General features: G+C 50.3%; 1 long non-coding RNA gene across 1 annotated transcript; it reads right to left on the minus strand.

The window, feature by feature from the left end:
• Positions 1-6,399: 6,399 nt before the first annotated feature.
• LOC123330415 lies at positions 6,400-12,042 on the minus strand. Its single transcript, XR_006546326.2, has 2 exons — positions 9,070-12,042; positions 6,400-7,522 (listed from the first exon to the last, which is right to left on the minus strand). It is a non-coding gene; the product is annotated as an uncharacterized LOC123330415 (long non-coding RNA).
• Between the last annotated feature and the right edge of the window lie 60,047 nt (positions 12,043-72,089).

Consider the following 72,089-nt stretch of genomic DNA (forward strand, 5'->3'; position numbering starts at 1 on the left):
GTGGAGTGTTCAAAAGTACATGGCTTGCTCTCTGAGACTTCGTGGCCCTGTCCCTCCTCCCACTTTTACCTGGACTTCATCTCCCTGCATCTCTGCTGCCCCTCTCTTGCTCGGTTCTGATCCCACAATCAGCAGTTTCTCATGAGTGTGGGCCCTACCCTGGAAGGGAGGCCTGGATGCTTGGTTTTTAGAGCCCCCATGGGTAGCAATCTGCTCCCTGTTGCTTCCCTTGCACTGTTTCTCTCTGAACAGAGCATCTGTCGATTTCCAAGAGGTTCTCATACTTGCCTGTCAAGCTCTGCAGTAAATACTGGGTGGGAGGTGGGGTGAGGCCCAGAGTCTTCTGAGTTTGGGGCTATGTTTGGTTTTATTTCTCCCTCTTTAACTGCACCCTCTGTACATCTGGTCTCTGATACTGCTCTGAGTCCCCAGATTTGCCTGGCAACTGTACCGAAGGGTCAGGGGTGAGGCTGTGAACTCAACTGAGATTTCCTCACTCACCAGGGAGAACTTCGGAACCACCAGTGTCTGACCAACACCAGGGCCCTTTCCTTAAAGGCATTCCTTGCTAAGGTGTGGATGAGTAATAGAACTTGGTTTGCATATTCTACAGACGTAAGAGTTGGACTGTGAAGAAAGCTGAGCATCGAAGAATTGATGCTTTTGAACTGTGGTGTTGGAGAAGACTCTTGAGAGTCCCTTGGACTGCAAGGAGATCCAACCAGTCCATTCTGAAGGAGATCAGCCCTGGGATTTCTTTGGAAGGAATGATGCTAAAGCTGAAACTCCAGTACTTTGGCCACCTCATGCGAAGAGTTGACTCATTGGAAAAGACTCTGATGCTGGGAGGGATTGGGGGCAGGAGGAGAAGGGGATGACAGAGGATGAGATGGCTGGATGGCATCACTGACTTGATGGACATGAGTTTGGGTGAACTCCGGGAGTTGGTGATGGACAGGGAGGCCTGGGGTGCTGCGATTCATGGGGTAGCAAAGAGTCGGACATGACTGAGCGACTGAACTGAACTGAACTGACTGAACTGAACAGATAGTTGCATTTTAACAGCAGACACCTTACCTTTAACCAAACAAGTAACTTTCTAATGGTGGGGTCTTAGGCACCATGGCAGGTGGATGAAGAAATGTTTGCCAATAACCTTCTGACAGTCATGAACTACAGCCAGGTTTCTAAGCAAGGGGCAGAGGTGATATGATCTGGGCAATGACTTCAGTAGAGAGAGAGCAGAGACTGTGTGCTGGGAGCAGTCAGTGGATGGATGGCTTGGGTGGCAATGAATAGTTACAGGATCCTAAATTACTGAGACCAGCAGACATCACTGACCATTCCAGAACAGGACAAAGATGCCCTGAATATGGAAAAATAGTAAAAAAAAAAAAAAAAAAAAAAAAAGAAAAAAGAAAAAAAAGTCATCAAGAAAAAAACAGAATCCAGTGCAGGTAACTGTCTACACACCATTCTGGTTGCAAATGACACAGAGGCAGGAGACACCAGCAGGGGTAAGACAAAGGTCTTGCCTCCAGGTGCCAATGACCCACAGGGAAATACAAGGCAGCCAGAATCACCTTACTGGTGGGCAGGGGAGTGGGGTGAGAAGGTTGAGAGCAGAGAAACCCTGTGGGGAAGGAGCAGAATAATGTCACAGTGATACACTAAGCACTTTGCATACACCTAGAACTGTGTTAACAGCATACCCAGTATCCCGTTAATGGTGTTATTCTCACTTTTGAGATGAAGAAATTGAGACTCAAAGAGGCCAGGTGACCTGCTGAGGATTACATGATGATGAGCCAGTGGGTGAAAGATTCAAATCCAAGCCACTTTCCTGTTCCAAAGCCTTCACTCTTCAAGACCAGGTTTGAGTCTAACTTACAACTCTGCCACCAATTGGCTGTGTGACCTTTTTTGGACCACTTAGCCTCTCTGAACCTAAATTCTCTCATCTCAAAAATGGAAATAGTTCTCAGAATTATCTCAGAAATGAGATGATTCATCCAAGTCCTGCATGTTTCGTGTCTAGTGTGGTGCTGGTGCGCAGAAAGCCCTTAGCATTTATGTGTCAACTTCCCATCCATCATCAGCTGCCATCCATGCATAATCTTTTAAGCAACCATTAATCTGCTGCCATCCAGCATCCTACCCTGCTCCATTCTCTTCATTAAGTCTATAGAAACTGTCTGGTAGAAAGACTTCTATGACATTCGTGGGAAATACATGGGGAAAGATTACAGTTTTATCAATGAATTCCAACAACTTTCCCCCCACGACATTTCAAAGCAGGCAAGAAATTTGCTTTTCCTAGAGTCAAAAGACATTAGGAGAATTATGTTTTCTGTCTTATTGCAGGGAGATAATCCATATAATCCTTAAACATCCACCTGTCAATAAACCTCAGTAAGAGATCAGTTAAGAGGTTAAACCCTCCAGAACAGCCTCCAAGATCTCGCCTTACAAGTCACAGGTGAGACCTGGGTAGGATGGGGCTGATTGACTCCCAGCCTAGATTTCTTTTTTTTTTTTTTTCCAGCCTAGATTTCAAGAGCCAAACAGGCTTTCAGAAATGTTCTGACCCTATTCTTTTATTTCACAAATAGGGAAACTGAGGCCCAGAGCAGGAAAGTTACTGGTCCAAGTAACGCTATGCCTGAAACTTGAACCCAGGGCTCCTGACTCCTAGGCCCAGGACTGGCCCAGGACAATCAGCACCCTGACCTTTGGAACTGGGATGGGCACATCATCGGAAATAACCCTGGCTCCACCACTTCAGGACGGGGTGCTGGGACCTCAGGGAATTGTCTAGTCTTAGTTTCCTCGTGTGTTAAAACGGGAATGATAAATCCAGCCTCATGGGATTAAAAGAAATGAGGATGTGAACAGCCTGGCACAATTCCCAGCCCACAGTAGGCACTCAAATGGGGTTCCATTCCTCTTCCCGTCTTCACAGAGGTTCCCCCAGAAGCAAATCTTGGCACAGAATATAAACGCAAGTAATTTGTTTGGGAAGCGATCCCAAAAAGTACAGTAAGAGAGCAGGGAAGTGAGACAGGAAGGGGAGCAAGCAAGCCAATACAGGATACATGAATAAGCAAGTTACATTGTGGGTTACTGGGGCTCCACCCACTAATGACCTCTGGGAAAAAGCATAGCACACTCGTTAGGGTCCCTGCCTCCATCCTGGATGAAGGATGAAGAAGCGAGTTTATCTAACCTTCAACTCCTCCTTCACTAGTTCAGGGCCCACCCTGGGGGCATCACTCCCAGCACTTCCTGCCTGTTCTGAACACAAGCAGAGATACCAGAGGAAGCCCTTGGGAGGGTATCACAGGTGCTTGCAGTGGGCAGCCGCCCATGTGCCCGAGAACAGTGAGTGCCCAGGGAATACAGGCAGGGCTCTGAGCGTCCAGTCCACCCCAGGTACTGCTCAGACCCCGTTCTGCTCCATGTCAAGTTCATTCTGTTCTGTCACTGATTTTTTCAAGGTGGTGATGAAACGAGCTTGGACCTGGGACCCTTTCTCAGAGTACTTGCACCTTCCAAACATGAACAACAGAACACAAAGAAACTATAAGGGACTAAAAATAACTTGCACGCATGCACAGTTGGGTCAAGTATGAACAAAAAGATACCAAAAAAGGCCAAAACCCAACTACCATTTCTGAGGCGCTGGGAGCAAAAGCAGGGTACTTCACATGATGCCTGCACACAGCACCACCAACAGAGTGAGCAGACCACCTAAGACACCCCTCCAGCCTGACCCACCAATCTGCCCCTAACCTCAGCCTATTTAAGGAACCGGCTCCAAACCCCTGACCTTGGGGAGCCAGCAAGGGCATCTGCTACTTGTTCTCACTTCCCTGGGCTGCAGCATGAATCTCAGCAGAGCCTTGCCTGAATTTCTCATCTGGCCTCTTTATCAATTTCTATTGATTAAAACGTCCAAGAATCCAGGTTGGTAACAGTGACTGGTCACAGTTTCTTTTATAAATAAACAAACAAACAATAGACGGATGTAGTGGGATAGGTCACAGATCCTACTGGGGCCATTGGTCCTGAGGTTTTGATACTCATCATGAACCTCCTCGTTATGGGATAGATTCTGTCCCCAAATAATTCATGTGATGAAATCCAAACCCCTAGTACCTCAGAATGTGACTGTTTGTAGCAGCAGAGCCTTTAAAAGGGTAAGTAAGGTAAAATGAAGTCATTAGAGAGAACCCCAATCCAATCCAGGGTCCTTAAAGGAAAAGGAAATTTGGACATAGACGGATACAGAAGAAAGACCATGTGAAGATAGAAGAAGGCCATCCACAAGCTCTCAAAAGAAATTAACCCAGCTGATACCTTCATCTGGAACTTTTATGTTTCAGAACTGTGAGACAATACATTTCTATTGCGTAAGCTACTCAGTCTATGGTAATTTGTTATGGCCTAGGAAGCTACTTGGAGAAGGCGATGGCACCCCACTCCAGTACTCTTGCCTGGAAAATCCCATGGACTGAGGAGCCTGGTAGGTTGCAGTCCATGGGGTCACGAAGAGTCGGGCACAACTGAGCGACTTCACTTTCACTTTTCACTTTCATCCATTGGAAAAGGAAATGGCAACCCACTCCAGTATTCTTGCCTGGAGAATCCCAGTGACAGAGGAGCCTAGTGGGCTGCCATCTATAGGGTCACACAGAGTCAGACACGACTGAAGCAATTTAGCAGCAGCAGGAAGCTACTATAGGGCTTCCCAGGTGGCGCAGTGGTAAGGAATCCACCTGCCAATGTAGGGGACACAAGAGATGTGGGTTTGATCCCTGGGTCATAAAGATCTCCTAGAGTAGGAAATGGCAACCCACTCTAGTTTTCTTGCCTGGAAAATTTCCATGAACAGAGGAGCCTGGTGGGCTACCAGTCCATGGGGTTGCAGAGTCAGACGTGACTGAGCAGCTGAGCACACAGGAAGCTAACATACTCCCCTAGCTCTTTTCTCACACACCCTTGGCCAGCTCTTCTACTGGTCTAGGCTCCTGCCACTCCTTCATTTCAAAGGGTATGAGACTTCTGGGTACCATGCCCTCCCTGGGTACCACACCTATTATTACTTGTTCACTTGGTACCCCAGTGTGCCTGCTGCATCCCAGATATACCTCTCCCGCACCCATCATGGAGCAGCAACACGCCCTCCCTGTTATTCTCCTACCAGCATTACAACTCCTCTTGAGTTGCTAGTGTACCCGCATGAGAGGCTGAACATGACCAGGCCTTCACAGGATCCCTTCCTGTGCCCATGGGAACCAGGACCTGAGCTCCAGAAGAGCCTTAAGCTGCAGTGATGGAAAACCCAGATTCCCCCAGTGGGGGTCACTGGGGTGATACAGAAAGGACCCATTGCTCCTTCCACCTCTTGTTCCTACTCTAAGGCACCAGGTCATCCCATGCTAGGACCCAACCCTCTTCTGCTTATCGAAGGGTCTCACAGGCTTCATATCAGTAGCTGAGAGCACTTCTAGGATCCATCAGCCTCCACCTTCTTCTGCTGGCATGTCACGGATTGGGTTCAAGGAAAGAGCCAATAGCCTGAGCTGCCATTTGATCCAGAGCACTGTTGGCTCCTTAAGTAAAATATAAACTAAAAATACAATGGGGTGGAGGGCCAGGTGCCAGATGATGGACTCATGCACTTTATAGAGAACAGCCCCCATCCTCACTCACTAGGTAACTCTGACCCACCATCCTGACCTAGCTCGGCTGACCACCCCTTCCCTGAAGGCTCTCCTGCATTGGAAACTACAGATTGACAGCTATGAACTGATTGCAAGCATATCACATACTGAGTCAGGACTCACTCTTCTGTCCAAAGTGATCTGCGCACAGCTGCATGAGCCCCGTGCAGATGAGGAGACAACCAGTGGGGGAGAGGAGGGAACGTGCTCAGGTCACTTAGCACGCAGGGGCAGACCTGAGATTTAAAGGAAAGTCATTTCCTCCTGGAGCCCCTGCTCCTCACTTAAAAGAAGGTGACCAAGAAGTGAAACTCCAGGAGGTGGTGAAAGACAGAGGAGCCTGGCATGCTGCAGTCCATGGGGTCGCAAAGAGTCTGACATGACTGAGCAACTGAACAACAATAAGAAGTGACCCTCAGACAGAGAGGGGAGCGAGCGACACTTCTGTGCAGTGTGGTTCTTTGTAAGACAGACTTTGGAGATTTGGGGGTTCAGTTTCAAACCACCGCAGTAAAGCAAATATTGAAAAAAATAATAAGTCACACAAATGCTTTGGTTTCCCAGTGCCCATAAAAGTTATGCTTATACTATAGTCTATTAAGTGTGCAACAGCATCAAGTCTAAAAAAACAATATACATACCTTAATTTTAAAATACTATATGGCTAAAAAACGCTAACCATCATCTGAACCTTCAGCGAGTCATCATTTTTTTTGAATAGCCACACAAAGATCACTGACCAACAGATCACCACGGCAAATATTAATAACAATGAAAAAGTTTGAAAATTGCAAGAATTTCCAAAACGTGACAGTGAAGTGAACAAACACTTTGGGAAAATGGTGCTGACAGACCTGCTCTACGCAGGGTTGCCACAAACTTTCAATTTGTAAGAAAAAAAACCCCGCCCTATCTTCAAAGCACATTAAAATGAGGCAATAAACTGAGGTCTGCCTGGGTAAGGAGGCCGGGGCACCCAGGCCTCCTCCCACCTCTCGTTAGTACCCTGGCCCCCTTCCCCTCCCACTGCTGCACCCACTTGCAGTCATATTTATTATTTCCACCAAAATACTTGTTCATTTTTTGAGAAGCATTAACTCCACAACGCCCCCTACCCTGCGGAAGGACCCCAGCCGGAGAAGCCGGCTTTAAGACATCTTGCACTGAAGTCTGGCTGGGAGGGGCAGCCAGGCACCACACAAACGCTTTGCTTTTCAGGGTCCGAGGTTAAAATGAGCTTTTAGGAAATGGGCGTGCTTCCTCCAAACCAGAAAGTAAATATTTGTCCCTTTTCTTTGCATCTTGGAGGCAGTCGCAGTTATGAAGGCAGCTGGGGTGGTGTTTACCATTACAAGCAGGTCGATGCCGTTTCATCTGCCCTGAGTATCTCATCAGGGAACAGAATGAGCTGTTTCGGGGTGACAGGATGTCACGCAGCCCGTGCCGCCTCCCAGCCGTTGGGTGGCAGGGCTGAGGGAGCCCTTTGAGAACACAACACCTGACCTCCGCTCTGCCTCCGCGTGGATGAAAGGACAGAAGAGCTTTCCATTGATCCCGACATTCTGCCGTATTTAATGGCTCCGGAGAACCCGCTGCTTAACTGTCTTATGGCCAAAATAAGAGAAAAATGGAGCCCTGAGAGGTGCTTCATGTCAAGTGGAGGACTGGAATCCTGGGGCTGGCGCTGCAATTAGATCTTGGTGCATTTTCACGGCACAAAGGGTTCCAAGTCTGGAGGCTTGACTGAGAAGGGGGAGCAGGGGTGGCCTGTAACTGCTCCCAACTGGTTTCCGAACCTGAACACAATGAAGCAAAACGCTGGGCATGACCAAGGGGGCTGAGCATCAGGGGGAGAATTGCCTGACGAATGGTGTGGGGAGAGGAGAGTGGGCCTAGATGTCCGGCAGACCTGAATGGAGGCCCCTCTCTGCCCCTCACTGGCTGCAGGACCTTGTACCAGTGACTTGTCTTCTCAGGATTTCAGTTTTCTGATCTGCAAACTGGTGATGGCATTACCCACCTCATGAATTCATGAATGTCGTAGGACAAGTTCTAAGCAGACTCTAAGATGAGGATTTGGAACAAAGTGATTTTGTAGGAAATGTTCCCAGGAAAGCCAGTAAGACAACAGCAGGAACTGGGGATCGAAAGGAAGGATCCAGCAGGAATTCCACACCTGAAATGTAGTCTCCAGACCCACAGCAACACCACCACCTGGGGTTTGGTGCCAATGAAGAATTTTGAGGTCTCTTCTTGACCTACAAAGACAGACTCCGCTTTCTAACAAGATCCCCGGGGGATGTGAAAGGCACTGGTGGAAGACACCCGTCTGGGAAGATCAAGCAGCACTTGATCACTAAGGCTGCCTACAGCTGGGGGTGGGCAGTGATGCGAATCACCACTCACACGCCCCACCATCTCTCTACAGCTCTCACTCCCCATCCTGGTCAGAGCTTCCTTCCATAGAACTGACCCTGTGGAGGTGGTCTGAAATATCCTGCAGCTCGCTCCCACACCCACTCAACCCTCCTCCTTGGGCAGGACCTGGTCAAGGGTTCCTCCCAGGAATGAGCTTACTGCTAGGGTGCTTCCCCAGTCTCAACCCCATCTGGACGTGCTCTCTCTCCCTCCTAAGTCCTGAGGGCCTATGAAACTCTAGAGTAATAGGCAGGACCAGCTTCACGGGTGTGGGGCCGACCTGTGCCATCTCACAGGGCCCCACACTTTGTTTATGCTCTGCAATCACCATCTTGCTGTTTAGTCACTCAGTCATGTCCATGTCTTCTGCAACCCCATGGACTACAGCCCCCCAGCTCCTCTCTGCCCATGGGATTCTCCAGGCAAGAATACTGGAGTGGGTAGCCATTCCCTTCTCCAGGGGATCTTACCGATTCAGGGATCAAACCCATGTCTCCTGCATTAGCAGGTGGATTGTCTACCACTGAACCACCTGGGAAGCCCCATCTTGTGGTTCGGAAGATCCCTTGGAGGAGGGCACGGCAACCCACTCCAGTAGTCTTGCCTGAGAAACCCAGGCAAAGAGGAGCCTGGCGGGCTAAAGTTCATGGGGTCGCTAAAGAGTCAGATGACTTAGAGACTAAACAACAAATCACCATCTTGTGATTCTCTGTAATTTTTTATACATGTTCTCCCATTTCCTTTGTACTGGGCCCCACACATTATGTGGACACTTGCCTCTGCGACCAAATGGAAATGCCAACACTGCCTGGAGCACCAGGGAGGGTGAGCACTGTGACCCCTCCCTCCACACTCTCTCACCACCCCCATGCCACCTCACCTCTTCACTGTCCTGCCCCCAAGAGCCTAACTGAGGTCCCCTTACCTAGGACGCCAAGGTTGTCACAGGTCAAGACTGGCCCACATTGATAGATGAAGACATTCTGGTCCCTTTAACCTCTATCTAGAATCTCATGTGTCAGAACAGCTCTTGGAGACGTGGGTTTTTATTTTCATCCTACAGTTTTCCCCTTTACTCCCTGCATTCAGATGGGTGGTACTGGCTCTTAATTCCAAAGCCAAAGACTAGGGTTTCAGAGAGTTAAAAAGAGGTCCTCAGAGATTTGGGAACAGGGCCAAGGAGGCCTGCGTTCTGCCTCCAGCCAGCTCCCCACATCTGAGATTTCTCCACGCTACGCCCGTGCACCACAGATCAAGTTAAGATGCAGGGACTCTGTCAGCCACCCAGACAGCAAATCCTGAGCAACAGGAGATTCTCAGCCAACATTCACAGCTGCATGACTGCAGCCCAGAAACAGAACTCCCAGCCCCAGTTGCACCAAAGAATCACCTGGGAGCCTTTAAACATCGACCTCCACCAGATACTCAGGTTCTGATATGTAGCCAAGGCATGAGGGACTTAAAAGCTCCTTGGGTGGCACTCATGCATAGACAAAGTTGAGCAGTGCCGATCCAAGTGCTGAGCTGGGGGGGCACCCTGAGGTTATGCACCCCCACCACCGCACCCCAACACAACTAGATCCCCTTAGCTGCACACAGCAGCCAGGCCCCACCCAGCCTGGCTCAGACAGAGGTCATCCAAGTCCCTCCAAGGTCAACAGACCAGGAAGCAACCAGGGTTCTGGGTGTTCTCAGGCCAGCTCCTTTTTCTGGTCTGTTGGGATGCTGAGTCTCAGCCCCTATGCTGCCCCCAGCTCTGATCACTGGACCCCCACACTGTCAGCTTCCATCTGGAGTGGCCACTGAAAGCAGATGGAAGGAGCCAGAGGGTGGGGTCAGAAGGTCTGGATTCACCTTCTGGCTCTGCCCCTTGCCACAGACACTCAGTAACAGATAAGGAAACGCTGCAGGCAGCTGTTGCTTTCCCCTCACCTACCACACACCATCTTGGTGGGACTAGAGGTCAACAAGCCCCCTCCTCCAGGCGGGAGGTGGACACCTGGCCCAAATGAGGCCAACCTGACTCACCCTCCCACACACGTATATCATGAGCAGAGTGATTTAAACAAACTGTTTAACAATGATTTAAAACAAACTGTTCTGTCCATTCATCTCAGCAAAGGCAGCCTGAAATCTGCTGACTAAGTCCCCAAGGGTGCCATGATTTCTATTCTTTCAGCGAAGTTTCTTCAGTTTTTCCTTTGTTTTTCTAAATTCCCCACCCATATCCTCCCAACAAAGTCCTTTCTAGCTCAAGTTAGCTACATTCAGAATCTGCTGCTTATAGCCAAAGAATCCTAACTGACACACAAAATGTCTTATCATCCCCACTTTACAGATGACAGAGCTGAGACCCAAGAAGATGTATGGTTATCTATCCACTTAGTAACCGAATCAGAATGCTAATCAGGTCTCCTTTCTCCTCGATACATCGTACTACTCTCAACAACAGACACTTGGGAGTGGAGTGTTGGGGAATTAATTTCTCCAGGGAAAAATAAACATATGAAGGGACCCAGAAAGCACCATCCTCATTTGTTTGAGTTCAATACAGAGCCCTAAGAAGTCATTACAAAGGCACTGCCGGTGATTTTGAGCCTGAGACCTGCTGTATTCAGAGCTGAATCTTCAGGCAACCTGGCCTAGGGACCCACAGAGAGAACTGCAAGATACCAACAACATGGCTGAATAAGATGTCCTTCATTCATATCCCCCAAGAGCAATAATTCGGTGCCCACTGATGGACAAAAGTGCCTGTGTGGGAGCTGTGGGATCCAGCACCATACACCATAGCATGGAAAGAGTCTGCCCACCTGTGTGCTAGGTAATGGGCAGACAAACCTAGGCCCTGCCTGCTGACTCTGCAGTGGACCACAAACTGGCTCCAGCCCCTGTTGGCTGCAGCCCAGGAGCCCCTAGAGAACACCGTTTAGGAACAATCTCTCACAGAGGACAGATCCATCGTGGAAGTTCAGGTTTCCAGCAGAGAAGTTCTAGCCCACTGTCACAGCAGAAAAAAATACAAGTCTGGATGCAGTGGAGAGGGTTCCCCCAAGGTGACACAGCTCAGTGCCAAGAGAGATCCTTCTGGCCCGTGATTTGTCCCACAGGGGAAAATGAGAATGTGTGAGTGAGTGAGTGGGGAAATCAAACGATTTCCCCCACTGTGCAGGACATCGCCAAAGAAGCCCATTTCTCTCGCTCCCTGCAGAGTACAGAGTCATGAGCTGTGCGATGGGAGGACAAGAAGAGCATGGTGAAACAGCAGATCAAACCTCAGAAGGTATTAAAGGAGCAAGGACTCTGGACTCCATCAAGGAGCCTCTCCACGAGCCACTGGGACCACCTGGGATGAGGATCCACCCACCTGGTCCAGGGGCACACCCAGTACTCCACCTGCCTCACCCACACGCAACCCCAACCTAGGGCCGGCGCTCTGTGTGCACCCCCGATGGCCGCGAAAATGAGCTCTGGCAGACGGTCGTGAGCTCACACAGAAGGCCAGCCAAATCTGCAGTCCACAGGGACACCGCAAACTAGAAAGTCAGCTCTACCTCTGGGAAAATAAAAGGGAGGATGCCAGCACCCTGCCTGATGTGTTGCAGGATCAAGAGAAGGCACACAAGGGTAAGAATTCTGCCACAAGGAGGAGGAAGAAGAGTGGAGCAGGCATATCCATAGAACGCCTCAGAAACTTTCAGACGCCCTAGCACAGTGATGGCCAGGGGCTGGGGGTTGAGGAAATGAGATGTCAGTAGAAGGGTACAAACTGCCCTTTTTGATAACATGAATAAGGTCTGGGGATCTAATGTACAGCCTGGCGATCACAGTAAATACTGTATTATACACTAGAAAGTTGCTAAGAGAGTAAATTTTAAATATATTTAAGATTTTTCTCACCTGCTGCTGCTGCTAAGTCGCTTCAGTTGTGTCCGACTCTGTGCGACCCCATAGACGGCAGCCCACCAGGCTTCCCCATCCCTGGGATTCTCCAGGCAAGAACACTGGAGTGGGTTGCCATTTCCTTCTCCAATGCATGAAAGTGAAAACTGAAAGTGAAGTCGCTCAGTCATGTCCGACTCTTAACGACCCCATGGACTGCAGCCCACCAGGCTCCTCCGTCCATGGGATTTTCCAGGCAAGAGTACTGGAGTGGGGATTTTTCTCACCATACACACACAAAAAAGAATGGTAATTATGTCAAGTGATAGAGGTATTAACAACCCTCCTCTAATAATCATTTCACAATATATGTGTATTAAATCCTCACATTGTACATTTTAAACTTACACAATGTTACTTGTCAGCTATATCTTAATAAAGCTAATAAGAAAATAAAATTAGGACAATAGTTTTTTTTAAGGAAAAAAAGAACCACAAAACGAGATTGTCAATTTTTTTTTTTTTTACTTTTTAAGAAATGTTCGTGACAATTGTATATAATTTTCAAGGTTAATGGTATCTTGATTCACAATAATGAAAGCCTCATTTATCTACATATCAGTGTCCTGAAGGTAGCTTAATTTACATAATCATGAATTGCATTTCAACTGTCCTCATCAGCTTATTCCCCATTTGATGAAAACGTAAATGGTAATTTTATTTGGGCTCAATTGCATACATACTGCATTTATGCCACATGAGAAAATAGCATTTTAATCTAAACAGCAGGTTAGGCTCATTACAAAAAATAAGAATACTGGTAAAAACACTAAATCAATTCCCCAAATGTTTTTGAAGGCCCCGGTCATTGTTGTACTATTACCCAGTCAGTTTTAATTTTATTTGCTCAAAGCTGGAAAAAACCAAAACCTCATGATGAAAATGACCTTTAGACTCCAAGGTCCAGGTAGCCACTGGGCCCCAGGACTCCAAGATGGAGGGCACGGAGAGGTCACAGTGTGCAGGGACCCCTCTGTGCCCGGCACAGAGGATACTCTCAGAGACTGAGAACTGGGAAGGAAACTGAGCTTCATTTTTGACATGAGACAGATGGATCCAGTACAGAGTCAGGTCACACAGATGTAAGCATAGGCCTGGTCTCGCTCCCCACCTGGAGGGGAAGCCAGAGTCTTTGAGGGTTTGCGATCTCCCCTCTGACCACTGGTTTCTCGTGTAATGACAGGCTCTGAGCTAGGTGCAATGAAGAACCCCAGATATGAATAAAAGCTTGTGCTGTCCTCATAGGCAGAAAATAAGATGGCATAAATTGTTGCAAGGCAAGAAAGAGGGAACCCAATGACGCTCCTCCACAAATGCTGTGGGAGGCGGGCAGCCTCGCCGTGTGCATGCGGGCACTGAGTCTCAGCGAGTGGCGCCATCTGCTCAAGTTCAGTCTGTTTCGCTCCAGTCTTAGTCTGTTTGGGCAGCTTTCACAGCGTATCACAGACAGGGAGGCTTCTAAGAAAAGAAATGTATTTCTCCATTTCTGGAGGCTGGGAAGTCCAGTGTCAAGGTGCCGGCGGATCCCGTGTGTGGGGAGAGCCTGCATTCTGGTTCACAGGTTTCTGTCTTTTGTGTCCTCACATGGCGGAAAAGGCAAGGGACCCCTCTGGAGTCTCTTATAGTTGTACTCATCCCATTTATAAGAGCTCCACCCTTATGACCTAATCACCTCCCACAGGCCCCGCCTCCTAGTACCATCTCACTGGGGTTAGAATTTCAGCATATGAATTTGGGGAGGACACAAACATTCAGTCTGTAACACCCAGCCTAGGCCAGGGTCATGATGCAAGGCAGGCAAAAAGTCTTAAACATTCAGTGGGATGTGGAGCTCAGGTTCCCTGGAGGTCAAGGGGGAAAAGCAGGCTGGAAATGTGGCTGGGTGCAGAACCGCAGGGGGACTCCCTGTGACAAGACCTTCCCCCGCTGCCACTGCAGGGGACATGGGCCCACATGCCAGTGTCTACAGCTCCTATGCAGCTGGGGGCTCTGCCCTGCTCTTCCTCACAAGACATGTTAAAAGCTGAAGTGAGAAAGGCACCTCTCACCAGTAGGATCTTCAGAGCCCACTTTGCTCACACCATCTCTGGACTCCGGGGAAGCGGGGCCTGCTTCTTGCTAACCAAGGCTCTGACGGCTGTCCTGCACACTGGTGGTCTCAGCTCTCTGACCCACAGCTGGGAGCAGGTACAGACTGAACCATGGAGAAAATGGCCAGACCAGGTTGTTAGGTGCAAGCTGCGGACCAGCATCTGTTGCCAAGGTCCAGTGGGTAAGACGAGAGATTTCTCCAGGCGTCAAGCAGGACAACGTGGGAAGGAGTGAAGTATTTGTTTCTGATGACTCCTGGCAGTGTGTCAAACCCCTTTAGAAAAGGATTCTCAGACACTGTAGTTCTCCGTAGACCAGAGATGGCACGGAGGGCAGGAGGATGCAACACAACCAATTTACAGGATGCAAATTGGTGCAACATTTATCATCTTTCAGTGTTTCTGTGACACGCAGCACACCTAGGGCAGCCGTGCCTGGTTACGATGGTGCTCTGAAGGGCGGCCTTTCTCAAACAAGCATCTCCTGGGGAGCCTGCTCAAACTGCAGAGGCCAGACCCACCGCAGGCCTTCTGCATCTCTGCTTGGTGAATAAGTACCCCTGGTGGCTCTGGGGGACCCTGATGAGAAAGCAGTTCTTTCTGTCTTACACCTCTCCCCCTCCCCACCGTCTTGGAGTCCTGGGGCCCAGTGGCTGCCCAGACCTTGGAGTCCAAAGGTCAGGACCCAGGGCTCCAGACCCCAGCCAAATTCCTAGTCCCCTTGGTCCAGAAATGTATCTGTAATACCATCTGTCTATCATCCTTCCAAGGGCAGCTTTCACACCTGACTTTAAGACAACAGTAAAAAGGTTTGGTGAGCATGATCAAGGCCACACTCCGTAGGAACCACTTTGCTGTAATACATGATCTGAAACATACAGGCAAATACTTGTTGAATGAATGATACAGGTACTCAGTGATTTCCGAGCTCCAGCTTTTCCCTCTGAGGACTGGCAAGGGCATTAACCAGGACAGGGGAGGAGATACCCTCCAAGCTCATCTGGTCTGCAAGATTCTGCACAAACCACCTTGTTCCTCTGACACACCTGGCGCTGGGGTGTCTGTCTCTTCCTCCTGGATCCCCAGACCCTCTGTCTACACAACTATTGCTGAGGGCAGACTCCAGGGACCTCCCAGTCACTGGCAGCGGGCAGCCCACATTCGTCTGCACCTGAATCTCTGTCCTCTTGGTGCAGTCAACAGCTTCCTGGGTCTGAAGGCCCAAGGCTGTTCCAGCTTAACCCTGGAGCTAAAACTGAAACACGTGGAGGCTGTGCTACTTCCTGTGTGACATCATTAAACATGTCCTGGGACTTGGCTGGTAGTCCAATGGCTAAGACTCTGCGCTCCCAACGCAGGGGGCCCAGGTTCAATCCTGGTCAGGGAACTAGATCCCACATACCACAGCTAAGAGTTCTCATGCTGCAACTAAAGATCTGGCATGCCACAATTAAGGCCCTGTGCAGCCAAATAAATAAATACTTCAAAATAAATAAACGCACCCACTAGCAACATCTCAGAGCTGATGTTAAGGTAGTGAGCTCCCTGTCACTGGAGGTATACAAGCAGATATTGATCTACCATGTGCACGTCAGCAGCCAGGTACCAGCAGCTCTCAACTAAAGCCCTGGACTTCTCAATCACTGAAGTCCCTCCAATTCCAGGTGCGCTGGACTCTGCGAATTTCAAATTTGACTCCCACCACTGAGGTCAAAAACATCCACATTCTGCCCACACAGCTCTCCGACGCTCAGACTGGTTTTGCACAAAGTGGTAAAATAACAGTTTAAGTATTTCCTAGGTGTCAGAACTGTGAGGAACAAGAACAAATTAATCAACCAAGAATTCCTTTTCAATGGTTTTCAAGCCAGCCGGTGTCTGTCACCAAACCACAGGTGAAATGCTAATAAAATTCAGCTTGTGACAACAGCATAATGATTTAACTATGGCCTGTTTTTGCCAATATATATATATATAATATTTTTCCAAACATGGCCTTTTCAATGTGCGAATTTTTTTTATAAGAACAGGATTAGAAAATAGCAGAGGTCTCCTGACAACTGCAGTGAGGAGGAGTCTCTACTGAATGGCCTTGGGAATGATCCAAGAGGCCCGTGGGCGGGTGTGAATGCCATCGTCCTTGGATCTAACAGGGGGGAATCCTGAGAGAAGAAGCAACTGGCAAAACAGCAGCGATGAAGTCATTTCACCTCTTCAGCCTAATTTGAAGAGACGAGGCCATGGGAACTGGCTCCAGCCTTGCCTACTGACTGCAAACTGCAGCAGGAGAACTGACGTCTGCATCCCTGAGGGTCTGCATCCCTCACAGACCACGTGGTGTCCCGGAGGCACAGGCGCTGCCCCCAGCTGCCCTTCAGCCTCACTGCTTGTGGCCCTGCCCGGGGTGACTTGCCTCTTTTCTCAAACATTTGGCCTCTTTCTGTGCTTCCATGCTCTTGCCCGTGGTCCCTCTGCTCTCCCTCTCCTTATCTACCTCAACCTTGCTCCAAAATGAGATTCCAAAGGCACCTCCTCCACGCAGTCTTCCTTGACTTGCAGTGTGATGTTGAACAGTCCCTGCTGTGGACCTCTGAGTCTCCAAACCTGTCCTTCTGCCCACCCCTCCTTGGCACCTCCTTCATTCTGCCTCCCAGATGGCTCTCTCTCTTGCTGAAGTGGACGCTGTCTGAGGACAGGGGTCGTGTCACAGACGCCACGCTGTATCCCCAGGGTAGCACAGGGGCTGGTGTGCCACCACTGCTGGTGGAAGGCAGGCAAGGGCAAAGATGGAAGCCATCGCCTCACGGAGCCATGGACCCAGGTGTCCATGTTTTGCCCCAATATCTCCTTACCAGGAGAACCCCACTGGGATGGGGGTATAAAAAGATAAGCCCAGGAACTTCCCTGGTGGTCCAGTGGCTAAGATTCTGCTCCCAATGCAGGGAACCCAGGGTCAATCCCTGGTTGGGGAACTAAAACCCACGTGCTGCAATTAAGACTTCACATGCCGCAGCTAAGACCCAGCACAGCTAGGGAGGTAGCTAGCTAGCTAAATAAACAGTATCTTTTTAAAAATAAAAAGATAAGCCCAAACAACCAGGCATTTTCTAGAGATTTCAATATTACACTCATGGCCTAAAAGGCATGGCTCCCTCCACTGGGATCTGGGCTTGCATTTTGGAATCAGGCAGAATCAGAATCACAACCCAGTTGTCCACCTTGCTGTGTGGTCTTGGGCAAGTTACACAACCTCTCTGAGTCTTGCTTTCCTCAGCCTAGACAGAAAGATAATCAGAATTCCTCCAGAGGGTTGTCGAAAGGTTGTAATCAGAAAAAGTAAGTAGAAGTACCTAGCACCCAAGATTCTCAATAAATGCCACGCTCCTCTCTTCCTTGCAGAGTTAGCTACTGTGAGATTTTAGATCACAAAGCACCTCAATCTTTCCATCTGCAGAATAGGCAGGCATGCTCAAAGCTTCTCACTTCACTGTTCAAAGATCAAGTATGTATAAAAAAAATATATTTATAACAGACTTCACTTATTCCCAGTATCATGTCAGTGTGAAATGGTCACCCATTCTTCCTAAACACTGCAGGAGTTATCCTCTGTCACTTCTAAGAGGACCGAGAGATTGTCACCCAATAAGAACATGGCTCTTTGCAAAGAAAACTATGGCCCATGGAAGAGGCCTGTACTCTGCTCTCTGTTGGGCCCCCCAGCGGTATAAAAGGGACTCATGTATTCTTTACCACAGCATTTTGAGACTGGGAGTGCCCTTACCACTTAACTGATGAGGAAACTGAAGCTCAGAGAGGTTTGCTGAGTCCAGATGCAGAGCTCTACACCCACCACTGCCCGAGACGCTGCAGGAGAGAGAGTTGGTTACAGAGAAGGTCGAGCAAGTGTCAGACTCCCCAGTGCTATAAGAGGAAGTGCAAAGGGCTGAAATTACTAGACCTTGCCTCCCCTCCGGTTCTCAGAGGGGAGGTGCATGCAGTAGGAAACTGGGACATTGAAAAACATGTGAAGATGAAGATGTTAGTCGCTCAATCGTGACCAACTCTGCGACCCTATGAACTGTAGCTCTCCAGGTTCCTCTGTCCATAGGATTTCCCAGGCAAGAATACTGGAGTGGTTCGCCATTTCCTTCTCCAGGGGATCTTCCCAACCTAGAGATCGAAACTGGGTCTCCTACATTGCAGGCAGATTTTTAACAGAACTCAAAATCAGATTCCTGACACTCTCCTATAATCCTCTACAATACTGTAAAATTACCAAGGTTTGCATCCACTTAGAAATTTCAAAAACAACAACAAACTATAATCAGGTACTCTTAGAAAACAATTTTTGGGGTCTCTCCAGGTGAAATCAGGGAGACCATGCATTCTAGATTGCCTAGGACAGCCCCAAACATCAGAATCATGGTTAACTTGCCTCCACTCACACTCAAAAATATCCTCATATATATGGTGGGTCATCCCAGATCTGTGGTTCTCAACCTTGCCTACACATTTGGATCACCTGGGGAGCTTCATAAACATCTCGATTAAATAAAAATCTATATGGCAGGAGGGAGGGTGTGGGATCCAGGCAGTGATCACTTTTTAAGCTTTCCCCAGTGACTGTCATGGGCAGCCAGGGTCAATGTCACAGGTGGAAGACACAGCCTTCCCTGGCAGGCAAAATGGAAACAAGTCGCCAGACAGCAGAGGACGGGGAACTCCATCCAGCCCTGAGCCGTCCTGCCCCTGGGGGTCCGAGGTCAGCAGAGGACAGGACACAAAGCTGGTCCGTGGACCCCATCTGTGGGCACGACGCCTGCTTTCCACTCGCCCATCTGTATTTCCTCACCTGTCTACTTCGGGAACAGGCTGGAGGCTCTGTGGCAGCTCCGCTGGGTGCTAGCTCAGCCCTGAGCGCATCATTACTGCTCGCTGGCTCCAGAGAAGAAGAGATGAAGGAAATCACCTGTTTCACCTTGAAGCTAAGGAGGAGAACCTGAAGAGGGAGATTTGCCCACACTTGCTGGAGAAGAATGCCAGAGAATGCCATCAAGACTCGAGGAGCCAGGCTGCTGGCACAGAGCAGCCGGGAGCCCAGGGTGCAAACATGTCCTGGGCAAGGTTTCCTGAACAGATTGTCTCCAAATGTTGCTCTCTCCTAATTAATGCTGCGAGCGCAGTCTCTGGTCTCTCATCTCACACCAGGGAGGTTCCTGCAGAAAGAAAGTCCCTGCCATCTCCTTGTCCCAGCCACAGAGAGCAGAGTCTGTCCCCAGGCAGTTCCCCTGGGTTTCTGAACCATTTTCAAGGCCCTGGCATTCATACTTCTGGCTGAAATGCATTTCAAAGAGCAGAAAGCGAATGTTGAGGTTTCAGAGAGGTTTTCTCTTTCTACAGAGGGCCAGTGAACATGACTACAGCTAGACCTGGATGGTGTTTGTGGTTCCCAGATACATTCTAACTATGTTATGCATTATACATCTCAGCGTTGCTCAGACTGTGTCCCTGAAACTCTTCCGCATTGTGTTAGGAGAAACTATTCCATGAAACACTGATTGGGAAACTTCAGTGTATGTGGAAAACCATTGTCATTTGTAGATATAACATTCACAACTTGGACTCACGGGTGAAAACTATGTCACCAAATTGCTCTCTCATAAAAGTGATGATGATTTATATTATCAGCAGCATCACATTCACACATACACACTCCTTACTATCTTGTCGTTGTCAAACTTTCTGATCCTTTCCCATCTGAAAAATGAAATGGATTTTCTGAATGTAGTTTTCATTTCTTATTAGTGAGACTAAGCAACTTTTCATATGCTTAAGAAGAAGTTTTGTTTCCTATGCCATGCACTCTCTTCATACCCTTTGCCCATTTTTCTATGAAGTTCATGGTCCTTGGTTATTGATCTGTAGGATCTCTTTATATATTGGAGAAGCCAGCCCTTCCTCTGTGACATAGCCTGCAAACATCTTGCAAATTTGATGTTTGTCTTTTGATTTTATTTATCATTCACTTAGCTAAGTCCATTTTAATGGAATTGAATTTATTATTTTGTGGCTCCTGAGTTTTGCCTTATATTTTAGACACCCTTATAAGGAAAACAACTTTCATTCTTTCTTCAGCATGCCATCCTCAAAGTACTGATCCGGGCCAGAAATCATTCGGTGGAAAAATATTCAAAGAAAATCATGATTTAACATGGCTCTTCCTGCATGCAAAGATCACGGTACAGAAAGCTGACAAGACACCTCTCTTTTCAAGGATGATCCACAATCGAACTTCCCATCTGAGGGACTGTTTCCTATGAGATGCCATAATATAGGATTCCAAGCTCCAGTGTAATTAAATGCCTCTACATACAAAGGTCCTGGTGACATTAGTCTTGTTTATTTCCAAGCTGTTGCAAAAATTCTTCTAAGATTAGGGAGGATCTCTTTCTATCACACCAGTAACTGCCATGTCAGCTAGGGTCTCCCAGAAAACTTCCATCTGGTAATAATTGCCTGAAATTATTACCAACATGGAGGCTTTCTCTAGGGAACGACTGTAGGGAGTGAAATGAGGTTTCTTTTGTGGGTATTTGGACGTGTTTCCTTCTTTCTAGGGATTCCATTCCTCTCCAGTGTCACCAAACCCTACAAGACTTTTTGATTCAGCTCAGTCTTCAAATATAACTCTGGACACAGACGCCCACCCTGTGCCCAGCATGGCAGCTGGTGGCCTGACATCACATCTGCTCCAGCCCATGCCTCCATCAGTCCTGCCTTCTCCTTCCAGCCAGTACAGACTCCAAGTCGAAGAAGCCATCCTGGAGGTGCATGAAGAGACACCCTCATTTGGAAACAGACTTCTGCCCAATTGACTTGTTCCGCAATCTCTTACAACACATGTACTGTGTGCAGATGCTGGGGAAGCCAAGGCGCAGAACAGGTGAGAGTCTGGTACTAGTGGAGCCCAGAGCATCTCGAGCATCAGACGAGACTCCCAGAAGTTTGGACTCACCCACATAACGAACACCTGTTTGCCCTCCACATGCCCTGGAGCCCAAGCACAGTGAGCAGGCATCCTGAACCTTTCGGAAGTCCTAGCAACAGAGCTGGTTCCTCCGCCCAGACTTCTTCACCTGCTCTCCAGGGCCCCTCCTTGCTCTTCTGACCCCTCCCCTCAAAAAGCCCAGCCCCTCCTAAAGTCTGCATGGAGTATAGAAACATCTCTACAAGCTGATCCTCTGTTTAAAACAGCATCATTTCTAAATGAGAGTTCTGCTAGCCTGAGCGATTATTTACTTGTGCAGGAGGAAAGTGAGAGTTCAGAGACGGTGAGCCTAGCATGAGGTCAACAGCTAACAGGTTTCCAAGCCAAGACCAGTACCCAAGCTTGCCAACTCCTGGCCCAGGCCACCCTCACCAACCCGCTATGGCTCCCAGACCAACTGTCTCCCACTTCCTTTGGGGAGTGTCCTGGTGAGGACTCTGCTTTTTTAATTCTATCTGGGATGAAAAGAGAACAGGTTGACTTTGTAATGTCATCAAATATTAATCTTGATCTTCCCAGAAACTGACATCCAAATTGCCATCAAGCTTGAAAGGTCCAATGGAGCCTGTCGACTGTGCTGATAAAACCCAGGCCTGTGGCTGAGGGTGGAGGGGACATAGCCCGTCTCAACTGCAAGAGGACAGGAGTGGGAGGTGGGGGACCCTGCAGAGTCGGTGACCAAAGGGAACTCAGGGACAGGGCGAGAGCCAGAACAGACAGATGGGAGTAAGGGTCCTCCATTAAAATTTTAAACCACAGGCTCTACACAACCACGCACGCCTGAAATGCCATCCCTGCGAGCTGGGAGCCAAAAGGCAACTGAGGTTACTGTGCGAAGTTGCCAAAAGCTGGACATAACACAGCCCTTGTCCCTTGGAAATTTTTTGAAAGAAAAGTTCTCCATGACATGGAACACACTGTACAAATAGGGGTAGAAAAATAAACTTTCCTGAGAGGAACATCACAGTGTCATGTTTTCTAAAAGGATAGAACTAGAAAAATCTCTGGAGTTAGAGAAACGGGCTCCAGTGTTAGAAAAATCTGGATCTAGTCTCTGGCTTTAGAAATGTTTTCACAGGACAGGCTTAATCCCTCAGAACCTTGGTTGCCCCATGTGTAAAGCAAGGATGAGAACTCCTTCCTAGAAGGAGAAATGGAGGGGACCTGGGGCAGGGCTCGGCCCCAAGTAAGGCCTTATGGGCCGGTCCTGCCTCCTCTGCTTTGAGAGCTTGAAATGGACTTCATATCACTTATCTGGTTGCCTTAATTTTGCATATAGGGAAATAGGGGGTTATCTACAGCCCTTGGCAAGCAAGGGGGAGGATGGGATTCAGTTTCTCTGATTCTCTGGCTGTATGAAAATAGAAAAGATTGGTGGCAGCAGGAGAAGGGGGCAACAGAGGATGAGATGGTTGGATGGCATCACCGATTCAATCGACATGAATTTGGGCAAACTCTGAGAGATCTTGAAGGACAGGGAAGCCTGGTGTGCTGCAGTCCATGGGGTCGCAAAGAGTCAGACATGACTTGGCAACTGAAAACAACAACCTTCCCCACATCAAGAAACACCTCCTCTCAAGCCTTTCCTTCCTTCTCTTCCCCATGAGCTCAGCATCTCTTAACTATAGGATAGTTAAGGGGAGGGATACGAGACAAGTGGCCGGGTGCCCCTGAGGTCATCCTCAGCATCACTAGGTTCCCAGGCGAGGATGACAGCTAACCCTGCCAAGTAAGCGACGCCTCCGTGTGACTGCCCAGGAAATCCGAGTCTCCAGTGAGAGTAAGCACAGGAAGTAGGAAAAGAGAAAGAAGAGCAGAGAGAGAGACTCTTGGAACCCAGAGGAGCCCCCGAGGGACTCACAGTGAGATAAGGGCAATTTGCTGTGACACTGTTTTCAAACAAGCACAGAAAGAGAGAAACCACAGACAGCTGTGGCTGGATGCGCGGAACCAGTGAGGCAGAGAAAGAACCCTGGGAGGCCAGAGAGGCAACGCAGTCAAGGAGTCGGTATGAATAAACGCCGCTCCTGTGCAGAACAGGGTGGGACCATCCAGGAACCCGACGATGGAAGGACCGAGGTGGCCTCTCCAGCTGAGTCCTGGCTGCTTGCTTTTGTTTCTCTTATCAATTTTGACGGAAATTTTTCTGGTCTTTGCATTGCCAAATACAAGTCGAATTTAAAAAGCCACTGTCAAGCAATTTTGTGTAGATCTGGGATGTTTCCAACAATTAAAATAGTTTCTCCTCTAAGAAACTGTGGGACAGGATGGGGTGAACCACGTGCTCCCCTCACCCTGCTTCTACCCTCAGAAGGGACCCTGATTTTACTGCTGTGCAAGTGGAAATGGAAAAATACTCCTGTGTTTCTCCTCTACCGTTCATACTGCTGCCACGCTCCCATTACTTCTGATGCCAGATGTGTAGATTTCCCAGAAGCCGAGCAATTCTCTGATGCCATCTACATGTCCTCCAATTCAGTTCAGCTGCAACAGTCCACCTGAGGTTAACATCAGAGCCCATAAGCCAAGTGATCCGACCCACAAAACTGGTCCCACTTCAGAGGCCAACTGTCACCTGTACTTCTCACCAACAGGCTACAAGTTGGGGTTCCCATGAGCCCCTCCTTGGATTCAATCATTTATCAGAATGGTGCACAGAACTTAATGCCTATTTTTGCTTGTCTGCTCAGTCGTGTCTGACTCTCTACAACCCCATAGACTGGAGCCCACCAGGCTCCTCTGTCCATGGAATTCTCCAGGCAAGAATACTGGAGTGGGTTGCCATTTCCTACTCCAGAGAATCTTTCTGACTCAGGGATCAAACCCAAGTCTCCTGCATTGGCAGGTGGACTCTTTATTGCTGAGCCATCAGGGAAGCCCCTCTCACTTTTTATCTTGAACCAACTCAATCACCCCAGTCCCAGACCTGGTCTGCTTGACACTGGCCATGATACTACTGGCAGTTGCAACAAATAGTCAATTTTACACACGGATTGAATCTACAAAGCATTGCTGGTACGCTGGGCCCAGTGACCCACCAAAACACCCCTCACCCACATGTCCATGAGAGAAGGTTTTCAACAGCTGCCACTAGCAAATGGGTGAGCTGGGGCCTGGGGGTCCCCTCCCCAGCAGGGGACTTAGGCAGCCTCCACTGGATGCCCCCTCCAAAGGGCAGAGACCATGCTAGAGTGGGCAGGCAGGCTGAAAGCCTCCAGAAAAGTCTGTCCCACCAGGGGACTCTGTTGATATGTAATCAAATTGTGTTTCATTAAACAGAAAGCATCTAGAGGTTTCCTGACGGCTGCAACTCTTGCAAATGGAAGCTAATGGAGTTAACAGAAAACAACTGTGTGAGTCAGATACCAACAGGTGAGAGGAACCCCCGGCAACTTTATCACCTCGGCTGCCCATCCTGTGGGATGATCCCTGCTCAGGAGGAGCCAGGCTGGATTCCATCTTTGCTCAAAATCATAGGTTCAGGTTAAAAACGGCACGGCTGCCCCCAGACGTATGATTTTGAGCCAAACCATGATCTTGCTTCTAAGTCTCTAGACCAGAAAGATTTGTACAGTGACCAGATGTCCCTTTCTGCCTAGAAATGTGCCCATAGTGGGTAATATGAGAGGAGGGTTCCCCAGGCCTGGGACTTCAGTGGTAAATTCAGGAAAGTTCTAGATAAACCGAGACAGGCTGACCACCCTATAAGGCCTCCCAGGACCCCTGACTATGTCAACATTCCGATTATTCTAACTCGAGTATTCTTGAGAGTTACTGGATCACAAGAACTGGAGCCCTAATTCACGTGTCGTGAGCCCAGTAGAGCTTCCGGCAAACAGCAGGGGCTCTGCAGGCGCTGTCCCTTCCTGTGTCCCTGGCCAGGCATGGCCACCTATGGCTGTGCTGAGACCTTGGGAGTCCTGTGCTGCTGGAGCCACCTGAAATCCTCACCAAAACCCCAGAACTTATTAAATTCCTATTAATATCTTCCAAGTGAAGAAACGTGCTCAAGGCAGAGACTGGCTTGAGGCCACAAGGCTATCAGACTAGAGAGCTAGGAGTTCACCCCATGTCCTCTAGTCCAAGCCCAGTGGCTCCTTGGCCAGATTAGGCTGCCGTGCGCCCACCATACACACAGCCAGCTGTGGGCCCAGGGGGCTGCAGACCGTGAGCTTGGGCCTCTCCTGCATTTGGGCTCCTCCTACCAGAGAAGCAAGAGCTTCCTTGATGGCTCAGCAGGTAAAGAATCTGCCTGCAGATTCTTAATGCAGGAGACACAGGAAATGTGGGTTCAGTCCCTGGGTTAGGAAGATCCCCTGGAGGACGAAATGGCTCAGATGGTAAAGAATCTGCCTATAATGCAGGAGACCCAGGTTCAAACCCTTGGTCAGGAAGATCCCCTGGAGAAGGGAATGGCAACCCACTCCAGTATTCTTGCCTGGAGAATCCCATGGACAGAGGAGCCTAGAGAGCTACAGTTAATAGGGTGTCAAAGAGTCGGACATGACTGACTTTCACTACTGAGAAGCATCTGCTCATTGCCCCATCCTTTTAGTCCAAAGCTCCCCACTTCTGTGCCCGCCTACATGGGCAACTGGCTGCCCAGTGGGGAGGGAGGCGGTGATCAGAGTCCCAGCAACCCTGTGTCATCCCCCTGACCATGATGAAACACAGGCCCTCCCTGGGGCACCAGGACCTCAGTCCTTGCTCCCTTCCTCACCCCAAACAACTGCCCAGGAGGAAGGGAAAACCTGCAAGGGGAGGCAGCGAGAAGGAGGGGCGGGTTGCCCCACACTGTTGTAGTCAGGGCCTCCCGGAGCAGAAACCCTGCAGCCCAGCATCCTCCAAGGCCCAAACTAGGCTAGAGAAACCTAAACCTCCAGCCATCTGGGATGGAAACCCAGAAGAAACTGGGCCTGCGAGGAGGTGGCGTGTGTGATTTTTAATTTACTTTTTCTTGCCCTGAGACAAAAATTAATTTTACTTGGAGAAAAAAAAAAAAGTAACTTCTTACTTGACTTTTTAAAGTAAAATTTCTGCAACTCTTTTCCACTTAACAGAATATTTCCTCGACTTCTAAGGCATAATGTTAATATGCACTGAAGATGGGGAATTCCCTGAGCTCAGCTCACATATCACTGAACTGATTTTTTGCTTAATTTCCTAGTAATCCTGGCTGGGTTATGCTAACAGGAGAGTTAACAGCTAATTTTGCTACAGGGAAGATAATAACAGGAAATGATCTTTAATAATGAATTAAACAGACTCCTTGGATCCTGATTCTTTTTATTAGATAAGGTCAATGGCATCTTAAATGAGCAAATCTATGCTAGGCTGGCAATGAGACATGAAGAAAATTGTCAAATTGATTTACAGGATACTGTGCAAGCTCTGAAGATCAAATCACAGTCTGACACGATGGGAAGATCATGAGTTTTAGACTCAAAACCAGACAGGAAGACACACTAGCTGCGTGACCTTGACCAAGACCCCCTCCTCCCTGACATAATAATCTTGAGCTTTCATGGTCATAATAATCCCCACCTTCTGGAGCTTTGTTATTTTTCCTGAACCAAAATGTATATAAAACCTAGCGGAGCAGCTGGTGCAAGGATTTGCCCCATTGTATTCACCCCATTCATTAGAGAGGGGATGCAACTTATCAAATAGTTTAGCATGCACTATGTAACTCAGCCTTCAGAAGATCCTCCCTTATAATGAACTCTCCAGACCAGAATTATTTCAGGACAAGGAAGGTCAAGTACTGCCCAAAGCCATGCATTGAGTCAGAGGGAGGACCAGGATCCTAAAGGAGGTCTTCAGATTCCAATTTATTTCACTTATAGTGTCCTCCCTCTTCACACTAACTATCTCCACTTATTTTTTTTAATCACACAGAATTTTTAGTAAAAAGTTTTTACAGACAGAACACATCACCAACCATATATACATACATATAGGGGCTTCCCCAGTGGCTCAGTGGGAAAGAATCCACCTGCAATGCAGGAGACACAGGAGATATGTGTTCAATCCCTGGATCGGGAAGATCCCCTGGAGGAGAGCATGGCAACCCACCCCAGTATTCCTGCCTGGAAAATCCCATGGACAGAGGAACCTGGTGGGCTACAGTTCATAGGGTCACAAAATACATATATATATATATATATATGTGTGTGTGTGTGTGTATATATATATATATATAGGGGGGTTCCCTGGTGGCTAAGCTAGTAAAGAATATATATATACATACATATATATTCTAACATATACAGAAATAGAAGAAATAAATATAACCTAAATATAAACTGAAGCTCAATGTTTTCTTGCAGGATGAGGAGAAACTGCAGGATTGGAAGGGGAGAGCCCGGTGATGGTTCTGGAAACCAGCATTGCTTCAGGGCTGGTGCAACTAGAACTGCCCCCTCGAAGAGGAAGCAGAGAGTGGAGAGGTTAGGGAACCACTTGGGGTACTGCAGAACCCACCTCTCCAGGCTTCCTGCCCAGTTCCCTCTCCTCTGCATACAGTGGAGTTGGTCTGATGCCAGTAAGCCCTTTGGAGCCACTGAGAGTGTTCGAGTGAGGACAGGGAAAGGCATGGTCTGCTTCTGAAAGCTTATCCCACAGCTTCCACTGGCGGTAGTCATCCCAGCAAAGCACTGGCTCACAGTCCTCTCAGCCAAAGTCCATGTACAGAGTTTCCGGTTCCCAGAAGTTTCCAAAGCGGAGGATGTAATTACAATCTTTTAAAGCAAATAAACACACACCCGAGTGGGAGGACTGCATATTTATTTGACTAATTAGAGAGAAGTCACTAAAAGGATGTACAATAACATTAGCTTCTTTTTTTTGGGGGGGGGGGGCGCTAATCCTAATTGACATTTTATTTTTATGGCGCTCTCAATAAGGCACCAAGTCTAAGCGTCACACTCTCTGGCAATGAACGAGGGTGAATAATGCATCAGGCACAGAGCAGTGGCTCGAGAAGCCCGTGGTGCTGAGTCCAGTTATCAGCCTGAGGCAGAGGGGTGCTCACTGCTCCAATTTGCTGCCTGGCTGCCAGGAACACTGGCTCTGCTCACCCCTGCCCCCAGCAGAGGCCACTGTCCGCACTCCTGGGGCCCAAGCTGATAGAGCATCGCAATGACCGAGGAGGATGCACAAGCCAATAGATTCCTGGTCCATCCTGCCACTTCCATATGCTCACCCCAAGAAAGAGCCAAGAAACCCGAGTCTCACTTCAGCGAAGCTAATACAGATAAGTCCAGATAAGGTGTCAGGCCCTGCACAATGTAGCTGAAAGAGCAACTTGGAAACCAACAAATCTGGATTCAATCTCCATCTGTAAAATGGAGATTAAATACCTACCTCACGGGTTGTACTGAGAATTAAATCAGAAAATTACATAAAGCATTTAACACAATGGCTGATGCGTTCCTGTATCCCAGGAAGAATTGCCGAGAGCTGATAGAAAATACAATTAACGCAGCTCAGGGAACTTCCCACTAGGACTCAGTAGGTGCATAATAAGTGCCTTGTTAGATCCCATAAAAACTCTTAGCGTTGAAGAGAGAAATTCTTAGCAGGCAGAAACACAAATTACCGTAATATAAGCTGGCTCCAACAGATTGGACAATAGGGAGCCATAGAAGGTCTTAGAGCAGAGGAGGCTGTACTAAGCGCAAAACCAATACAGCCCGTGGCTACTGGGCCCTTGAAATGTGATGAGTCCCAGTTAAGATGTGCCATAGGTATAAAATACACACTGGATTTGCAAGACTTTGTACAATAAAAATAATAAAACTTTCTTCTTTATATTGATTATATGTCGGAAGTATTTTTACTATATCAAGTTAATTAAAATAGATTATCAAAATAGAGTTTACTGATTTCCTCTGTAATGACTAGAAAATTTAAAATTGCATCCATGGGTCATATTCTGTTTCAACTGGACAGCACCTCCTGGGAGTGTTTGCGGACGTATCCGCGCAGAGCTCAGCTGGCAACATCTGGGCCATTTCTCTCTGGCCAAGCTCTGCTGCCCTCCGCTCAGCCCTCTCCCCCTGCTGCCAGCTCTCTCGGTAATTAAGATGCCTTGAAGCAAAGAGCCCAGCCCCTGAGTATGCTCAGAGCTTTGCAGTATTGTTTCAGCAGGGAACGTCCAGCCATGTTCTCAGACCCCCTCCCTCACCCCCATGTCCTCCTGAGAAGGGACCCGGCGCCAAAGTGCCTGGCTCTCGCCTGCGATCTGATGGCCGTCACTCACGCCCAGCAGCAGTCATTTCACAAGGTAAATTAAAAAGCTACCAGCATTTTCCTCTCCAGCTGGCGTTGAAAGGACTGTTTTTCTGGGAGGATCTCCCTTGTGGAAGGTACTCTACAGCCTGCAAGATCTATTCCAACAGATCCCAGACGTGGCGCTCCCAGGCATGGAAAAGGAACAAACCAGATATTGTCCCCTCATTTGGATTTGGTCTGCAAGCCCCAGGCTCAGATGTGAAATTAAACCCAGTAATGCCCCGACCTTGAACTTATGCCCACCCTTCCTCCATCAGCAAAATGTGGGGCTAGGTTGCATGGTCTGGAACCTTCTGGGGGCAGGCCTTTACCTGAGTGGTGAAGTACGTGTGCTACGTGGTCTGCAGGACCTTGTGCTCAAGTCCCAGCTCTGCCACCTGCTGGCCATACTACCTGGGGCAAACGCCAGCCTGTCTGAGCCCTGTTTTCTTTTTAAAATAGGAATAAAATGGAAATTCCACTAATGGCAGTCTCATGGGTTGTTGGGATGATTCAATTAGATAATAAAGAAAAGATACATAGTGCAATAATTGGTATCTGACGGTGATGGTTCGTTCGCTCAGTCCTGTCTGACTCTTTTGCAACCCCATGGACTGTAGCCCCACCAGGCTCCTCTCTCCATGGGATTCTCCGGGCAAGAATACTGGAGTGGGTAGCCATTTCCTTCTCCAGAGGATCTTTCCAACCCAGGGGTCAAATCTGGGTCTACGTGCATCGCAGGCAGATTCGTTACCAACTGAGCCACCAGGGAGCTAGTAAGCACCCAAAAAAAGTCATCTGGTAAATAAAGACTTCACATGTTTGTCTGGAAAATGTTTGGTCCAGGCCTCTGGCAGTCCTGGCCAGCACCGGACTCTGACATCCAGCTGCTCACTCACTCTGAGGGGCTCTGATACTTCATCCAGGACAGAGGTCTGCACCCTGCAGAGGCAGAAAGGAGAAAGACATCTCTCTCTGGAGACTGCTGTCCCAGTGGCCACAGCTGGGACTGGGGTTGGGATATCTGGACAAGACCCGAAGTGGAATCTGGGGAACGTGATGATGCTCACCCAACTGGCAGGCAGAGTCTAAGATGGTCCCCAGAATTCCCGCTCCCTGATGTACACACTGTGTATAATCCCCTCCCCTTGCGTATGGACAGAAATCTGTGAATACACTGGAGTGTCTCTCTCCTCATTAGGTTACTTGATATGGCAAAGCTGAAGAGATGTTACTGATAGAATCAAGGTCCCTAATAGGTTGTGACTCTGGTTAATCACAGGGGAGCTCTTTTTACAGGTTCAGAGATAGAAGTCAGAGAGGCGTATCTCACTGGCCTGGGTGAAGTAAACAGCTATGCTTTTTACTCAGAGAGAGGAGGCAGCCAGGTGACAAGGACCTGAGGGCTAAGAGTTGAGAGCAGTCCCCAGCCACTACCAGCAAGGACACAGGGACCTCTGTGGCTCAAGGAAACAAATTCTGCCAACCACCAATACGCTTGGAAGAGGTCTCTGAGGGGTCACAGCTCAGCCTGGTGAGACCCGAGAGCCCCAGTTAACCTACTCTCAGACTCATGAGCCACGGAAACCATGAAATAGTAAATTGTGTATTCTTTTAAACCACTAAGTTTGTGATGGTTTGTTAGAAGAAATAGGAAACATACATCCAACTCAGCACATCCTAGACCCCACTCCACCCCTGCCCAGTGGGTCACCGAGAGCCTGTTTGGTGACCCTATTTGCCTAAACCAATCAGCAGAATCAGAGCCTCTCTAGCCTCAGTGATTGGCGGAAAGATGGGCATGTGACCCAATCGGCCCAATCAAAGTGCAATCCCCCCCACCCGCCCCCGCCCTTCTCTCCGGCGAGTCCCAAGGCGGAGGATATGAATGGTCCCAGCCCCAAAGGCTGAGACAAAGGCAGGCTGTGGGTGACGGCACCATAAACCTCAGGGACTGGGGAAGCACATGGCCCCGAAGACCGTGGACTCTGCAGACACGTGAGTCAAGAAATTCCCCTAATTCTCTATATTACTTAAGCCATTTCACATTGATTTTTCTACTCCTCACAACCTGGAACTAAAAGCATTCTGATTGATAAGTTGTGGGGGTGGGGGCGGTGAGCACCCTCAGTGCGGGCCCTGACTTCCCAGCAGCTGCCTCACAGCTGCCCACTAGGTAATAACAGTGATGATGCCTCCTGCTGTACTCTGTTCATTCACCAAGAATTGACAGAGGACTTACACATGCCAGAAGCTGCACTGTTGAGATGAAGCAGAGAAGTGGTAACACAGCCTCTGCCTCATGCGTGTCCCAGTCCAGTGGGGATGCAGACGGGCACACCAGCGATGACCAACTGCACGCTTGGTGCAAGGCAAGCACACTGCGGCCAAACGGCTTTGTCAAAATTACCGTTTAGTCCTCAGTGAGGCCAAATGACACCATCATGGAACTTCCTTCTAAGACCAAAGGACAATTCTGGCATCTTTTGAGATTTCATTATTATTATAATTGTATAATGTACATTTTTAGCACTCACATGCTGAGCATTCGATGTCTTAGGGCAGGAATAGTGATTCCTCAGAACTGCCAGAGGTCAGGTGGCCCTGTGGACACCAAGCTCACATTTGTGATATTAAATAAACACTCCCTCTTCACTGAGGTCATGGGAGAAGTGAGATCCTGGGGGCTTGCCTCATCTTTCTCCAACACTTTCTTTTTTTATATATATATTCTGAATTACATGTGAGTCAGATTCATCATGAACATAGCACATACTTTTGGATTTTTCCTTCTATTTCGAGGTAACAGAGGTGACATTCTATTTATTCATCCTCCCAGGATATGGGAAAATTTCCAAATATTTTCTTCAAATTCTCATGACCTAAATAGATTTCCTAGACAGAATTAAAGGACTAAAAATTGGATGCAGTTATTACTTTATTTTGTTTAATGTTATGCATGTAGTTACAATAACAACTCTAAAATATTATAATTGTGATATAATCTAATTTCTATTATTCTGTTCTGTATTAATATTTAAATTTTATAAAGACTGGTTGGCTTGGAAAGGAAATAATATTCTTCCTAAAGTTATCTAGCTGATACTCTCAATATTTGTATTGACTGTTACTCTATCTCCCTATTTGTCAGCTGAAAATATGTTAAGATGACTTAGCAAACAAAAACAACTTTCATAATCAAAATTAATTATTACAGTACTCCTGCAATAATTTATACTTCAACAATTGATAAAATTTCTAAATACAAGTAAACAAAAAGATCAGACTTTATCTACTCCAAGAATGCTTACCTATATATAGATTTTAAACTTTTTATTAAAGTTGCTTTATACTGTTGTGTTAGTTAGTGCTGTACAGCCAAGTGAACCAGTTATAAGCACACATATATCTCCTCTTTTTAAGATTTCCTTCCCATTTAGGTCACCACAGAGCACTGAGTAGAGTTCCCTGTGCTATACAGGAGGTTCTCACTAGTTATCTAAGGAATGTTGACCTATATTTCATTGTGAATGTTTAGATACTAATAACACATACAAATAATACATATATACAAATACACACAAATTTGAAAATACATTTCAAATCCTAAAAGATGGTGCTGTGAAAGTGCTGCGCTCACTATGCCAGCAAATTTGGAAAACTCAGCAGTGGCCACAGGATTGGAGAAGGTCAGTTTTCATTCCAATCCCAAAGAAAGGCAATGCCAAAGAATGTTCAAACTACTACACAATTGCATTCATCTCAGACGCTAGCAAAGTAATGCTCAAAATTATCCAAGCCAGGCTTCAACAGTATGCGAACCATGACCTCCCAGATGTTCAAGCTGGATTTAGAAAAGGCAGAGGAACCAGAGATCAAATTGCCAACATCCGCTGGATCATCAAAAAAGCAAAAGAGTTCCAGAAAAACATCCACTTCTGCTTTATTGACTATGCCAAAGCCTTTCACTGTATGGATCACAATAAACTGTGGAAAATTCTTAAAGAGATGGGAATACCAGACCACCTGATCTGCCTCCTGAGAAACCTGTATGCAGGTTAAGAAGTAACAGTTACAACTGGACATGGAACAACAGACTGGTTCCAAATCAAGAAAGGAGTAAATTAAGGCTGTATATTGTCACCTTGCTTATTTAACTTATATGCAGCATACATCATGTGAAATGCCAAGCTGAATGAAGCACAAGCTGGAACCAAGATTGCCAGGAGAAATATCAATAACCTCAGATACGCAGATGACACCACCCTTATGGCAGAAAGCGAATAAGAACTAAAGAGCCTCTTGATGAAAGTGAAAGAGGAGAGTGAAAAAGCTGGCTTAAAAGCCCAACATTCAGAAAACTAAGATCATGGCATCCGGTCCCATCACTTCATGGCAAATAGATGGGGAATCAATGAAAACAGTGAGAGAATTTATTTTGGAAAGCTCCAAAAATTACTGCAGATGGTAACTACAGCCATGAAATTAAAAGACCCTTGTTCCTTAGAAGAAAAGCTATGACCAACCTAGATAGCATATTAAAAAAGCAGAGACATTACTTTGCCTACAAAGGTCTGTCTAGTCAAAGCTATGGTTTTTCCAGTAGTCATGTATGGATGTGAGAGTTGGACTATAAAGAAAGCTGAGCACCAAAGAACTGACACTTTTGAACTGTGGTGTTGGAGGAGACTCTTGAGAGTCCCTTGGACTCTTACAAGGAGATCCAACCAGTCCAGGAAAGGAAATCAGTCCTGAATATTCAATGGAAGGACTGAAGCTGAAGCTGAAACTCCAATACTTTGGCCACCTGATGCAAAGAACTGACTCATTGGTAAAGACTCTGATGCTGAGAAAGATTGAAGGTGGGAGAAGAGGATGACAGAGGATGAGATGGTTGGATGGCATCACCAACTCAATGGACATGAGTTTGAGTAAGCTCCAGGGCTTGGTGATGGGCAGGGAAGTCTGGCGTGCTGCAGTCCATAGGGTCACAAAGAGTCGGATACAACTGAGTGACTGAACTGAACTGAATACATAAAAAAGATATATATTCTCATATTATTACCCAGTTGTTATGCAAACTAGATATAATGATAATCTCCATGATCACTCAATCATTGATGACTCACAATTCCACAGATTCCATAAATGACACTGAATTAATAAGCATTTGTCTGTTCAGCAACCCAGAGGTGAATACAAAGGTCAAAGTTAAACATTCTCTCATCCCCACATCAGTTAAGGTTCAATCAGGGAAGCAGAAATCAAAGTATTTTGGTCCCAACTGCTTTGGTTCCCAAATCCTCTCTGCTCCCTGCTCCTCCTGCTCTCCTCCTTCCTCCCTGCTCCATGCCAAAATTCATATTCATTCTTATAGAGAAAAGTCCTTTTCGCTTTACTGTCTCCTTTTAGCTCATACCCTTAGAACTTCACACTCATCCAGGGAGTCTCTCAAGGGATTTTTCCAAAAGTCTCTTCTCTAAAAGAAACTTGGTCCTTGAGGGCAAGATAATCACTTCCTTGCCCTGCATCATGAGTAAGACTTGCTTGAAGTGTTCTGCCACCAGGAAAAAAAAAAAAAGATGAAAAACCAATGCCCCAAATAATCCTCAGGCCTCTTTCCAGCCTTTATGCTTTGTTCTAAGAAGGCCTTGAGGGAGAAATGTCCCTAGTTTTTCTCCAAGAAGGACTCCTACCCCAGGATTCTGTGACCAGAGTCAGAGGACACAGGGGTCACTGTTTCTTTCTCTCTTTGGAGGCACAAAACCCTCCCCGCACCTCCCTCCCACGAGGCAAGAAATAGCCAAGAGCTAGACGAGGTCATATCTATGGCTCCTCCACCCCAGGAGAAGGGTGGCCAGGATCCCAGCAACCAACCAGACACCTCCCTCTCCCCTGCCTCTCTTTTCTCACTATTTTTATAATAAAAGTAATATAGAAATTGTTGTAAAGAATTTGTGTCTGTGTGTGTGTGTGTGTGCTAAGTCACTTCAGTCATGTCCAACTCCTTGTGATCCTACGAACTGTACCCCGCCAGGCTCCTCTGTCCCTGGGATTCTCCAGGCAAGAATACTGGAGTGGGTTGCCTTTTCCTTAGAAAATCCAAAATAGGTAAAAGAGAACTCCCCCTAACCCCATCACCCAGAGGCTCCCATTTACAGATGTTTTCCTTTCTAGACTCTCTTCTGTGTGTAGCAGACACCTTCCCCTGTGAAAGTGGATCAGGAGGGACATGCAGTTTTGTGTCCTTGATTTTTCCATCTCTGTGGTCATGGTGAGAGGTGGAGTGGCAGATGGGAGGAAGCAGTTGGGGTTCGAGACCTCAAGCGCCACGTGAGCTAGTAAGTTCTGGCTCTCCACCTTCCTGGGCTGCCACTTTCTCATCTCTCATGTGGGCATCGCTCTGCCGTTGTCCTGTGACTGGCCCACTTGAAACACTATTACCATGATTATTATGTTTCCATGGCAGCCAAAAACCCACAAGCATCATTTTAAATGGTTGCATATCATTCCATTGAGTAGATGGACAGACAGATGGACACAGGTCATTTAACCACTTGCCTATGGTTGGACATTTAGGGTCTTTCCAAAGTTTTGCTACTGTACCCAACGATAAACAACCTCATCTTTCTGCATCTGTTGATTTAGCTAACTTCCATCCTAGAAGAACAATTGCTACATCAAGGGTAGGAGCTTGTTTAAATCTTAATGCATGATGCTGAATTGCTCTGTGGGGAAATTGTGCCATTTATATTTCACTTTGGTGGGACAAGATCCTGCAGTCTGGGCTTTTTCAGGTAGTTATCTCATTGTTGTTAACAGTTTTGACTCAGGGCCAACTGGATAAGCAGTAGCCCATATCTTGTCATCTTGGTTGATACAGTCTTATTTCAGTTCCTCCATGAAGCTCTTCTACCATTTCTCAGGGCTTCCTACCACCAATTGTGTCTTTTCTACCCACACACACATCCTGGCACAGACAAAACATCAGCATCCCAGCCATCAGCCATCAGCAGCTCTTAAGAATAGCTGCTCCCAGGGGCCCCAGGTCACCCAAGATGCCCAAAACATTGCCATCCTGATTGATCTTGGGATTGGCTAGTGGCAGTGGCACAAGTCAAAAGAAGGAAGACAGTTTCCAAAGTAGTTGGGAGAAAATACTTCTGGGACCAAAGCACGAGATGAACCAGGACCAGAGTGTCTGCGAGGCCACGAGGTGTGCGTCCCCCCAGGAGGGGCAGGCATCACCAGGGAGGTACAGGTGGACAGGAAGCCCTGCAGAGCCAGGGCTCCAAAGGCCACAGGGGAGCAGGAATCAGCACTGTGCCGCCCGTTGGAGAGGCAAGGTTTCCAGCTGTGACTTCTGGGCTCCTCGGAGGTCACCCCAGGGGCTACTCAGAGGATTTTACCCAAATACCAACCAAAAAACCACTTTTTCAAAACTATAGATATAATTAGAGTCTATTCAAGACGGAATGGAGCAAATAACCCTGCAGCATGTCCCAGGTATGCAGGGACTCTCAGCAAATGTTTACAGAATGAATAACATAAGAAGGAAAGCTGGTTTGGGATTCGTCAGAAGTTCTGATTGAACTGAACTCTCTTGTCAAGACTTAAGAGATCATTAATGGAGGCGAAAATCAATATTTTTAACTAGCTGTTCTGTGCAAGAGATAACAGAGGAAAGAATGAACAGGCCCTGCCCTCCAGTTGCTCCCACGGTAGGGCTGTGGGGAACAGCGCATCCTTGCACTTGAGCCGTTCAGCAGCTGAGTGTGTAGACAAATGCCATTGCTCAATATCCTCAACCCTCAGTTTTCTCATCTGTAAAATGGGGCTCTAACAATAATGGCCTGGCCGAGCCATGTGAGAAGAGAGATGACGATGCAACTTGCCTGGCACTGAACAGACAATAAACAGCAGCTGCTGTGATTTATCGTCTTTTTACCAAGAAGGAGAAGAGGCTAGTGCTTTGATCGGTTCACCAGCCGGAGGTAAACTCTCTGCAGAGGAAGCCCAATGTAAGCTTCCTCAGTGATCAGGTGTAGGGCCCATCCTGTCATCTTAGCTCCCACCTGATTTACGTCTACAAAGGCCCTGTTTCCCATAAGATCACATTCACAGGCCCCCAGGGGTTGGGTCTTGAACATACCTTTTGTGGGGGACACGATTCAACCCACAACAACCAGGAACATCCCTCCCTCTGGCACCCGCATGGCTCACTCACTCTCTTGCTTCATCTCGGGCTCTGCTCCAACGTCACCTCCCCAGAGAGGCTGCGGGGGCAGCCCTCGGCACCCCGGGCCCCACTCTGCTCTACTTTTCTCCAGGGGACTTGTCTCCACCTGCCGCATCATACATTTTACTGTTTGTTATTGGTCTGCCCAGCTAGAACATAAACTCCCTGAGGGCGAGGGTCAGTCTGGCCTACAGTTGGCCCTTAATAAATGTTTGTAAGATGACGGAGACAGTGAACAATGGATGTTTTGTCTCTCCAAGGGGGCACGAGGGGACATCCATGCTGCCATGTGGATACCATGGTAAGCTGAATAATGACTCCCTAAAGGTGTCTACCTCCTGATCCCCAGGACCGTGGTATGTTACCTCACATGACAAAAGGGAGGGACTCTGCAGGTGTGAGTCAAATGAAGGCACTTGAGATGGGAGATTATCCTGGATTAACTGGGTGGGTCCAACATGGTCACAAGGGTCCCTACAAAGGGGAAGCAGGATGACCAAAGTCAGGGCAGATATAATGACAGAGAAGCAGAGTGATGTGCTTTCAAGATGGAGGAGGCAGCCCTGAGCCAAGGGATGCGGGTGTCTTCCAGAAGCTGGAAAAAGGAAAGAGATCTACCCATACCGCCCCCCCATCCCACCTCCCCTGGGGCCTCCAGAAGGAACACAGCTCTGCCAACACCATGCCCTTAATGCCCTTAACCCACTGACACCCATTGGACTTCAGATCTAAAATAAAATAGTCATCTTGTGTTGTTTTCAGCCACTGAGGCTGTGCTGATTTGTTCCAGCAGCAAGAGGAAACTAATACCTACCCCTTGTTCTGACTCTCCCAAGGGCAGTTCCCTGGGGGGTGGCAAGTCAGCTAGGTGGCTAGGATCTGCAGCGGAAGAACCAAGGCCCAGAAAGGTCAAAGAGCTGGCCCAAGGTCACACAGCTGGGCAGTGACCAGCCCCAAATTTGACCCCCTTTCTGTGTCTCTGGAGCCCTTGTTGTTGCCCCAGCACCAGAGGGTAACTGTGCAGCTTTGCATGGCTGGTGAGATGGCCTCGGTCCTGTCCCAACTCCCAGGGTCACCCTGAACTCACACGGAGATGACTGTCTGAGGAGCATTCTGTTTCTAGATGCTTGTCCTGGTGGAAATGTGCTCTGAGTGATGTGTGTGGACACACTGGAGTCCCGTGCAGCCCAGGCTGGAGCCTGTGGTGTGACGTGCCCAGGTGCCTTCACACACAGCCCTGCACACAGCCACCCTCCGAGGACAGCCCGGAGCCCAGGCAGAGTGGGTCGGGAGGACGGGCAGTCCCCAGTGCTCGAAGGTTGCAGCACCTTCACCTGCCCAGGTCCCCTCGGGGTCTCTCATCAATTCCTGGGAGTTACTACCCCATTTTTTGGGTCAGCAAACGGCAGCAAACAGAAGCCTGAGGAGGCTGGTAGTTTGTAGACGGTCCGCAGAGAGGAGGCAGAGCTGGGCTCTGCACCCAGGGCCTGAGGAGCTCAAAGACTGTCCCTCACTGGTCCCGAGGGTCATGCACCCATGACTGTGCCAGGAGGCTGGGGCTACAGCACAGGGTATGAGCTGAGCTGCACAGCCACCCACCCGTGGTCAGGGCCATGGGCCGGGCATCCCACGATGTCTCTAAACACCCCAGACATGTTTTGTCAGAGAGCCTTGTAAAGAAACTGAACCCCAGCTGCATACACCCACCATTTCTCTCTCACACACACACATCTGCACACACAGGCACACATACGTATACATATATACATCCCAGTGCATGCATCTTTACACTCACACACACCCTCCTGCACAGATATGCTGTATACCCACTCATGAAGACAACATATTCTCACACACAGAATGCACACATGCACACATACACACATTCAGAAACACTCACATGCACACACACACACACATTTACAATGACACCAGAACACAAACACACATAAACATTCAGACCGAGGCACACATTCTCACCTTTGCACAGATGTGCACACAGACACACATGTGCACATTCACCCACACACGCATGCATTCACCCTCACACGCACGCACACACACTCCCCAGCATGAGAACACAGACACACTCACAGCTGGGCCGTGGATACAGTTCTGAAGACTCATCCACTTGTTTATTCAGGAAGATGAATCAACCTGGCCCACTGCTGACTCTCCTGACAGAAAGACAGACTACAAAATCCTGGCTTAACATCCTCTAATCCAGGCTCCCTACCCATTGATTCCTCTCTGATGCTGCCATCAAGCACGCATATTTCCATGAGACGTGCATCTGATCTTGGAGAAACAGCAGGATTAGTCACCTGGCCTTACACGCGCCCTGCTCCCCTGACTGGGGCTCCTGAGGGCCTGAGGCCCTCGCTCAGGGCATGTCTCCAGCATGAGGCGTCCTTTCCTGCCACACAAGGAATGGGAAGGCCAGGAGCAACGAGGCCCTGCCGGTCCCAGCTGCAGCCACAGGCACCCATGCCCCTGGAGCTCTGGTTTCCCCAGGGATGAAGATCCCTGCCCCTCTGGACAGAAAGGAGGATCAAGCGGAGACCTACTGGACCCCAGAGAGCAGAACAGAAGATGTCAGAAGCCTGAGGGGGTGAATCCAGAGGAGCTGTCACTGCAGAGGTGACAAGAGGGGAAACGCACAGCAGCTGATCTGAATTCTGTGCCTGGTCGGCTCCTGCGGGGCTCAGCACTTGCCATGCGGTTCTGAGGATGTGCTTATTAAAAGGCGTTTCGCTGCCCTGGTTTCAGGCTCTCCGGCATTGTCTGTTGTCAACTTGAGGCTCTGGCTCCCAGGACCCACCACTGTGAATTCTGTGTGTACGAGGAGACCTATCTACCAGCTAGGTTGAATTCTGCAGCTGTGCGTTCTCATGAGATGCAATAACATGATGAAGCTTAAACGTTCACTGACCAGCCTCTGGAGCATCGGGGAGACAGCCCTGACTTCTGAAAGGAGGTGGGTGGTGGGGAGCGTGGCAGTAGATGATTCTGAGCCCAGATCCCAGCTTTGCCCCCTACCTACTAATAGAGCCACCTTAAACAGATTTCTTAAGCTCTTGCAAGCACGGTTTTCTCACCTGTTAAATGGGAACAGCACCAGTTCCCACCCCACAGGGCCTCAGGAGGGCCCGAGGACTTGCATATGCACAATGCCTGGCACATAGTGGACACTCAGAGATGTGAGGCTGCTCCTTTCTGCCGAGCCCTGCTGCCTCCTCCTGGCCAAACTGAACCCAGACCCAGAGCATGCAGAAGCCCAGGCGATGCGGCCACAGTAGACAATCCCGGGCACACGGCAGTCTCTTGCTTCAAGGTCCTCTGTTGCAGTTTCCCAGTGAATGAACATCTCATGACAGGAGACGCATAAAAGTCAGGTATCTGTTAGGCTTGCCTTTCCTTCAACTTGCTGCACACTTTTGCCTCTGGTGCCAAGCCCTTGAACCTACCCCATGCCTGTCCTAAGTCCATGATGTCCCCAGAGCCGGCAGTTCGTGGAACCTGGCCAGACCCCCTACCACCTGCCATGCCAGGGAGAGAGAGACCAACTGACAGTGCTGAGGGACAGGACAAGAGAGTCTGCAGTTACAGGACAGAGCCAGGGAGGACCCAGGCTTGCCACCCACACCAACACAGCGGGGAGCCTGCAGCCAGGACACGGCCCGGCCCGAGCCCATGGCCAGTGCGAGTGCCCCGCCCACTTCTGCTCAGCAGTCTGGAGCCAGAGTATTGAGGACAAGATCCCTGGCCTGAGACCCATTGGATAAAGGGGCCTTGCCCCCCACCAACCCTCTAGAGTTCCACCCAGAGGTGTCACCTTCTCACCCAGGCACAGAATCCCGCCCCCTGGGCCTTGCTGCCTGGCAAACCAGCAAACCACTTCAGCTGCTATTTCCTTAAGTGCCTCAGAACAGAATACACTGCAGAAATCACACAGCAGCTCTGAGGAGGGGCCGAACAGCCCTCCAATTACTGTCATGTAACCTTCTCCAACTTGATCTCCCTTATCGTATCTATAATAGATAAATGCCCAGCCCCAGGAAAGGGACTTAAAAAAAAAAAAAAACTGAACATAATAAACCAGAAAAGTACCAGCTGTCACCAGCAGGAAGCTGTGCCCATTTAGTGGGCTCAGAGCAATCCACACAGCCCCCTGCCCGCAAGCCCCCAGTCCAGGGAGGAATGTTCTGGAAGTCTCAGCTCCCTCGGTCAGGAACATTATGACAAGCCCAGCCTGAGCCAGGCAAGAAGGGGCGAGGAGCCCAGTGTCTGCCGTCCTCCGGCAACTCCCAGCACGGGGGGGACAGCATCTGAGCCACCAGCAGCCAGCCCGGAGATGTCCTTGTCGCCGGGAATGTCGTGGGCACAGGCCCTGGATTCTCTCCCCGACCTCCTGTCAGCCACTTGGAAGGGCCTGGCGGGAGGCTTGGTTAAATCCGCCCTCTCCGCAGGAGCTGCACATTCTAATTTTGCCTTGGCAGAGCCCGGAGCGGCCAACGTGCCAGGCCATCGTGGGGGATGAAGCGCAGAGCCAGCAGCCTGGGGGGGAACACAGGGAGGGGCTGCCCATGAGCCTCAGCATCTCCTGCCTGGATGCTCAGAGTTAACTCCGGAGGCAAGGGGGGCTGGGGCCCTGCTGCAGAGGCTTCAGGGCTCCAGGAGAGAAGAGGGGGAGCCTGCTGGGGGGCGCCCAAGAAGGGGACTTCTGCCTCCAGTCCACTCTGAACCACGGCCACTAGGACCCTGCTGCTTTAATAGTGAACACAGCCCTTTTCACTTTCTCCATCCAGAAACACTGCTGACCCTTCATCCCAAGCGTGGGGGCAAAGAGCAGAGTAGCCAGTAAGAAGGTAACATCTGCCCCTGGACGCCCAAGTTCAGCACCTGACTCCGCATCTTGGCTGAGTGACTTAACCTGCCGAAGCCTTGGCTTCCTCATCTGCAGAGTGGAGCCAGTGATGGGATCCACCTGAAAGTGCTGGAGCCTCAAACGGGAGGAAATGCAAGAAGTGCGCAGAGGAAGCGTTCTGCTGTGCGGCCGCTCAGTCGTGTCCGACACTTTGCAACCCCATGGACTGCAGCACGCCAGGCCTCCCCGTCCTTCACCATCTCCCAGAGCTTGCTCAAACTCGTGTCCATTGAGACGGTGATGCCATCCAACCGTCTCACCCTCTGTCAGCCCCTTCTCCTTCTGCTCTCAGTCTTTCCCAGCATCAGGTAAGTAAGCACTCATTAAATGACAAATGTTAGTACAGTTACAACTCTTAGGATCTTCACGTGGGGCACGGAGGGCCCAGATGAGAGGCTCCCGATATCACACACCAGGAAACTGAGCTGGGAAAGCCCCCAACTTCAGGTACAGAGTCAGGTCCCGCTCACTGCTAGCCCCATCATGTGCCTCCTATGATACAGCCTCTACATCATGCACAGACGTGGCTCCATCACAAATAAGATGCGTTTCCAGGCATCCAGGGGAGGCTGTAAAGCGGCTGGCTGGACAGAGGCCAGCCCGGAGCCCTCCCATGTCGCATGGCTGTGTGACTTTCTCTGGACTGCTTTCTTGGCTCTAAGATGAGGGGGCAGAACTAGATGGTTCGGCCACTGTCTGTGACCAGAGAACAATCCACTTCAACCCCAGGCCCTCACCCCCTCTCGCTCCACACCTCCCGGCCCCCAGCACACTTGGACACGCTGGCACTTCTTCAATGAGGCCCAGTGCCGCTTGAAGTTAGAGCAAGAGATGGCAAGTTGCTGGAAATGTTTAAGTCATGGAAACAAAAGTTTCACGGGAGAGGGTGGAACGTGAGCAATTTTCAACGAGTACTTTTAGGACCCCATACAAGCCTGGAGTCTTTCTGATTCGTTTAGAAACAAAAACATATGTGTGTCTCAGGTTTGCCTGATTCAGACGTAGGCGGGCCTGGAGGGAAAAATGGCTTCCCCCTGCCGGATTTTCTGATTTGTTGGGAAAAGCCAAAAGTTTCTTCAGAACAAAAAGACAGTCCTCGCCCCTCAGTCCCCAGCCTCCCGCCCCTCTTCCTGTTCTTTTCTTTCTCCTTGGCCTTTCTTTCCTGCTCGGATGGGGTGTCTGTGGGCCCCGGGGAGGTCTCCAGCGCTCGGGCATCCAGCCCTGACCGCAGCCTGAGCCCCGCCCGGCAGCTGGACACAACTGCTTCCAGATGTGTGCAGGCCAGGAACTGCGCTGGCAGCCAGGCTGAGAGCCGAGAGGGGAGGACCCTGCCCAGGCCCTCGGGCTCCCAGGCCCCACCGCCCACCTCCGGAGACATTCCTCTCCACCCACGCACGACAGGAAAGAACCACTGATCCGGGTATTGATCCCCGGCTCTGCTGAGCTGGCCTGAGCGCTCATACTCCATCCCACCCAGACTCAGGAGCCATCACTTGCCCAGGTTTCCAGATAAACCCAATGAGCTCAGAAACACGAAGGGGCTCAGAAGTCACAGAGCCAGAGGGGAAAGGCAGGTCTGTGAGATTCCACTGCTCGGCCCCAGCCTCCTCTGGCTCTTGGGCACACGTGCCACGAACAGAGGTTTGGATGGGCAGCCACAGCTGGGGTGGGCAGAGAAAGCGTTTGGGGGCAGAGGTCCCTCCACTGTGCACAGGCCGGACCCTGGCAGAGGGAGGTCAGGAGCTGCCGCCCACAGGCACACACAACTCACACAACCACACACTGGGGCCGGCAGGCCTCCACCCGCTCCTGCTTCCCGTCCCTCCTGCCTCTGCCTCTTTGCTGTAAAGGACTCCAGGCCTTTCTGGAAGTGGTCAGCACATACATGATGACTATTGTAGCGTCTCCATGTCCCCAGGCAGCACATACATGGAACATACATGCAGGAAGTATACACACACACACACTCTCACTCCCCTGCAGGGCTGGTCTCTTGGCAGGCCCTGGGATAGGTCAGCCCCTTGGAGGACAGGGGGCTGCTTCTGTTACTACTTTCTGCCGGTGCCCCCCAGAAGACACCCTGACATCAGTCCTGAGTTGGAGCAAAGGGAGGGAGATTTAAAGAAAGAGTCAGAAAAGAACAAAAGGAAGAGGAAAAAAGAGAAGGGAGGGAGGGAGACAGGAGGAAGGGGGAGAGGGAGTGCTGAAGCAGGCACCCTTGAGCCCCAGTGAGTGTGCAAGGTGTGCACTTCAGGTCTGGAACCAGACATACACCAAATCAGATTTCTATCAGCTGTGTGATTTTATACAAGTTGCTAAACATCTCTGAGCCTCAGTCTCATTGTTTTGGAAAATGGGGATAACACAGTAGCTGGTCAGAGAGAAGCACAGACACAGAGCAGCAGTGGGCACGTGGGAGGGGCTCAAGGAAAGCCTGAGTGGGGTTCCTGGGGCCCAGGTGAGACTGCACACATTCCGCGCCCGGCACGTTGGCTGCTGTTGTTTCCGACTACTGTCCTCTGTATCACACGCCAGGCGCTGTTCCAGGTGCCTTTGTAACCATTGCTCACCTGACCCTCCAACAACCTTGCAGGGGTTAGACCGTTATCCCCATCCTGCAGACGGGTGAGGCAAGACTCATGAGTTGAAGAGTCATTTCTTCAAGAGCACACAGCTGGCAAGTAGCAAAGCCAGGATGTAAGAGGGTCTCTGGAGCCTGTGTCTGTTGCATGGCATCACTACGGGGGGTGAGATAAGGTTTAAATATAATTGTGCTTTTTCAAAATTAAAGTAAATGAGGGAAGAATTTAATAAACATTTACTGAGCATACTGCATACCAGGGTCTGCATGGACTGTTTTTGTCTTTGAATCCTCACAATGATCTTATGAAATAAGTATTAATACCCTAGTTCTTTTAATGAAGGGACTGGAACAAAGCATGGTTAAACAATTTGCCCACAGTCACCAGCCGGTAAGTGATGGACCCTGATTCAAGTACGGGCAGTGTCCCCAGAGACATGCTTTTAACTACTCAGCTGGGGACAGATCAATCTCATAGAGTGATATGAAAACAGCCTCTAAGATAGATTTTTTAAATTATTTTTTTAAGTCAAAAGCAAGGGGCAGAACAGGCTGGCTCATGTGCTCTGTGTTTAAGAGAAGATGTATGGACATGTATGCTTTAACATGCACAGAGCATCCAGGAAGAGGAACTGGGAGGCTAGAGTCAGGATGAGGGGAGATACGTGCTTTCTGTACCCTCTATAGATGCCTTTGAAAGCATAAATGTGTAAGCCCCCTGTTCAGAAAAAAATCAGTCATTACTCTGCCAACTTTATGGAAACGTGGTGTTAGCACGCACTTCAACGGGGCTAGCCCTCCAAGTTCCTCTGTCCATGGGATGTTTTAGGCAAGAATACTGGAGCAGGTTGCCACTTCCTCCCCCAGGAGGTCCCTGCCCCTTGTGGAGGCACCCCCACCCCCTCCCTAAAGATGAGCAGGAAAAGGGCAGCACGTTCAAGTCTGTGTCTACAGTCTCTGAAGGAGGCTAGCTATGGCCCCAGGGGCTCTCTCTGTTTCCTCTGCTCCAGGCCCAGGACCTGGACTATAGAGCGAGGCCCCGCAGACCCGTGTGACCTGCCACCCTCCAGCTGGAGAAAAGGCCTTCTCATCCTGGAGAGTGTTCTCGAACTTACGACATCTCAGTACTGCCTCCACCAGGCAGGCAGGCGGTGCAAAATCCTCTGACCTGGTGACAGGGCTCCTGGCCCAGGCCGCCTGCCCTCACTTGGTAGGACTAGCTTCTGGATCGAGATCGGCTTCCCTGTCAAAATAGAGCAATGGGAGCTTGGAATAAAAGGTCCCTCCTGGCTCAAAAAACACGAAGACCCAAGGGCTCCAGTGCCCTCTGCCCGTCCCAGTCCCGCACAAGCTGCCCTCCCGCTACGCCAAACCACAGGGCCTTCCTCCTCACAGACCCCTTCCTCCCACCCAGTCCTGCACCCCACACCACCTACTGGGGAGGTCCACACAGACCCACCCCCCTAGCAGTCTCTCATATAGATCTGGTTACAGATAGTCCCACATGTATTTAGCCTAACACCTCAAAGGTAAATCTTCACACCCAGATCAGGGGTCCATACTCTTCCAATGCCCACAGAGGCCTTCAGAGCAGGACCTCTCAAAGTTTAGCATCTCCCGGTCGCTTGTCCAAAATACACATTCAGGGACCACCTCAGAGGGCCGGCTTCAACCAGCACTTGAGTGGGGCCCCAAACGTGCCCACTTTAACACTCCCCGAATCCGATGCAGGTGGTGGGTGGGCTTCAGGACAGCCCCATCCGGTCCTCAGAAGCCTAAGGTTTTGTCCCCTTTGGGGGGTGGTGGGGCTGAAGGGGACACCGAGAAACGGCAGGCTGAGGCGGGGGGTGGAAGTGAGGCGGGGGGTGGAAGTGACGAGTTCAGGTCTGGACGCATCGAATTAAAGGTGCCTATGAAGGTGCCCAGGTCTGGCGGCCGCAAGATCGATGCTCCAGGGCATGGAAGAGCAGCTGCCCTGCAGAGAAGAGACCTGGGATCAAACGCAGTCTTCTGCTGAACCCGAGCAAGAGAGAGGAGAGTGAGAGAGGAAGACTGCAGGGAGCAAGGAGAGGTCGCTAGCTCTGAGGGGGCAAATGAAGGGGCCTGGATCTGTGGGCACCGAGTTCCAGGGTCCGTGACCTTAAGGACACAAACCAGAAACCAGAAGGCGTGGGACGGAGGTTTGGCCGATAAGGGGAGGGGGCGGTGGGCGCGGAGCCACTTCGAAGATGAGCAAACGGCGGGTAGGGCGTTAGGTCTCAGTAGGCTATGCAGGCTGGGGCCGGGGGCTGGGGCTGGGGTTGGGGGCTGACGCGGAGCCCAGGCAGAGCGGAGTAGGCGGGCGGCTGGCGCGGGTGCGGCCGCGGCACTGCCGGGAGGCGCGGCTCGCTGGGCCGGGCCGGACGGCGCCGCGAGCGGGCGGCCGCGTGGCCACAGCGCCCCCTGGCGGCCAGTGGAGCCCTAGCGCGCAGCGGGCAAGTCCCCGCGCCGGTGCTGGGGGCTGAAGGTCTCCGTCCGGTTGGGCTTCCGGTACCCCCACCCACGCTGCAAGCCCCGAAACGGCCGCCATTAGGTCCCAGGCAAAGTCCCCCCGTCTGTATATTTTAAAGGGGACAGCAGATGCCCGCTGCCGTCACACACACCCCTCCAAAGAGGACGGACGTTTCTCTTGTTGAGATTTTACCTCTTCTCCCAAAGAGTGGTACCCAGACGCAGAATCCCACATTCCAGTGTGAACCCTGTCCTCACCGGACCTTACTTTAAATTCAGACAGTGGAGAATATGTCTGAAAGCTCCCCTTTTCTGTGCTGAGTTTAAGGTCCTAAAAGCACAGAAGCACCTCCTGCCCTGTACCATCCTAGTAACTACCAGGTGACGCCTCCTCACTGCCGAGCTGTTAGGAACACCTTGTGGGCTAATTCCTCACGTCGGCCTACTGTTATCCCCATATGGGTGAGGGACCCGAGGCACAAAGAGGTTTAGGAACTTGCCCAAAGTCAAGGGGAATATAGGATTTTAATTCAGGCCATTTTGATCCAAAAGAGAAAAAGGGATCAGAGGAACCGGTGGGGGCAGGGGCGGGGGATGAGGGGAAGAAAAAGAAAGTTCACTTCTGAGACAAGGCAGTACTGGGATGCCAGGGCCTCTCTTTTGTATGAAGATCCAGGACACCTCACCACAAGTTCTCTGGCATCCGGAGTCTGGTGATGAGCGTGTCCTGACCACAGTGAACTGCCCAGGCCAAGGTTTGGGCAGCGAGGTGGAGGGATGGAGAGGGAAGGGATGGGGAAGGAGGGAAAGGCGTTCCACCCCACCCCAACCTACCCAGCCAGGCCTCTATGTGTCCAGCTCTGCTGGCCTGGGGGCGGTCCACCAGGATGGAGAAGGAAAGAGGCTTCCAGGAAGAACAGAGCATGGAGGATGTGCCTGTCAGAATGATTTCTCCAAGCTCTGTCAGCGCCTGCCACACAACTGCTCACTGCGCCTTCACCTTCAGCTGTGGTCCTCCCTTATCCCGGCCCACCCACCCTGCCTGAGATGCAAAAACAGAAGCCTCGCTAGGCACCTGACTTATCTGTCTGGCCTCCAGCACAAGAGAGCTGGGCTCTGTGTCTTCTGGGGCTTTTTCCTCCCCAGCTGAGATCTGGAATCTCCATAAGTTTTCCAGTCAATCTGTTAAAAACCTACCCAGGTCTTTGCATGCCTCTCCCCCCACCACTCGTGTGCTGCCAGCAGGCTACAGAGCTGAGCCCAGTGCAGTGGATGGGCCAGTGGGAGTGGAAAGAAGAACTAGAGCAAGAAAGAGGGGCCACAGTATGTCTGGGCTCCTGGGCTTAACCAGAATCCTTTTTGAGGTGGAAAGGGAAACAAACAATCCAGTTTCCTGATCCTGGGTGAGTGCTGTTGGGAACCAGGCAAGGCCACCACTGTGCCAACTGGGCCCACAACCCCAGGACCCAGAGAGGGGTGAATCTTGGGGAAATCTTGGAAGGAAGAAAATAAGAGGGGAGGGACTTCCCTGGTGGTCCAGTGGTTAAGAATCTGCCTTCCAATGCAGGTGACCTGGGTTTGATCCCTGGTCAGGGAAGTAAGATTCCACATGCCGAGCAACTGAGCCCACATACTGCAACTACTGAACCCCCACCCTGCAATGAAAGATTGGGCTTGCTGCAAGGAAGATCTCGTGTGCAGCAAATAAGACCTGCATGCAAACTGCATGTTAAGTCACTTCAGTTGTGACTGACTCTTTGCAACCCTATGGACCGTAGCCCACCAGGCTCCTCTGTCCATGGGATTTCCCAGGCAAGAATACTGCAGTGGGTTGCCTTGCCCTCCTCCAGGGGATCTTCTCGACCCAGGGATCGAACCCACATCTCTTATGTCTCTTACATTGGCAGGCGGGTTCTTTACCATTAGTGCAACCTGGGGAGCCCATAAGACCCGAGACAGCCAAAAATAAATAAACAACTATTTAAAAAAGAAAACAAGTGAGGAGTGTGTACTGTTTACACATAGCAGCCTGATTATCCCCTGCTGTTACCACTGCCCTGGAGAAAGAAAGCAAGCCGAGCAGCCTACTGAGACCAACCATCTGAGTCTCTGCCCTTCTCTCTTAGGGGGTCTCACCCAACAACCCCCCGGAATACCCCAGAACTGAAACATGAATGTGTCCACTCTCAGATATACTCTCCCCTTGGTTGTAAATGGCTGGACCTTGGCGAAAGGCACACTGGCATCCTGGTTCTGTGGGTTCATGGGGACAGGAAGAGTGTGGAACCAGCAGGGGGAACTGCTAGATGCCCTCCTAGAACAGGCCATGCTCCTCCCACCAGCTCAGGGCCTTGCCCAGACTGCTGTCTCCTCACCCCTTTGACCCACTAAACGATGAGTCTTTCTTCAGCTGCAGGAAAATGTCTCTTTCTCAAGGAAGCTTTCCTGGTGCATGTCTGCCCTGAATCGAGTGCAAAGCATCAGGGCAGCAGGAGTCGGTATTTTTTAATACCGACTTTTTAAGTTTAAGTGGGGCTCCCAGAAGGCACTGCCCCAGGCAGGATTGGGGCACAGGCAGCGTACTGGGGAGAGCTCCCAGGGTGCAGCAGCCAGGGAGTAGGGACAGCGACCCAGGGAAGAAGAAAAGACATTGAAAGGTGCGTATGGGCAACATGGGGGCCTCCTGGGAAGCAGTGAGAAGGCTCTGGAACTGCCCCCCACCATCATCCACCTGCCAAGGACAGGAGCTGCAGCTTTTATCCACCAGCTTCCAGCCCCCAGCCCCCTGGGTTGAAAGTTGCCCCAGGGGTCAGGGAGATTAAGGCCCTGTATTGACAAGAGTTTCTAATTTTCTGTGGGACTTCCCTTGTGGCTCAGACAGTAAAGCGTCTGCCTACAAAGCGGGAGACCTGGGTTCAATCCCTGGGTCAGGAAGATCCCCTGGAGAAGGAAATGGCAACCCATTCCAATATTCTTGCCTGGAGAATTCCATGGACGGAGGAGCTTGGTAGGCTACAGTCAGTCTCTGGGGTCGCAAAGAGTTGGACACGAGTGAGTGACTTCACTTTCAGCTTCTAATTTTCTGTATTCTTGGTGCTCTGGGATTTGAGGCCTGGATCCTGGAGACACTGGCCTCCCAGAGCTGGCTAACTCCTGTCAGCCACTCACACAAAGCAACCACTCGAGTGCACATCCCTAAGCTCTCATACCCCATGTCAGTCTTCCCCTGCCCTAAACCATCCCAGGGCCAAGCACAGCACTGTTGGGGACCACCCTCCAGCCCAGAGCCCAAAGCCCGCCCAAACTGCCCAATTCTAGGCTAGCTCAGCTGACCTAGCCTGCCTCTCTCACTCCTTCCTGTGCAATCCAAAGTAAAAGCTCCAGGCATGGTCAGCGCTCTCCTTCTTCTGTCTCCTGACCCACCCTGGTCCTTCCCCATGTGACCCTGTTTCTAGGGACCTGTGGGTGTAAACCTCTTCCTTCATGAGTCGCTTCCGTGTCTTACAGACCTGATGAAAGCATATCCCGAGGGCATGTTCACACTGCCAGTTGAGGGGCCCCACAACATCGGGGACGGCCTGAGACAGCAAATGAGCAGGACCTGGAGCCTAGGATGTGGCCACCGAAAGAGCAAGGTGAGGCTGAACGGCGCAGAGCTGGCTACCAGCCGCCGAGCTCAGGCTGGAAGGGGACCCGGCCCGGGAATGAGGGGAGCAGGGCGCGAGGAGCAAGGGGCCTCCCCTGTGCCTGTTCACTTGTTTTTCTCACCACTGACCACCACCACCCCACCCCAGGGCCTAGCACCCTGCTGGCAGAGTGCAGGGACCAAACTACCTCCTGAATTAATGAATCAATGAGTGACTGAATGAATGAACACTGTTAAGGCTGATCCTCCAAAGACAGTAACTAACAGTCCAGTATAAGACAGTCAAAGGGTCCCAGCCAAGGCATCAAATAATACAGTTAACAGAGTGCAAAGGCAGCCAACATGATGAGAGGAAATAGTTGCAAATCTTTTATCTGTTTAGAGGTCCACATCCAGAATATGTCAAGAACCCCTACAACTCAACAATAAAAAAATCAAAATAACTTGATTTTAAAATGGCCAAAGAACTTGAATAGACATTTCTCCAAACATGAAATAAAATTGCCAACAAGGATGTGAAAAGATGCTCAACATTAGTAATCATTATATAAATGCAAATCAAAAAGGACAGTATCACTTTCATACCCATTAAGATGGCTACTATCAGAAAAAAAAAAAAAAAAAAAAACAGAAAATTTCAAGTGTTGGCAAGGATTCTGAAAAACTAGAACGCTTGGGCACTGGAGGTGGGACTATAAAGTGGTGTAGTCACTATGGAAAACAGTACGACAGTTCCTCAAAAAATAAGAATAGAATGCCCATGATCCAGAAATCTCACTCTGGGGTAAATATCCAAAAGAACTGAAAGAAAGGTCTTGAAGAGAGATTTGCACACGCATGTTCATTGCAGCGTTATTCATAGTAGCGAAGGGTTGGAAGCAACCCAAATGTCTGCTGACAGATGAATGGATTTTTTAAAATCTGAGACAGATTCTCACACACACACACACACACACACACGAATATTCTTCAGACTTAAAAAGGCAGGAAATCCTGTCACAAATTCCAACCTGAATTATGCAAAGTGAAATAAGCCAGTTGAAAAAAAAGATAAATACTGTATGATTCCACTTATATGAAGTACCTAAAGTAGTTAAATTCAGAGACACAGAAGATAGAATGGGGGCTGTCAGGAGCTGGAGGAGGGGGAAAGAGGAGTTATTGTTTAATGAGTACAGAGATTCTGTTTTGCAAGATAAAAAAGTTCCAGAGATCAGTTTCAAAACAATGTGAATGAATTTCCTTACTACTGAATTACATGCTTAAAAATGGCTAAGCTGGTAGATTTTCTGTTATATGTTTTTTTACCAAAATTTACACAGAGAGAGACCTCTGAACCACCCTTAGACGCCAGTGAGAGGGGCTGCTCCATGGGACCATGTTTTGGAATGCGTGCTAAGTCGATTCAGTAGTGCCCAACTCTTCTCGACCCTATGGACAGCAACCTGCCAGGCTCGCGTTAATCAAACATTAAAATTGTTTCCTAGCTCGTTTTGGTCTCTAGAAAATTTTCTGAGAGTTCAGTAACCAACTGACAAACAGGAACGAGAGAAGAGAATAAGAGCCAAATGCCACCCTGCCAGAGGCTGAGGGGCTGAGGGTGTGGGTGTGGGTGGGGATGGGGGTGGGGGCGCAGGGCGGAGATGGGGGGTCAGGGGCCCAGGGTGGGGATGGGGGGTGGGGGGCGCAGGGTGGGGATGGGGGTGAGGGGCGCAGGGTGGGATTGGGGGTGGGGGCGCAGGGTGGGAATTGGGGGTGGGAGTGCAGGGTGGGATTGGGGTGGGGGGCACAGGGTGGGGATGGGGGGTGTGCAAGGCGGGTCTAGAATGGACAAGGGCCTGTGTGGCGAGGACGTTTCAGCCTGAGGACCTTGCGGACACCAAGGCGCCCACGCCAGGCATCCCGCCCACAGGGCAGAACCTCAAAAGGGTAAAGGGGACGCTTCCGGAAAGGAGGGCGAGGGTCAGAAGGAGGGAGGTGTGAGCACCGGGCTAAGGAGTGGCTGCGGGGAGCCCCTGTCTATGTGTGAAGCAGCATGTTCAGCAAAGAAATGTTCGCCCGTCTCTCCATGGAACCCAAAACCTAAGGCTCTAAGGAGTCACAGTTCTCAAACCCACGTGATCTCTGACCTGCCCACAAAGAGGGGAGCCCCCCGGCCCGCACACATGGGCACACACACCCGCAGGGCCACACGCACACAGGGACACGCACAGGCACACACGGCTTCCCAGGAGCAGGCCGACTGCTCCCTTGCGCCGTTTTAATTAAGGGAAGTGGGCCAGGAGTTACACTCCTGCAACAGCCCAAGCCATGACATCTGTCCAGTGGGACCATGGACCCTGGGACCCAGCTGCTTGGACCAACCACGCCTGCGGGAACAGCGCCATCTGCTGGCCAGAGGAGGCTATGGAGGTGGCTACGGGTTTGTTCGTTCCTCACTCACTCCCTTGTGGCTCAGCTGGTAAAGAATCCACCTGCAATGCGGGAGAACTGGTTCGATCCCTGGGTTGGGAAGATCCCTTGGAGAAGGGAAAGGCCACCCACTCCAGTATTCTGGCCTGGAGAATTCCAGGGACTGCATAGTCCACGGGGTCGCAAAGAGTCAGACACGACTGAGCGACTTTCACTACTTCCCACTCGCTCCAGGGATACGTTGGGGGCGCCTGCCTCTTGTCCAGCACACGGTAGTGAACAAGGAAGGCAAGGCTGTCCCTGCCTTCAAGGGGCTCACGCTTCATAGCGGGGACAGAGCTTCATAACTCATCACACACACGACAACGTTATATTGCTCTAATGGGAGCTGGCCCCTACTACTGGGCAGTGAGCTGGTCTGTGCCAGGTGAGTCCTCGTCTCACTTAATCTCCCCAGTTACCCATCTAGAGCTGGGCAGCAGCCTCAGCTCCTTCCTCTCCGTCACCCCCTCAAACCACTCATCCACTGTCCTGTGATTCTGGTCCCAGTCCTCCCAGCTCTCGTCTCTCCCTCACCTCGTCAGCACCCCCAGGATGCTCTCTCAGCTTCCTCCAGCCCCCCACCCGCCGTGTCCGCCCCCAGCCCCTCTAATCCAATGTCCGGGCTGCAGGCAGAGTCAGTTTTTTGACCTGTCACTGTCCCACTTGACCTCTCAGTGGCTCCCACTGTCCTGCAGGTGAAGGTCAGACTTAACAAACAGCCCATCAGATCCTGTAGCTTCAAGTTCCCTCCAGCCTTAGCGCATCTGTGCTGCGGGGCTCACCTTCCACTGCGGCCACGGTGAATACCTGAGAGCCCCCGGTGCAGGGGGCCCTGCCCTCCCCCCGGCTTAGCTGGGGAGCCAGCCTGGCCTTGGGCTCGGCGGCAGGCACAGCGGATTTGGAAGTCATTCACACCCGTACCTGCGGTGCTCCAAGACCCCTCAGAGGTCCCAGGTCATAACAGGCCCCCCGATGATACTTCCTCCCACCTCCTTCCTGCCTCCTTCTCCCCACACCACCGCTGCTCAGGGTCCCTGTGAGCCCTGAACCTCAGCTCTCTCCCCAGCGCCCTGCTCCCTCCACTCCTGCAAGTCCTCCCCAGCCCTTCTCCCTCTCTCCTCACTTCTGTGTCTCCTTCTTTTATCCTGTTCTTCATAATAAAATCAGGGGACTCCCTGGAAAGGTCCCCCTCTCCTTAGAGTGCACAGGTGAGGCAGACACCATGGGGGCAAGGAGAGGTCTCCCCAGCAAAGAGGAGGGAAGCTCACACAAATCTACTCACACAAATCCACCAGCCTCCACCACCCTCCACAGCCTTCCTGAACTCAAAACCCTCCATTGTTCTTCCCAGCTCAGACTGGCCCTTCCCCGAGTCACCCACAGTCAGGGTTGGTCCCCTTCCCTCACACTCCTCAGGTGGCCTACGGATTGTCCTGTGTCCCCAAGCTAAGGTCCTGAGCAGCACCCTGCTCCTCACCCCACTCCCAGCACTCCAGAACCTTCGTTAGAGTGGATTCAATTGAAATGAACAAGTTAGCCAATCCAGTACCATGAGAGCAGAGGAGAGTGTGGAGGCGGGGTGTGCGTGTGTGTGTGTGTGTGTGTGCGCGTCTGTGTGTGCGTGCATGTGTGTGAGACCTACTGTCAGGAAGGACAGTTGATGATGGAGTGGACCACCCTTCTTGTCCCCTCTTAAGGCTCCATACTGGGGTTGCATTTATATTTCTAAAGTGCAGCCCATTTATAGAACCTGCCTGGAAAATCCCATGGACAGAGGAGCCTGGTAGGCTGCAGTCCATGGGGTCGCTAAGAGTCGGACGCGACTGAGTGACTTCACTTTCACTTTTCACTCTCATGCATTGGAAAAGGAAATGGCAACCCACTCCAGTGTTGTTGCCTGGAGAATACCAGGGATGGGGGAGCCTGGTGGCTGCCGTCTATGGGGTCACACAGAGTCGGACACGACTGAAGTGACTTAGCAGCAGCAGTAGCAGATGGACAGTGGGTTGGCTTCAGAGAGAGACAGACTGCATTTCCCAGCAAACACAACATGCCCCCTCCCAAATCCTCACCACAGTGTGGCCTTAGCACTCTTCCCACTGAGAGGTGGGGTCTACTTCACCTCTCTGGGGTCTCAGTTGGCATGTGACTCCTCCAACAGTACAGTGAGGCAGAAGAGGCCCCGGGGCTGGGTCCTTAAAGGTCACAAGGCTTTCATCTTATTCTCTGAGACACCCACCTTGTCCCTCTGAACTGCCATGAAAGGCATCAAACTAGTTTGTGGCCCCCTGGCTGGGAAGAAGCCAGACTATGTAGGGAGACCACATATAGATGGTCCAGCTCAAAATCCTAGTCTTCCAATCATCCCAGCTCAGATAGCAGACGAATGAATGAGCCTCCTGGTGACTCGAGAACCTGCTGCCAAGTCACTGCCCAATCAGAGTCTCCGCAGCCGACAGTGCTACCTGAACTCCAGCCACAGAATCGGGGAGCACAATTAACTTATTGTTTCTAGCTGCTAAATGTTGCTGTAATTTGTTACAGAGACATACTAACCAGGGCAGGTAGAGTCCAGGCATGTGCTATATAATTCAATAGGCTGGAAAAAACCTTTGCTATTAGAACAAACAATGACTGTATGCGTGCTAAGTCACTTCAGCTGTGTCCAAGTCTGCAACCCCCATGGACCTCATGGACTAGCCCATCAGGCTCCTCTGTCCATGGGATTCTCCAGGCAAGAATACTGGAGTGGGTTGCCATGCCCTCCTCCAGGGGCTCTTCCTGACCCAGCAATCAAAATCAAACCCACATCTCTACATCTCCTGCATTGGCAGGCATGTTCTTTACCACTAGCGTTATGTGGGAAGCCGCAGAACAAACAGACCTAAACTCAAATTCGAGTTCCCTCGGGCCAGTTGCTAAACCTCCATGAACCTCAGTTTCCCCATCTATAAAGTGAGGACAAGTCCGCTTGTTGTAAGGACCTAAGTAGCTGTTAAAATTCTCCCCCATGAACTCTGGGGGAGACAGAGCCAGCGCAGATGTGGCGGCTGCTTTAATAATGACGCCCAGTATCCATTTGAGGGTGGAAAAAAAACATGTTCTGACATGTACAATGTACTGACCCAGTTCTGTGGGTAATCGAGCCTCCATATCTTTCCAGACTACATGAAGAATCTGGGGCATCGCCCGGATGGCAGAAATCAGTGAAATTTCATTTAGTCTCTCTCTGTTTTTGCTTTAATTGGTGATTTTTTTTTTTAATGCATGGAGAAATTCACTGTCAAAATACAGGAAACAAAATGATCCACAGAGAAGCTGAAGAGGCAAATATGATACGAAATCTCTAAGATGATTTTTCAGAAATGGTAACTGAACTTGTGTCACCGTTCAGCAACGAGCCTGCTGCTGGTGGAGTCTAGAAACTCTGAAAACAGCACTAGGGATGTTTCAGATCGGGAGAGGCGGGTGAAGGTCCCAGCCCTGGAGGGGACCTGGCAGGGTGCCTGGAGTTTGCCTTTATTCCTAGGAAGGATCACCCACCACGTGGAACTCCAAGCACGGGCGGCTCTAACGCGCTGGCACTGGAGCACCCCCACCCCCACACACACCCACACACACGGGGTGACACGTCTAACACGCAGGAGGAGAGAAGCTTAGTGCTGACCTCTGCAGGTTACACAGCGTACCCTGGGCACTTGCAGGACTCAGGCAACGGGGGTCCTTGGGGGTGGGCAGCCAGGTGGGCCTCAGGAGAGAGCTCTGAGCATGGGTGATCTTCAAAGCTGTTATGTGCTAAGTCACTTCAGTTGTATGTGACTCTTTGTGATCCCATGGACTGCAGCCTGCCAGGCTCCTCTGTTCGTTGGATTCTCCAGGCAAGAACACTGGAGTGGGTTGCCATTTCCTTATCCAGAGTTAAGTTTTATTTGGGGCAAAATGAGGACTGCAGCCCGGGAGACAGCATCTCAGAGAGCTCTGAGAGACTGCTGCCATAAGATGTTATAATTCATGGAAATCAACAACATGGGTAGAAGGAGCAGGAAGACAGAGGACGCTATGAAAGGGCAGAGAGGGGCTCTCAAGTATCAGGGACTCTGAGAAACCCCCAGGTGAGGCTGAAGGTCCTGTAATAGAGGATGGAGCCCAAAGTCAAGAGAAATCAGGAGGGGGAAGGGGGCGGGTACAACATGACCCAGCCAGGAGGAGGGGACGGCATGAGCAAGTCCAGGAGGGAGTCCTGGGGGTTTGAACGAGACCATTCATTCACAAACTAGTCACTGAGCACCTGAAAAGTGCCAGAGGCACAACAGGACACAGGGCTGGCCCTCAGCCCTCAGAAGCGGCATCACTGAACCCTGGGGAGTGGAACGGGGCCTGATAGCCCTGGCTCCCTCCCTCTCCCTCCCGGGCTGCATTCGCATCTCCTGGGAGTCAGTCATTCTTCGGGGTGTCTGCTTCTGAAGCCAAGAAACAGGTAGGAAATGTGTTTCCTTTAATAAATAAAATAGAATCTCCTTCGCCTTACCCTCGCCTCTAGGCAGATTCTGGTAATACAAAGTCAAGAGGATTTTGTTGTGTGTGTATGTTTTAATAAACAAGAATCATTTCCCCAGCCTCATGTTAAACAGAGATGTGTTCTTCAGGACGAGTCTACGGTGTGTTTCAAAAACAAAAATCCGCACATTATAACGGCCTTGCCATTATAGGCAAGGGGATGAGAATGGCTCCTCCAGATGCCAGGCCTGTGAAAAGGCAGAGAGGAAGTCACTCCTACCCCACCCCACCCTCGGGGCTCCCCAGACCCGGCTAGATGATCCGGACATGCCTCCCACCGATGGCACCCCGGTGGCTTTCCCAAAGGCGTGTCTGCGCCCCACTCCCACTCAAACCCCGCCACCGTGCATCCCTTCCTCATCTGCGTCCCTGGCGTTCCAGGGCCTCCACTCCTCAGCTGGCCCCTCTGAGCCTTGCAGGTGGTGGAGCTAGGGCTGTACCTGGTGACTGTCGGGATTCTTTTATAATGAGGTAAATAATATCTCCAAGGCAGGCATCTCTAAAATGAGTTGTTCCGCCTCAGTGAGGCTTGTCACAAATACAAGGGCTTGTTCTTTTCAAAATTTGCCAACACCTCACGGGTATGAAAAAAAAATCCCACCCCTCCCCCCCAACCCTTGACAGACTGAGCAGTGCTTTCTGAGCAAGAGACGTAGCAGCCAGCTAGGAGAGCACTTCAGAAAAGACTCCTTCCGCCCGTGGCTCCCCTGAGAGGCCCCACGCCCTGCCTCCACTGCCCGGTGTCAGTGGCTGATTTCACTCCCAGAAGGAGGTGCTCGGGCGCGTCCAGGGCCACGCAGCCCCAGATGGGAAGCAGGGTCGATTGGGGGGCATGAGCTGAACCTTCCTCGTGCAGCCCAAGAGGGGCCTGCTGTCCCAGGCTGCCCAGAACACCTGCTGGAGAGAACTAAGGGCCTGTTTTGCCATCAAGAAAGCATCCAATCAGCTATTGAATGCCCAGTGTGTGCCTGGCCACAGCAAGGGCTGTGATCGTGGGGAAAAAAAAAAACTCCTTTGAAGACAGAAAAGGAGTCATCCTGAGGGGACGATCCAGGATGCGTGCCCCAAGTTCAGTGATGACTGAAACAGTATTCATTAGCAGCCATGTCGTTATGGAGGAAAATCACCACCAAATGGAAAACGTATTTTCCATTTTAATAGCTATGGAGGCTAATCAAAACCAGCTTCAAATCTGAAATGTATTAAGGATCCAATAAATAACTTTGATTCAGGCAATTACTTAAAATTGAAATTTGCTAAGTGAGGAGAATGAGTCATTCATTAGCAGAGTGACACCTGGTACCTGGCAGGGCAGGGAGTCTGGGGGGTGGAGGGACAGGCTAGTGAAGGCTGGTCATTGCCTCAACTTGGGTATGTCTTTATGCAAGGGGCGGTGGGGGAGGTGCTCACCCCCAGAGAGCAGCCCCAGCAAGCCAGGTCCAATCACTGCTCCTTGCTTTCAGTCATGTGTCTTTGTAGCCTGGGTTTACTTTATCTCTGAGCTGTGTCTTTAATTTGAAAGCTTTATTTAAGTGTATTGGTTTGATCCCTCAATCCTCAAAGAAGACCCTAAGACACAGTTTCAAATAAAAGTGAAGGGACCACCACAGGTGTGGGAAAGAAAAGACAGACAGTGGAGGGTGTGCTGATAACCAGTCACCACAGGGAAAACATGAAAGCCAGAATCATGGCCCACAAAGATGTCCACATCCTAATGGGCAGAACCTGCAAATATGAGGCTACATAGCAAAGGAGAATTAAGGTCCCAGATGGAATTAAGAGTGCAGATGGAATTACATCAGCTGATCCAGAGATGGGGAAATTAGCTTGGATTATCCAGTGGGGCCCATGAAATTAGCAGGGTCCTTATAATGTGGAAGGTGGGGGAGAGAGAGTTAGATGTGAGAGATGAAATGTGGAAAGACTCAACTGGCTTTGCAGATGGGATGGGAGGCCATAAGCCAAGGAATGCGGGAGCCTTTAAAAGCTTGAAAAGATAAGGGAACAGATCTCCCCTGGAGCCTCCTGAGAGGTCCTGCCAACACCTTGATTTGGGCCCAGCAAGACCTAGTTCAGATTTCTGGCCTCAAGCACTACACTACAAGATGGTAAGCTTGTTTTGTATTAAGCCATCGAGTTTGACATGACTCATTCCAGGAGCGGTGGAAAATACAGGTGACTTTAGGAAACTTGCCTGTGCTTCCCATGTCCATGGGTTGTCTCAGTCTGTTCAGGCTGCTATAATGAAAATATCACAGACTGGGTGGCTTATAGACAATGGAAACTTATTTCTCACGGTTCTGGAGGCTAGAAGTCCAAGTTCAAGGTGCCAGAAGGTTGGGTGTGTGATACGATCCTGGTTTCCACAGCTGGCTATCTTCTGTGTCCTCACACAGCTGAGGGGGTAAGGGGGCTCTCTAGGGGTCTCCCTTATGACCTAATCACCTCCCCAAAGCCCCGCCTCCAAATACCGCCTTGAGGGTTAGGTTTCAACCTATGAGCCTGGGGAGGACACAGTCTATGGCAGCATGTAAATGGCAAGAGGCAGGATGGCCGTTCCTGTGCATGTGGTCCATGGGGCCTGTTTCCACCTTGGATTCCCCAGCTGGATGTAGGAAAAATCCCTTAGGTCTGAGGGCCAAGCTGAGTTCTGGATCCAGCTTTTACCAGAGGTCAGCACCTGCAGAGACATCACTTTGCTGACAAAGGTCCAAATAGTCAAAGCTATGGTTTTTCCAGTAGTCGTGTATGGACGTGGAAGTTGGACCATAAAGAAGACTGAGTGCCAAAAAACTGATGCTTTCCAACTGTGGTGCTGGATAAGACTCTTAAAAGAGTCCCTTGGACAGCAAGGAGATCAAACCAGTCAATCCTAAAGGAAATCAACTCTGAATATTCATCAATCCTAAAGAAAGGACTGATGCTAAAGTTGAAGCTCCAATACTTTGGCCACCTGATACAAAGAGCCCACTTATTGGAAAAGACCCTGATGCTGGAAAAGACTGAATGCAGAAGGAGAAGGGAATGACAGAGGACAAGATGGTTTGATGGCATCACCGTCTCAATGGACATAAGTTTGAGCAAACTCCGGGAGATAGTGAAGGACAGGGAAGCCTAGCATGCTGCAGTCCATGGGGTCACAAAGAGTCGGACACAACTGAATGACTGAAAAGCAACAAATCACCTGCGTACCCAGGATGGAGGTTTGTGACATTGTACAGGAGGCAGTGATCAAAACCATCCCCAAGGAAAGGAAATGCAAAAAGGCAAAATGGTTGTCTGAGGAGGCCTTACAAATAGCTGAGAAAAGAAGAGAAGTGAAAGCAAAGGAGAAAAGGAAAGACAGAGATACCAAGAGAATATTTCATGCAAAGATGGGCACAATAAAGGACAGAAACAGTATGGACCTAACAGAAGCAGAAGATATTAAGAAGAGGTGGCAAGAATACACAGAAGAACTACACAAAAAAAAAGATTTTCATGACCGGGATAACCCTGATGGTGTGATCACTCACCTAGAGCCAGACATCCTGGAGTGTGAAAGTCAAGTGGGCCTTAGGAAGCATCACTATGAATGAAACTAGTGGAAGTGACAGAATTCCAGCTGAGTTATTTCAAATCCTAAAAGATGATGCTGTTAAAGTGCTGCACTCAATATGTCAGCAAATTTGGAAAACTCAGTATTGGCCACAGGACTGGAAAAGGTCAGGTTTCATTGCAATCCCAAAGAAAGGCAAGCCAAAGAATGTTCAGACCACCACACAATTGCACTCATCTTACACACTAGCAAAGTAATGCTCAAAATGCTCCAAGTAAGGCTTCAACAGTCCTAGAACCAAGAACTTCCAGATTTTCAAGCTTGATTTAGAAAAGGTAGAGGAACCAGAAATCAAATTGCCAATATATGTTGGGACTTAGAAAAAGCAAGAGAATTCCAGAAAAAAATCTACTTCTGCTTCACTGACTATACTAAAGTCGTTGACTGTATGGATCACAACAAACTCTGAAAAATTATTAAAGGGGTGGGAATACCAGACTACCTGACATGCCTTCTGAAACCTGTATACAGGGCACAAAGCAACAGTTAAAACCAGACACAGAACAATGGACTGGTTCCAAATTAGGGAAGGCGTACATCAAGGCTATATATTGTCACCCTGCTTATTTAACTTCTATGCAGAGTACATCATGCAAAATGCCAGGCTGGATGAAGCACAAGCTGAAATCAAGATCGCCAGGAGAAATATTAATAACCTATGCCGATGCCAATTAATAAGATATGCCAATGACACCACGCTTATGGCAGAAAGTTACGAGGAACTAAAGAGCCTCTTGAAAGTGAAAGAGGAGAGTGAAAAAGATGGCTTAAAACTCAACATTCAAAAAACTAAGATCATGGCATCCGGTCCCATCATTTCATGACAAATAGATGGGGAAACAATGGAAACAGTGACAGACTTTCTTTTCTTGGGCTCCAAAGCACTGCAGATGGTGACTACAGCCATGAAATTAAAAGACACTTGCTCCTTGGAAGAAAAGCTATGACAAACCTAAACAGCATATTAAAAAGTAGAGACATTACTTTGCCAGCAAGGTCCATCTAGTCAAAGCTATGGTTTTTCCAGTAGTCATGTATGGATGTGAAAGTTGCACCATAAAGAAAGCTAAGCACCAAAGATTTGAAGTTTTTGAACTGTGGTGTTGGAAAAGACTCTTGAGAGTTCCTTGGACAGCAAGGAGATCAAACTAGTCAATCCTAAAGGAAATCAGTCCTGAATATTCATTGGAAGAACTGATACTGAAGCTGTAACTCCAATACTTTGGCCACCTGATGCCAAGAACTGACTTACTGGGAAAGACCCTGATGCTGGGAAAGATTGAGGGCAGGAGAAGAGGGTAACAGGGGATGAGATGGTTGGATGGCATCACCGACTCGATGGACATGAGTTTGAGCAAGCTCCGGGAGTTGGTGACAGACAGGGAAGCCTGGCGTGCTGCAGTCAACCAGGTTGCAAAAAGTTGGACACAATTGAGTGACTGAACTGTACTGTGCTGCTGCTGCTAAGTTGCTTCAGTCGTGTCCGACTCTGTGTGACCCCATAGACGGCAGCCCACCAGGCTTCCCTGTCCCTTGGATTCTCCAGGCAAGAACACTGGAGTGGGTTGCCATTTCCTTCTTCAATGCATGAAAGTGAAAAGTAAAAGTGAAGTTGCTCAGTTGTGTCTGACTCTTAGCGACCCCATGGACTGCAGCCTACCAGGCTCCTCCGTCCATGGGATTTTCCAGGCAAAAGTACTGGAGTGGGTTGCCATTGCCTTCTCCAGAACTGTACTGTACCCGGCTCTTAACAAGCCTTGACTATCACACTCCCTCAGGCAAAATCCCAAGACAGAGACAAACCCAGACGTGACAGAAGAGCTCAGCCTGTACCCAGGCTGTAATGAAGACCACCCGGGGCCCCGCAGGAATCAGGTCCAAAGAAGAAGAGGGACCCAGGGGCTCCGGTCACGACACTCCAGGTATCCATATCAGAGGTGTTCCTCTGGGCTGCCTCATCACCCACACCCTTTCAGTCACTGCCTGACAGCTGGTGACCAGGAAGCCCCTGTTACCTCACAGTTGAGAGGGGGTCTTAGAGCAGGTTCCCTAGAAACAGACTCTGGGACAGAAAATCCATGAAGAACACTTATTGCCAAGTGAACCCGGGAGACAACACAAGAAAGGGAGAGAGGAAGGTGGGGCTGGGCAGAGGGAGGAGCTGACTGAAATGCAGTGGGTGGTGGGGCGGTGACTAAAGCCTCGGCTGATTCCAGGAGAGCTCTGGAGCCAGGGTGGTCCCCTGGAATTGTCCTAATCAAGACCTCCAGAACTGCAGCCCATCTTCCATGAGCCTCTTCCACAGCTAAGGGAATGGGCTACACCAGGAGTAAGGCAGGTCCCCGCGGGCCCAGGGCAATGTCCAGGGAGGGGTGCAGCTGGAAGACAGTCTCAGTCTCTGGGAAAGAGGTGCGAAGGTCCTGAGGATGCAGGCCTGTGTGCAGAAGCCCCAGTGGTCACTGAAGAAGAGGGCCCTGCAGTGGATGGAGCCTGGGTGGAAGGGGTAGCTCTCGTCCCCTCCAGTCCGGGTAGATGGTCGGCTCAGTCCCCCACACCTCAGGACCAGCCTACATCCCCCGCAGAGGTGCTAACAGAGACATCAAAGCTGCAGCATCTCGCTTTCAAGAAGCTTTGAAACGTGCTTCTGAAATGGCTGTGCCCGGGAAGATTAAAAGTCTTCCTATTGAAGAATCTGAGGGGCTCAGGCGACAGAACAGAGTGGGTGGGCTGCTATTGTGCGCCAGGCAGTGCAATAGAAAAGCCAGAATAAAAATACATACAGTGAATCGAAGCAGTAAAGGCTTAGCTCCAGAATCTCTGAAGTAGCAATGTAAGTGTGCAGGGCCCCAGCTGGGGTCAGAGAAGTGAGCAGATTGCCAAGAAATCAAAGCCCTTCATTAATTCACTCAATCACTCCTTCCTGCAACCGTGACTAATGAGTACCTACTAAGTGCCAAGACCCGGGGAACAGAGGGACTAGCACAGACCTACTCCTGCTCCCACATCAGTACAGGCCTGGTGGGGAAGCCAGACAAAGAGATGAGGGTAAAATGTGCTGAGATGGGGAAGCACAGGGGCCGTGGCACTCAGAGGGAGTCAGGGAAGACTTCCTGGAGGAGGGAAAGCCTGAGTTGAGCCCCACAGGATGTGCAGGAATGACTCGGGTAAAGGAGGCTCAGGAGAAGACAGTATGAGCACAGTGAGAGGGAAGAACGGGTTGAAAGCGAAGGTGGGGTGGGGGGCGGGATATGGATGTAGAATTATGGCTGGTTTGCATTGTCGTGGGCTTCCCTGGTGGCTCAGATGGTCAAGAATCTACCTGCAATCCAGGAGACAGGATTCAATCCCTGGGCTGGGGAGATCCCCTGGAGAAGGGAATGGTGACCCACTCCAGTATTCTTGCCTGGAGAATTCCATGGACACAGGAGCCTGGCAGGATACAGTCCATGGGGTCCCAAAGAGTCGTACACGACTGAGCGGCTAACACTTTCCCTTTTCACTTTCTGTGTTGTGGTATGACAGAAACCAACACAACATTGCAAAACAATTTTCCTCCAATTAAAAAATCTTTAAAAAAAAAAAAAAACGAAAGAAGGGGAGAGAGGTGAGGGTGAGGGCAGGGGTGGGGTCGGATCACACAAGGCCCTGAAGATCAGGCCAAATGCACAGGCTTCATTCATCAGGAAGGCAGAGAGGAGATGAGGAGGGGTCTAGAGTGGGGGTGTAATGGGATTCCACCTGTGGGTTAGGGCGATAGGAAGCCCCCCAGCACTGCAGACCCACACTGAAAACACTCTGGGTTCACAACCACAGTCCTGCCCCAAGACTGGGGGGCACTGGGTTTGGGGGAGGGGGGCGCTTGATGGATATAGGTTAAGGCCCTGCACCATCTTATCCTTTCCTACAAGCCAGGCCCCTCTCTCGTAGCTCCCCAATCCCAAAAAATGCTATCCCCCAGAGACCCCTAAATCCTTGGATTCCCCCACAGCACCCTGCCATCCACCCCTCCAGGCCTTGGCTCCGCCTGGGATTCCCTATCCCCCTGCTCGCCTCACCTGGCTGACTCCTACCTGTCCTAAGCTACCACCACCTCTAGGCTGGTCAGGCGCTTCCTCTCAGGGCTTCCCTGGGCACAGATTCCTGCTGCAGTCCCCTGTTTCCATGTGTGAGAGTCTACCTGTGTGTCTTCCTGCATGTCAGAGCCGGGCTCTGGAAGGGCAGGGACCTCACCCAGGCAGAGTAGCCAGCAGTGTCTACATCCTGCTGGTTCTGGGCTCCCACGGGGACCGGGCCTTTCACAGACATCCTCTTTGGTCATCCTCGGACATCAGAGGGGTTAGATACCTGCCCGAGGCCACAGAGCCGGTCAAGAGCAAACCCAACTGGGACTCAAACTTGGGCCTTCCCAAGGCTCCTTCCCCGTTACTGTCCAGCCCGGTTCTCAAAGTTCTCCCTGAAAAGGCAGGTGGCACATCCGTCACCATGGTCTTCCGTGCCCCAGGTGGAGCATCTCCTGCCTCCTGAGTATTCACAGTCACTCTGCCTCCCCAGCAGGGCTGCAGATCACCATGCAGATGAGAAAGGAAGGGATACATCCCTGGGCCCCATGTGTGTCCTGGGAGCTCACACCGGTCAGCTTTCCTCCTGGCTCCCCCAGGCGCTCCCAGCAAGCAAAACTCGGCATCCGCACAATAGCCTTTTCCCTGGTTTCTCGGAGCCCGAGGCTCACAAGCCCAAGCCAGTAATCACGTCTCCTTAAGGCAAGGAAAGCAAATCGGAGCAGTGGATGGTTCAGCATCCTCTGTGGGACCAGCAGTCACGTGACTCAGTGGCCCAGGCAGGCGGGCGCAGCACCTGCCCCCGGGGAGAGGGCGTTTCGGTGCCTGGCTCAGGTGGCCCCTTGGCCCAACCAGAGTCTCTGTGAGAGTTGAGACACTGTCCCTATTTATAACAGGTGGCACTAGTGGTAAAGAATCCGCTTGCCAATGCAGGAGACACAAGAGATGTGGGTTCGATCCCTGGTTTGAGAAGACCCCCTGGAGGAGAAAATGGCAACCCACTCCAGTATTCCTAGCCTGGAAAATTCCATGGGCAGAGGAGCCTGGTGAGCTACAGTCTGTGGGGCCACAAAGACTCGGACACAACTGAGCAAGTGAGCACACACAGCCCGTGTATAACAGCATCTTTCCTCTCACCTGGAAAGCCACCAGATTATGGCCAGAGGGCAGGGCACCTTCTCAGCATGAGGAGCTGATCAAGAAGAGCATCAGGGAGGCTGACAGTGACCCGGGCCCTTCAAATCAGCCACTTTTTCTAGGAAGCGAACGTACTGACAGTGCCTGCACAGGACAACCTGAGAAAAGCCTTGAATCTTTACATTTAAGCTCAAATCATGTGATGGGCATGACCTCTCAAATGGAAGGGCTGGGGAAGTGAGGATCATCTGATCCACAATGGACCATCAGATGCAGCAGACGCCGTGTCATGATGTGAACAGCGTCTTCCCTTGTTGCTCTTATTTATATTTTATTACGACTTTATTGAATGTTTTCTTGTAGGTCAGCTGAAACCCTTGGGGGAATAAAGCAAAGCAAAACTAAATAAATGCTTTGAATCACAGCGGAGGAGGGACGGCATTCCAGGGATAGAAGTGAGCACTCAGGTAATCAGGGGGTCTTTGTACAGAGACACCAACCCCAGCCACAGGCAGCAGCTCCCGTCTCCACGTGGCTAAACTTGCTTAATGCCCACCAGACACCTCCTACGTTAAATCCACCAACTGGCATGCTTAACCCGGCATCTGGACCCGCTCCTTCCTCGGCTCCCCGAGCCTGCACTGTGCGTAGGGCAGGGTGGGGCGGGGGGGCATCCAGAGTGTGGGGCTCCGGATGCCAGAGCACCTGAGCTCCAGCCCTGGTTCTGTCTCTTCTGCTGTGTGACCCTGAGCACGGCTGTCACCTCCTCACCTGAAACGGGATCAGTCCAGCACCTGCCTCCCCACAGGAGCTCATGGGTGGATATGGAGTGAGCGTTCAGCAAGTACCCATTCTAAGGCCCAGCCCCTGGGAGTCACCTCCCCAGTGGGGAACCCAGGTGATCCAGGGCCAGTGGGCTCCAGGTGGGGCTGAAAACTGGGGCCTCGGGGCAGGGAAGCACTGGAGAACCTCAGGGCGACTTCCTGGAGAAGGAAAAGCCTGGGGCATCCCCAGAAGTGAAGAAGAGGGAAGACAGCGCTCCAGAAAGGTGGAACCCCCCACACAAAGGCGTGATGACCGAAACTCAGTGGACACGGAGGACGGCGGAACGGAGCCAGCCTGGCTGCCTGGGGGAGAGAGGGAAGCAGATCTCCTGCTGGACACGGACAACTGAGCCAACAGACCAGCAAGGTGAACTCACACAGGCAGATGGGCTCAAAGCAACCTGCGTGTGTGACCGGAATGCTGCGTGAACACTGGAGTCCGGTGAACCAGAGAGGAACTCCTGGGTTGATCCAAGTGACACGGGGCCTGGAATTTCTGCCTCTTGCTCATGTTTAAAGAACTGAAAGTAGGCCTCTGCCAGAGGAGGAGGCACTCGGCTTTGGCAAAGGTTAAAATGCAAGTGCCTGCTATGCCCTCAATAAACACCTCTGGAAGGAAGGGAGGGAGCAACAAAGGGACTGAAAAGTTCATTAATATTTTTGGATGCACTCCTCTTGTCTGCAGGCTTCCCAGGAGGTGCTAATGCAAGAGATATAAGAGATGCGGGTTCAGTCCCTGGGTCAGGAAGATCCCCTGGAGGAACGATCCCCTGGAGTAGAGCACGGCAACCCACTCCAGTGTTCTTGCCTGGAGAATCCCATGGACTGAGGAGCTTGGTGGGCTGCAGTCCACGGGGTCACAGAGTCGAACATGACTGAAGTGACTTAGCACACGCGCCTGCACTCTTGTATACAAGTTGGGGGAATAACAGTGATTTCATCAGCCAGAGCCCGCCGCTCCCAGAAGACACTGGGCCATTCTCACCGGTGCATTAACACTGAACTTCAGGAGAAGAGAGGGCCTTCCAGGCTGGAACTTCCAAGGTCAATGTTGCCGGGATCTTATTTTGAATATGCCCACTTGTAATTCTGAATTAAAATCCCGAAGGAAGGGGAGTTGGAGCGGTGGAGCAGAGTGAGAAGGCCACTCCCTCCTGAGGCTGAAGCGTAGAGCAGAGCCCCCTGGCTTCTTCCCAGGGGCTCTGGGTGGGCTGAGCCGGGCTCTCCCACCTTGGCCCACAGGTTCCCTGGTCCCTCCCAGACTATTCCTCAGGCATTCCACACCTCCTCCTGCCTCCACAGCCAAGGGGCATGCTCCCCAAGGCTCTACCCATACTCTGCAGCCCCACGCACACCCACTACAAGCTAAAATGCCTAACAATGTGCAATGACTGAGCACCTATTGTATGCCTGGCTCTGTGCCAAGTACTCGTCACGCATCATTTCATTTGCTCCTCACCACCATTCCTCTGAGAAGGTCTTATAAACCCTGTTTACAGATAGGGAAACTGAAGCTCAGAAGTCCAGGGCCACCACCAGAAGAATCAGAGGATCTCCATCCATGACACCAAACCTGGGCTCTCACCCCACTACAGTCACTGGTGAAGGAGCAAAGGGATTTTTACTGTATTCCTGCACCACCTGGACTATTGTTTATTTAATATTTTCCTTCACACTGACTCCCTTTATTTGTAACTCAAATGTACTTAAAGGAAACAGAGTATCACTATGGTGTGTGTGTATATATATATATATACACACACATATATATATACATAAATCGCATCACTTCTTAAAAGTAACCAGGAAAGAAGACCCAGTGTAAATTGCTGATGGGCTCTGCTGCCTGCTGAAAGCACCTGCTCGCTCTTCATCTGAAAGGCAGATTAGCACAAGCCAGAGGGACTCACTGGCACCAAACCACCTCCCTCAACAAGGCAGGACTGATGGACAGTCCAGAAGGGGTAGGTCTCCCACTCTGTGACCCAGCGCTGTGCACACCGTCGGCCCCTGATGACACCGCCCCATGACCCTCAGTGACATCCAGCCCACCCTGAGCGAAATGCTGCCCCCCACCCCGTGCTGGAGCCCACCCACCCCCAGGGCTTCAACGCCCACCTTGCCCTGAGGGCCTCCAATACGTGTGTCCACAGCCCAGGCCCTGTGGCCAGCTTCTCAAGTGTCAGGTTCTCCCCCAGGCATCAGCCAAGACCCGAGCCCAGTCAATGGCCACCTGCGTGCACCTGGCCCCACACACCTGGATGTACCGCCGTCAGCCCAGGACCCTAAACTGGAAAGCTGTGAGGCATTCTCACCCCCTCCCTCACCCCAACACCTTACCCCAAACATCTGTAAACATTCCTGCAAATCACTAGGCTGTGAGCTTAAACTTTTTTTTTTTTTTTGGCCTTGTTACACAGCTTTCGGGATCTTAGTTCCCTGCCCAGGAATTGAACCCAGGTCCCCAGAGTGAAAGCGCTGAGTCCTAACCACTGGATTTCCAGGGAAGTCCCCAGCTGTGAGCTTAACGAACCAGGCATATCCACCATCCCTACTCTGAGTTCTCTGTTGAATGACAGGTAAATCATGGCTGTGCGTGCAGATGGCTCTAGCTGAGCCAGAAGTGTGGGAAGACAGACACTTGGTGGTGGGAGGGTTTGGGGACTTTAAAAAGAAGTGACGCTTATTTCGCAGTTAAGAAAGCCTCTCTCTTCCATGGCCATATGTGAGTCTCAAAACAGGTCTGTGGTGAACCCAGGAATGTCTGACCCATTTTACAGATGAGGAAATAGAGACCAAGCAGCTTTAAGTAACACAATATCACACTGGCTCTCTGAGGTGAAGCCAAGACTGAAAAGCTCCATCACCAGATGGGTTCTTTTGCCCCATACTCTACTGTTTCCATAGGGCACTCGGGTAATGTTCATTGTATTGAATGAATTTTCTGTATCTCCAAACTGAGTGGAAAACCCTTGAATACAGAGCTTTGTCTCTTAAAGAAGTCCCCACCATCCTTTAGCACCCCAACACAATGCCCACTGTTGCCTGCAAATCAGAGGTGCTCAATCAAATGCGCGGGGTGGGCAGTTACCAGCAGCAAGAGGAAGAAGAGGAGGAAGAAACAGAACACTTTCCTCAGCTTCCTCCTCGCGGGGGACCTGGAGTTGTCACGCGACAGGCGCCTCTGGAAGGTTTCCTGGGAGAGGTCACCTTGAAGTCGGCTGTGTGCCGCCTGGAATGTAACCGCTTTTCGCATTCAGGAGGGAGGCAGATTGGTGAGGAGGGACCCGGATATCGCTTAGAGATGGGGGTTCCTTTAAATACTGTCCACCTCTGCCAGGCCGGTCAGCGGCCACGCTGTCCCCAGCCCAGCCTGCTTTCCGAATCCTGGGTGGAAAAGGCACCGATGCTGGAGGGTGCCCTTGGGCTTTTTACAAGGCGGGAGCGAGCGCAGCTCTTGGCTGAGAACCTCGGCTCCCCCTAGTGGCCATCTTGGGTACCAGCACCCGACAGAGCTATAGCTCTAAGGAGGAACTCAGGCTAGAGAAGAGGAAGGTCAAGTGCAGGCAGACAGGACCACCTGGTCTTCTCCCGTGGGCCCAGCCCCCGTCTGAGACACCTCACGCAGGGCTGTGTTGGAGGCAGGGTATGAACAGCACTCTGGATGCCCCCAGAAGTTTCCTTAGCTCAGCATCTGCATGACTGTGAAAGTTCTCTTCCTCTGAAGGGCTTTCATAACCCATGTTTTAAATACCATCTCCGAGCTGGAAATTAATAACTCTACTATTGACACTCTACCGGCTTCAGATGTGCTCCTAAGGGCTTTCCTCCCCAGATTCCTATATCTAAATAATTGATAGCTTTTAATAGCTATTTTCGAGTCAATGGCAATTGCATATTAAGACACTTATCGATGAGTTTTCTGCCTCCTTTTGCCCTGGGAGTGAGGGAGGCGGTTTTCTGGTTTTCAGTAATAACAATGCTGTCAGGCAATCTCGGCACTATTCACTGGCCTGAGCCCCTCACAGCCCGCAGCAGAGAGGAAAGTACAATCAGGAACCCTTGTGGTCCTCCCAGTCA

Source organism: Bubalus bubalis, chromosome 18 (genome assembly GCF_019923935.1).
Source record: "Bubalus bubalis isolate 160015118507 breed Murrah chromosome 18, NDDB_SH_1, whole genome shotgun sequence".
In the NCBI taxonomy this organism is placed as follows: Eukaryota; Metazoa; Chordata; class Mammalia; order Artiodactyla; family Bovidae; genus Bubalus; species Bubalus bubalis.